Source organism: Cuculus canorus, chromosome 15 (assembly GCF_017976375.1).
Source record: "Cuculus canorus isolate bCucCan1 chromosome 15, bCucCan1.pri, whole genome shotgun sequence".
Classification (NCBI taxonomy): Eukaryota; Metazoa; Chordata; class Aves; order Cuculiformes; family Cuculidae; genus Cuculus; species Cuculus canorus.
The window spans coordinates 3,654,253-3,714,841 of record NC_071415.1 but is presented as its reverse complement, the minus strand read 5'-3'; the positions used below and the strand labels follow the sequence as shown (position 1 = coordinate 3,714,841).

General features: G+C 46.2%; 2 protein-coding genes across 8 annotated transcripts; both read left to right on the top strand.

The window, feature by feature from the left end:
• The first annotated feature begins 7,839 nt into the window (after positions 1-7,839).
• LOC128853744 (protein ELYS-like) lies at positions 7,840-17,502 on the top strand. The gene is made up of 9 exons (XM_054080896.1): positions 7,840-7,920; positions 8,126-8,203; positions 9,392-9,482; positions 9,630-9,770; positions 10,110-10,205; positions 10,973-11,066; positions 13,757-13,883; positions 15,149-15,402; positions 17,349-17,502. Exons 1-7 carry the CDS (start codon positions 7,840-7,842, stop codon positions 13,833-13,835), a joined length of 660 nt encoding a protein of 219 aa, XP_053936871.1. The 3' UTR covers positions 13,836-13,883; positions 15,149-15,402; positions 17,349-17,502.
• Positions 17,503-30,281: 12,779 nt separating this feature from the next.
• Positions 30,282-59,748, top strand: LOC128853731 (cell division cycle protein 20 homolog). Of its 7 annotated transcripts, none has more exons than XM_054080785.1 (11): positions 30,282-30,663; positions 31,623-31,760; positions 32,797-32,942; positions 34,382-34,478; positions 34,906-35,034; positions 35,355-35,551; positions 35,913-35,992; positions 36,195-36,426; positions 36,536-36,661; positions 36,832-36,943; positions 50,575-56,149. In XM_054080785.1, the coding sequence occupies exons 3-11, from the start codon at positions 32,814-32,816 to the stop codon at positions 50,655-50,657; spliced, it is 1,185 nt and encodes a 394-aa protein (XP_053936760.1). In that variant the 5' UTR covers positions 30,282-30,663; positions 31,623-31,760; positions 32,797-32,813; the 3' UTR covers positions 50,658-56,149. The 7 variants fall into 7 exon arrangements, 5 of the variants coding, with proteins under 5 accessions (XP_053936760.1, XP_053936759.1, XP_053936758.1 ...); XM_054080784.1 differs by having other exon boundaries at positions 31,600-31,760; XM_054080783.1 differs by having other exon boundaries at positions 31,553-31,760.
• Positions 59,749-60,589: the final 841 nt, after the last annotated feature.

The window sequence follows — 60,589 nt, the reverse complement described above, 5'->3', positions numbered from 1 at the left end:
AGCTCAGAGAACAGACGTGGAAAGCTCTTAAGGCAGTCAGATTGCAGGCTGAGCAGCTCACTGTTCCCCACTGCGTTTCTGTTTCTCATCACTCTGAGCACGGTGGCCACCAAGTGATCTGCTCAAGCTTTTCAGAACACACCCATCACAGCCCATTCCCTATGGTGACACACAGGCTGCAGCCAGCACTCCCAGTAGGGGTACACCACGTCCAGAACCCGGGTGCCTGAAGCTAACAGCGTAGCAGTGGCACTGCTGGATGGAGATGGCACCAGATGTACCATTTCTAACTTCCGTTGTTTTGTAGTTGGTGTGAATCCTGATGATCCTGAAGGGTTTCATGTGTTTTGCTCAGTGAGAGATTTCTCTTACAGCTCTAGTCAGACCTATTTTCTAGACAATATGGAGAGAGAAAATCACCAATTTAACCATCTATCCATTAACTTCATTTTAGATCCATGAAGGGGCTGCTTCTGAATATCATCTTTGTCAGCAGCCAAGTTTTGAGAAGGATCATTTCTGTGATGCTTGGGGCTCATGCACCACGGCCCAGAGGGTTCACAAGGGAAGGAGCTCAACACGGGTACCCTTTCATCCAAAACACATATGACCTTCTGCGAGAGTTTGGATACTTACAGATCCAAGCCACCAAAGCAGACACTGCAGGTAATGAACCTTCTCTAGATCACTATGAACAGAGTATATTAACTGCTTACCCTATATAGGGTTGAGCAAATACCAGCTGTGTTTGAGAAGCAATGAGTTCTGGTGACAGAACACAAGGGACGGGGACAAGAATCATGTCCACTGCTGCAGTGAAACCTCCAGCTGACTGTGGCAGTCACCAAAGTCAGAAGGTTCCTATAGACCCTCCCCAGCACTTCTTTCAAAGATGCAGTTAGATCAGTTACATCTTCTAGGGATGGAGCGTACGTTCCCAGAGGGATTGCAGCCTTCCCTCAGGAGCCAGCACATCCACCACGTGCCTGGGCAAAGGAGACCTTCAAGAATCTCCTCACTTACTCTTACATGCCACGTGGAGGGCATTTTGCTGCCTCTGAGGAACCAGAGCTTCTGGTACAAGACATCTTGCACTTTGTCACAAAGGTTGAACAGCTGTGAACCTGCAGCTTAAGTACACACACGGAATGGAAGCGAGTCCCTCTGCCACCACCAGAACCTTTCTATTAAGGGATTAAACAAAAACAATATCATCACACATAGAAGCCAATATTTTAGTTGGATAACTTATAGCACTGAACTTGTTAACCTCAAAAACTCTTCATAACAACAACAACAAAAAGCATCTTGTCTTCTTTCATTCCCAGCACCATGTCATTGCTGCATTCATAGTTCAAGTATAACAGAATACGTCAACCGTTCACCACGGTAACATCATATTCAGTTGGGGAAGTGAGTAGGAAGCAACCGGCCCCTTGTTCCTCAGAACCAAGGCTTCTGCTCAAAACCTTCTTTAAATGCTTGAGTGTTAGCATCTGGAAGCATGCATTACAAGCAGCTTGGGTGGAAGTGGGAAGGGTTTTAATCTCCTGCACACGCTACATTCAGGTCACATTTCATTTATGAGACCCGCAAGTACACAGTCAAGTACATACTCTGCACACACTGCAGCCTTTTGCATTCTAGCAGTTTCTCCTCTAGAGCCAGCTTTAGCAGTTACTACATATCGTAAACAGCTGTTAATGGATAAGGAAGCAGAGACAGCACTCCCAGTGTTCTCCAAGCTCAAAAATATCAACTATCTTTCCTCCTAGTTCTATAGTTCCATTTTGTTCCAAAAGGCCAAAGTTAAAATAGACATCAAGCGTAGAGGGTTACTCCAAACTTTACTCTCCTTTCAAAGGACTTTCACCAGCCCACCCTGCAGTTCTTGCTAGCAAGAAACTCCAAGCAACCTCGCTACCAGTAGGCTCAAGTTTCACTTTGAACGGGACAGCTATTGGAGCTGTTAAGCTCATTAGGCTAGAGACATACCCAGCTGACTGAAGAGGCCTCCAGCAACTGTCTAGTCCTGACACGGCGTTGTGCTCTACTCCCTCCTCCTCCTCCACTTTGTACCAGAGACAAGATCAGAAGCAAAGGCTCAGGTTCTTCTTCCAGGGAATACATTCGGACTTGGTAGGGGAATCTGACAGGTGAAGCTAACGCTGAATTTGATCACACTCCCCTCTTCTTCACCTATCAGAAACATTTAGAGTCTAAGACTTCTAAGAGGTGAAAGAAAACAAGAAACCCACTTTGTTGTTGTTGTTTCAAGCAAACATAAACTGGGATATCGAGGCAGGTGTCCCAGCTTCCTCTGAAGAGGGTTAGAGCAGGAACTGCTTACTTTTAGTTGTAACTATGTATTGTACTGTGTGTATAACTGATTGTCAGGACTCCTTACCAGTACAAGGCAGTGCTAGGTACAAGACCTCCCAGTCCCACTCTCTGGATTATCAAGTAACTGAAAGGATTTACAGGGAAGTTAATTTTCTCAGCGAGATGGGCAAACTCTTGAGTCCTCAGGCCTCATCAGCCTGCAGGGAAAGTTCTCCTTTTACAGAAGCAGGATAGACAAAGAACAGTGATGGCCGAGGTGGCAAAGGCCATGTGCATTCACACACACTATCTAGAGCCCCAAACAATCAGCTAACATAGGACTTCTTACCAAAGAAACAGCCTGGAGAGAGGTCTAGGGAGGGTGGCTTCTTACTTGCATCTGCATCCTGGAAAACAAAGGAAACCAGGAGCAGTACATCTCCTCGTTAGGATGCATTAGTCCCAATGCACTCTGCAGAGAGCACAGCCCATTGTAGCCCTGGAAGTCACAGAGCATTCAAAGGGTTCCTTTTAAAGAGACATCATTACCCACATATAGAATCAGGACACCCAAGAGGAACACCGAAAAGGCCGCTCTGTTGCTCCTCAGGGTGAATTGGAATCACACCACTGATCAACTCCCATAGGAATTACAAGCTCCATTTCTTAAACGTCAGCCCCACTCCAAAGCCACTTCACACCACTTTCTTCTCCGAGCCGTTTGAGTAACAAACCAGTGACGGGCTTTGAGCAGGAAGGGGGCCAACGACAGATCCCCAGGAAGCGGCTGAGGCCTCCCGGCCCTTCACCCGGAGCTCCGTTCCCGAACGCCGCCGCGGGGGCACCGAAGGACGCGGCCCCCAGTGAGCGCTCGGCTCAAGGAGCGGCTGACGCGCTCAGACACGCTCGGCCGGGGCAGAACGGCCCCCGGGGCTCCCTCCCGGCCGCTCACCCGGCGGCAGAAGCAGCCGAGCCGCTCGTAGGGCAGCGGGAGCTGCTGCCGCCGCTACAGGACGGGCTTGAGGAGGTCGCGGGCGAAGCGGCAGCCGCTCTCCCAGCACACGGCGCCCGGGAACGGTACCCGCCCCAGAGGACACGCCACACAGCTCGCTTCTCCTTCACCCCGCCGCGGCCATCCAGGGCCGGGGAGAAGCCACCTCCTGCTCGGCGCGGGGCGGACGCCGCCGCTCGAACGGGCGCCACCGCGGGGCATCACGGGAGCGACGGGAAGGCTTCCGGCGCCGCGGCCGCCATGTCCGGTGCGGGTAGCGGCGCTTTCGGCCGGCTCGGCAGGAGGAGGGGCCGCCGGCTCCGCTCCCCGGCAGAGGCGCCGCCCGCGCTCTCCTCGCCCCGCGGCGAGCGGGACCCGCCGCGTTCGCGAACAGCGCGGGCGCCGTCTCCCGCGGAGGGAGCCGGGCAGCGGTGCACACGGCCGGCAGGCGGCGCCCCCGGGCTCGGCCCGCAGCTGCCATGGGCCCCAGCGGGAGGGCGCGCGGTGGGCGGGGGCACCCGCTGCCTCAGGGCATCTCCCGGAGTCCTGGAATGGTTTGGGTCAGGAGGAACCATCCAGTTCTAAGCTCCCGACCGTGGGAGGCAGCGTTAGGGACACCTGCTTGGCTCATGTTGCTCAAAGCCGCATCCAGCCTGGCCTTGAGCTCCTCCACGGCTGGGGCATCCATGACTTCTCTGAGCAACCCGTGCTAGTGCCTCACCACCCTCCCGGTAAAGAATTTCCTCCTTCTCTCTATAATCCAAATCTCCCCTCTTTCAGCTTCAAACTATTCCCCCTTGTCCTATCCCTGTGCTCCCTGCTAAAGAGTCCCTTCCCATCTTCCCCATAGCCCTTTCAGGTACTGGAAGGTCGCTCTACCATTTCCTTGGAGAGATAATGATTACCAATGTTTTGCCTTCTATGACAAAGTGACTCGACTACTGGATGAGGGAAAGGCTGTGGCTGTAGTCTTCTTGGACTTCCGTAAAGCCTTTGACACAGTTTCTCACAGCATTCTGCTTCAGAAATGGTCAGCCTCTGGCCTGGACAGGTGCACACTCTCCTGGGTTGAAAACTGGTTGGATGGCCCAGAGAGTGGTGGTCAATGGAGCTGGAGGCCAGTCACAAGTGGGGTTCCCCAGGGCTCAGTACTGGGTCCAGTCCTGCTCAATGTCTTTATTGATGACCTGGATGAAGGCCAGGTACACCCCTAGCAAGTTTGCAGATGACACTAAGCTGGGTGGAAGTGTGGATCTGCTGGAGGGTAGGGAGGCTCTGCAAAGGGATTGGAAGGGGCTGGACCGCTGGGCTGAGACCAATGGCATGAGATTTAACGAGGTCAAATGCTGGGTCCTGCACTTGGGGTACAACAACCCTGTGCAATGCTACAGACTAGGAGAAGTATGGCTCAAAAGCTGCCTAGAGGAGAAGGACCTGGGGGTGTTGGTTGACAGCCAACTGAACGTGAGCCAGCAGTGTGGCCAAGAAGACCAATGGCATCTTGGCTTGTATCAGAAACAGTGTGACCAGCAGGTCCAGGAAGGTTATTCTCCCTCTGTACTCGGCACTGGTGAGACCACACCTTGAATACTGTGTTCAGTTCTGGGCCCCTCACCACAAGAAGGATGTTGAGGCTCTGGAGCGTGTCCAGAGAAGAGCAACGAAGCTGGTGTGGGGGCTGAAGAACAAGTCTTATGAGGAGCGGCTGAGAGAGCTGGGGTTGTTTAGCCTGGGGAAGAGGAGGCTGAGGGGAGGCTTTATTGCTCTCTACAACTACCTGAAAGGAGATTGTGGAGGGGAGGGAGCTGGCCTCTTCTCCCAAGTGACAGGGTACAGGACAAGAGGGAATGGCCTCAAGCTCCACCAGGGGAGGTTCAGGCTGGACATCAGGAAAAAATTTTTTGCGGAAAGAGTCACTGGGCACTGGTACAGGCTGCCCAAGGAGGTGGTCGAGTCGCCTTCCCTGGAGGTGTTTAAGGGACAGGTGGATGAGGTGCTGAGGGGCATGGTTTAGGGAGTGTTAGGAATGGTTGAATTCGATGATCCAGTGGGTCCTTTCCGCCCTAGTGATTCTGTGATTCTGTGGTCAAAAGTCAGAGCAGACTTGAAAAAACAAATATCCTTTGCTGAGCCTTCCTGCACATGGTCTTTGTGCATCCTTTTGAAAACAAGTTGTACAGTTTTATACTGGCACACTGTGTGTTCCAGCTGGATGCATCTGCAAAGATCCTGTGTACATTAAATTCGTGAAAAGGAAGCAGCTTTTACAAAAAAAGTGAGTCTGCATTCGAACACTGAATTAATGGCATGTGTGGGAAGACAGGGCTTTGAAGGGCTTTGTTTAACCAAAACGCAGACTTAAAGAAGGTTCTGTCTCTTTCCCCTTCTTGAAATGGGGTCAAATAAAGTTCTCTCTTTATTCTTTTCTGATCTCTGGGATTATGTTCTTGGTTTTATGTTGAACTCTGTCTATTTGCCATCAGAAACAAGCTCATGGGAAGTGGATACGATACAATATGCATCTTATATTAGATAGGTACATTCTTTCCTATTGATGTCAAACGTGTGTTTTTATCTCAAAATGACCTTTTCTCTTGTCTTTTCTTTTTCTTCAGGGTTTGGAATGCTGTAAGGAAAGGTTCAGTTTAGATCTCACGAGTGGAGTTCTTCCCTGGAGAAGACAAAATATCAATTTTAAATTAGTGAGCTGTCAGACCGTAGAAGACTTATATGACAATGTTGACCAAGAGGATAACACTAATGAAGATTTGTTCTGATGTCTGTGTCTTCTAAGCAGTGAATGCTGGTCGGTACCCACAGTCTACAAGTCTTAAATATCTGTATAGACTGGTTTCTTGTGTTTCTTTAAAAAAAAAAAACAAACAAAAAAACCCACATATATACATACAGGGTGCTAAAATTATGTGGGACTTCATTCTGGAAAATAGATGGGGTTATTTTATGCTTGCTGACAAGTTATAGCGATGTATGGTGGGGTCATCAGTTGTTTTCTTCCTTCAGCTGTCTTCTTTGGCCAATAAGCCCATTCTCTCCATTGTTTGGCAATGTTACCTGTGTCTTTCATTGCCCGTTCCAAGGTCTATCTGCATCTGCATCCAGCTGGCGTCTGGTCACAAGCAGTGTTCCCTGGGGCTCAGTACCGGGGCTGGTTCAGTTTAATATCTGTAATAATGATATGGATGCGGAGATAGGGTGCCTCCTCAGTCAGTTTGCAGACGACACCAGGTTGGGTGGGATTGTTGATCTGCTGGAGGGAGGGAAGGCTCTTCCTTACCCTGTGAGGGTAAGCGATATACCCCACACTTTGCTTATACCCAGAGAATGCATTCTCCTCAGAGAAGACTGATCCCTCCACTTCTTGAGACAAATGGGGTCTAATGTTCTGAATGTGTTATGTTAAAATCTTTACTGCAATTACTTGTTTGTTGATTTGAGGGTTTTTATACTGATTGTGGGTAATAACAGTGTTCTTTCATTGTGAATCTGCTGGAAAGAGGTTATTCTTAGAGCATGTTTGCTCTTTGGTATTTTTCTCTATTATTCTTAGTAAGGAAGCATTATGTTTTCCATTTCTATATCAGACAAAGTAGAGAGGGGTGTTTTAAAAATATCAGGTGTATCGTATTTTCTATTAGTAAGACACAATGTCTTGTCTTTTACAGTGACATCTCCTTACACCAGCATCTTGATCTTTTCTTGGCTGGTGAACACATACGGTCAGGAAAAAACATCTATTTATTTGGGCATTTGAGCTTAATCGCTGGTGCGATGCTGAAATGCCAGATTCAATAAGGTAGAATTTTATTAAACTGTTTTCACTATCATTACAAATAATTCCTGTAAATGTTGGCTTTTAGCTTATGCACTTTAAGGCCAGAAAAATTCCTTCTCGATTGCCCTTATTTTGCCTTGTGGGCACTGGATAAATTAACAAGCATGGTTTGTCCAGACCCCATTTTGGATGTTGTGGTCTACAAGCCAAGTCTAACCTGAGGAGTGCCTCTTTCTTACCTGCCGCCTGACCAGATCCTAAATGCAAGAGGCTATAGTTTTGGTAGGTATTTCACTGCTTTTAATAGTGAGAAAATTAAATTGAGCTCAGATGCCATTTTTTGGTTCTCTCACTCATTGTTTGTCACTCAAAATGCAAACCTGAACACCCCAAAGCCCCACAAACCCAGACTTGATGATGTGGTCCTACCAAGACGTTTAAGATTGTGAATTGTATCTGGTGGCACACTGTGTTTTGGATTTTGGTGCTTTTGTAATGTAGTCTGTGAAGCAGTGATGGTTATAAAATGACTTTGAGCTGAAGCTCAAAGCGCAGCACCTTGGTAGCACTAGAGGTAAGATTTCTATGCACAGCAGTTTGGTTTTTATTTTGAAACAAACTTGTAAGTGATCTGATGAAGACAATGGGTAGTCAGTTCTATCTTTCTGGTTACTGCTGTTTGAAAAATGTAAACTAATCATGACATAACTCCGAGAGTCTGGAAAGTTGTCCAATGTTTGTTATTTCTGCAGATGGAGTGTGCTTGCTGAGCGCTGGAGTCATCCACGTGACTTGCACCGGTTTCCAGAAGGAGGTGAGCTTTTACTATCTCTTTCTTGAGAATGCCTTAGAGAGATTGGCTCAGTTTCTTCTGTTGCACTGCTTTTGGTGTCAGAGAACATTTTATGCTCATTTTATGCTCATCCCCATGTGTAATTGCTATGGTATCCTGCCAGTTTCATGCAAATAGTAATGTTTTAGGCCCACTGTGGCGACTGTAAAACTATCATTGTCTCCAGCTGAAGCCCGGTCAGGGACTGACTGTCCAGGAAGAAATAGAGCTGTCGACGGCGAGGGAAGCAAGCGGACAACTCAGTGTGAGTGATAAAGCAAGCTTCGACTTTATTCAAAATCAGCCCGGATTATATACCCTAACATTCAAAAGATGCTTTGTGCTTTGTGCTTTATGCCTTATGCTTTGTTACAACTTATACACGATTAGTTACTTAAAACTATTTGCTCTTTATTGATTCATTGTCTTTTGTTAATTCATTATTGATTCATTGTCCTTTGTTAATTCATTATTACTATATTGCTACTTCGAGTTTCGTGTATCTTCTTGCAGGTATATTACAGTTACAGCTGGGCTCAGTGCTCCATCCTGTTCCCCTGGGAAAGACTCACTTGTCCTTCAGAAGTTTCTTCTTAGAGATTCCTTCTTGTATGCCTTCTTGTTCTTTCAGTCCATATCTACACTCAGAGTTTAACAAGGTTTCCACTTACACAATACGTGTCTCACAAAGCCTTTCTGTTAAATCATGTCCTTGTTCACTTAACCATTCCTCGATCCATTTTTCAACATTCTCATGTCCTTTCTCACTTAACCATTTCCCAACAAGAGCAGTGCTGGAGGAGCAAGAACAGAGCTCTTGAGGAAGTCAAGGAAAGTTGCTCCATCTTCATTTCCATCTGTTGGACTACCTGTGTAGTCAGGAGTTAAGGCTTGGGTCCCTGATTAACTTGAAAAAGGAAGGCAGTATGGAGAAAAAGAAAAATTTATAAATGTTTGAGGAGACATGGATTTCAGATTTGTAGAAGTGTGTTAGGGCAAATAAAAATTCTGCGCTGTGTGGTAGCTAAAAATAAATTCCTTGGCAAGTAGGCCTAGCCCCCTACGCTGTTTATTTTGCAAGCCTGTTGCAGACTCTTAAGATTCCAGTCAGATGTTCTGGTATCAGCTCCAGCTTGGAAATAACTTGGGAAATCAAGATTTGTTTTAGTTTCTTTTTGCTGAATTGTGATAATATCATTCAGAGATTTGTAGTGTTGATGGCTCAGATGTTGAAAGTATGGAATGTTCTCATTTAGTTTTGTTTGTTCTGCTTAGGGAGCAGCAGTTAGAGGTGATATTGTCTGCGGCTGTCCAGGCAGGATCTTTAGAACTCCTGACTGAATGCATTAAACATTGGACATCTGAGAGTAAGACTAGTAAAGCTGCTTTTCAGGTTTGTCTTTTTTTAGTTTGAAACTGTTGATTAATTTGGGTTTTGTTCTCTCTTTTAAAGAGCAGCCAAATTATGGCAGTGAAGTTACAGTTTATTCGTGACTGTGCGTGGAAGAAAGTGGTCTACACCAAAGATGAATTTGACCATATATGTGAGTACTAGTGTAGTCATTCTGCAAACGCAATTCTTTCTACCTGAACTTATTGAGTAACCTGCTGGGATGTGATGTTGCTCGCGTGTACCTTGAAACTCTGAAATTGCTCTGTTGGGTAATGATTTAATATCTCTTCTTGAAAAGGTGTTCCGCTGTTTGATGGCTCCTGCCGCTTCCTTGATCCAAAAACGCTACAGTCCCGTCAGCACTGCCAGTGTCTCTTAAACAACTTGGGCGGAGTCTTAAACTGTTTACAAAGAGAACAACAAGAGCTTACTGACAAAGGTTTGTCTGATAGTATTACTAAATCTTTGGTTCGTTTGGAATCGTGCTTGGGTTATAATTGTGGAAACATGAGCTTTTGTTGTTGTTGATGGTTGGAAGACAGCCTTAGCGAGGACAAGGGGCTTAAATCTGAGAAGTTGTCACAACCACTTAATAGTCATTATGTTCAGGGTGATTGCGGGATTTTTCTTCAAATTGGAAAGTGATACAGTGTGAAAAAGGCAAAGATGGAGAGTTCTACCATGTTGCTTTTATACTTTCTATTTAGCATGATGAAAGGAGTTTTGTAAAAATGAACAGAATTGCCTAAGAAAAATCATCTTATGCCTTTTTTTGTAGACTTGAGAAATCGGCAGGTGCTAGCTAGCAACTTTTCTGTGCATGCGCAAATGGTTATCTGGTTCTGTCAGTCTGGTCTCCTTCCAGAGGGTTCAGGTGAGCATGAACCGTAATGCATTGGTAACAAGGAGAGTATCCAGCAAGGGATGCCTATGAACACATTCTTGGCCATGCTTATGTAAATGTTTTGCCAATGCCAAGTCGTGCTGGTTCAGGGACCCAGACGTATGCTGAAGTTCTCTTGGTGAGACTGAGTTTTTAGCAGATTTTCAAATGCACACTGTAGAATGATGGAAGCAGCTTCTTGCCTATTTCTTAGAAATAGCACTAAGCCTTTGACTTCACGGAGTTGCTTATGTCCACAGCTTCAAATACTTGGGATTTTAAAGAAATTACTAGTAAAGAACAAAGACTGGTCTCTTGCTTGTTACAGTCACAGCGTGACCTGCATGTTTGGAACTTTTTATTTATTGCTTGAGGAAAAAGCACACCCTGGAAACACTTGTTTATTTGGATGGATTATAAATTCTATTGTCAGCCTCAATTGTCTTGATATGTTCACATGAGACAGTTAGAAAAACATTCCATTTGAGAAGTGGTTTTTTTGATAGTGAGTGAACTTCAGCTTAAGCTTCAAGTTTTGAATGTTACACTGAGTGTAAACTTGAAACGGTACTTGAAATTGAGTCTTGTGTCTCGCATCTCTGGTAGCAAAGGCAGAAACAGGACTGGCTTCTTTCGGAGTTGGAGGCTCGTCTGTACTTCTTGATGCTTAGCTTGTATGATCTTTTATCCTTTTAGTCAGCACTTTTAGCTTAAAAATGTGATCTTACTTCAACTTGCTTTTACTTTGTTGCCTGTAGACAGGACGATGCATTTGTCTACCTCTTTCTACAACTATCCTTTGCTCCACACCTGCTATACTGGTCAGCGACAGAGACTGGAGCATTTGTCAAGGTAAGCCTACAGCTCTGGCACACGTCCACTGCAGATCCTGAAGTGGAAGTGAATGGCTTTTATGTCAAGACTTTTGTTTGCTGTGCTCAATGCATTTGCCATCGATACTCTTGACTTGGGTGATGCATGGCTGGTGTCAAACACTGAGGTTACTTTTCTGTTGAAATGTTTACATCTGCCTCTGCTTAGTGCCATTTCTGGGCATTGTCGTTGTGTTTTGTGGATTCAAACCCTATAACCCAAAATGAGTTATAAAGCAGGTATGTTTATTTCCAGCGCTGGGGTGCAAGGGGGTTCTCCTCCTAGCTTGCACACCGTATAACTTAACTAGCAGCTATGTATAGTGCAAAGACATGCATAGTTAAAAGTGCTTACTACATGTTCATAACCTTTCCCCACTTCGTATTATAATTAGTTCTGGAAAGTTCGCTCCAGTCTTGCGCCTGCGTAGTGCCTCCTGGTGGTCGTGGGCCGGGGTCTTAGGGATGAAGTGAGAAGTCTTCCTCAAGATGAAAAGAAATTTTTTTCCTTGAACTGTGTACAGGCACAGTCTCTTCTGGTTGTTTTCCAGCTTTCTGCATTCCAATGCCTGCTTATCAGTAAACTTCTGCTAGCTGGCTCCTTGACAGGTCATGGTTTAGCATTTAATGAACAGTGGGCACACAGCCCTGCTTAGCTCAGAGAACAGACGTGGAAAGCTCTTAAAGGCAGTCAGATTGCAGGCTGATCCTGTCCTAATCTCAGGATCTTTCTTGGGGTAACGAGCTATGCAGACTAACCAATGAATTAAGTGCACTATGAAACAACTGATGAGCGAAAGCAGACAAGGTGGGTTGGGAGTGTTCGTTAGAGCTTGGCATGGTTCGCCTTGAGGACCTTGGCATTGTGGCAGAGCCGTAATGGTGAGAAGCCTCTGCTGGTCTCACAAGATTTTACTGGTTTGGTGGGTGAAGACTGAAACTGCTAGGAGAGATTCAACAAACACTGGGCCTGTTGCATGTGTGGCAAATGTTTTTGCAGTTCAGCTTGTTGTGTTGCTTTTTTAAAAGTATGTTTCAGAATTAGATATTGAAAAGCTGCCTGGGGATGGTCCTGGGCAGGTTGCCATGTGGCCCTTCTTGAGCAAAAGTGGTTGGACCAGGTACCATCCAATAACTGGAGAAGACCTTCCCCTTCCTTGTGATGGGTCATCCCGTAACCCGTGGTGAGAGGAGAAGCGGTGGGTGCAATGCCGCACCGGTGTGGTGTACTGTAAGTGACTGGTTGAGTGCTGTCTTGCTGTGTCGGAAGGCTGCATTTCTGTTGTGTACGGGGACATTTAGGACCTGTGTCTGCTGTCCAGGTACTCCAAGCAATGTAAAAAAGAGCATAATGTCAGAAATGACTTTTGGAACTCTTGCTAGCTTAGCCCCGTTAGACAGGGAGCGTATCTGTGGAGGGAAAGGGCAGTCGTGTGAGAGAAGAGCTGTTGGAAGTGGCTGGGTAAACTGGCTTCCGTCTGAGATTGTGGTCTGTGGTGCTTTTCTTTGGTTTTGTCATGTGAAGGGAAATCAAATCTGTGGTCTGCTTTGAACCTAGGAGCTTAGATGTTGGGCATTGATAGGATACAGAGCTGAAACACTTTCTTCTTTTCCCCTTCTGCTGTAGATCTGTACTTCTCAGAGAGCTTGTGGAGCATCCACACAAACACTGGAAGCCCGATGGTAGAATTCTGAGACAGACCGTCTCTGTTCTGCTAGCGACTTCTTTGACCACAGTTTAGGTTTTGGATTAAACATAGGGAGTTTGCCTGAAATGTCAGTGGTCGGTGTTTCTGCCCAAGTGGGAAAGAAATGACCCAGTGGTACTCACTCAGTCACCTGCTAACTCGTTCACCAGATGCTCTTTCATAGACTCATGGAATCATTGGGGGCAGAAGGGACCTTAAAGATCCCCTAGTTCCAAACCTCTTGCCATGGGCAGGGACACTTTCCACACTGCCAAGATGTGATAAGGACAGAAAATAGGAAGGAAGGGACTGGAATAAGGAGGATGAGGATTTAACTGTAGAAAACCCCAGTGGTTTCAAGTGCTGTGTTCTGTTTCCATCGTAAGGGTGTGGGAAACTACTTTCTAACTGAGGAGCTATGAAAATCCATATCGCTTGCCCTGTGGAAATATCTGCGGTACACTTTTTCTGGAAGAAATTGAGAAGGGAGGTAGTTAAGAACTTAGCGTGCCTTAATGGTGAGAAGAAACATACCAGAAGTGAGCACGACATAAGTGATTCCCTATAGCTACTTAAAGACAATTGATGACAAATACTAAATTATGAAACCAAGGGAGTGGAGAAGGGGGAACTCATACCTGTTGCTGTGAAACTCTTTAAAAGATGATTTTTCTCCGATCCCACCTTACTAACCTCAATAAATAGACTTGAACAGAGCATATTGTTTTTTCCCTGATCTTTATCATGTCCATATCTCTGTGTCACTTGTTTTTGGTGATCTCATAGACATTAGAAATGCAAAGGATTCTCCTTTTGCTCTGCTGTGAGATCCAAAACTGTCCTAAAGGCCATCTTTGTAAGGAAAAGAGCTACAGGCAATGTAGAGGAGATTTTTCACAGCGTACTGATAGAACTTGTGTCCATCTCATAAATGAGTTGTTTATGGCTGACATGAGTCTCTTTTCCTATTTTTTTTTTTTAGAGTGAAGAATGCGAGACCTAAGAGCGCAGGTGACGAGCATCCTGCTGCGGTTCCCAAAGGGGACTCTTCAGGCTCGTGAAACATGAGGTCACCCAAGGTTCCGTGCTGCGCAGGAAGTTTTCTGGAGGTGAGCATTTTCCTTTTACTTTGGTCTTGGTCTAAAGCAATTATTGCCTGGAGGTTACCTGAAGCACAGGATCGTAGGATCAGGTGTGTCAGGTGGGTGCTGCTAAGATGCATCAGGTTGAGAGAGAAGGAAAAGGCTGTTTTAACTCTTAAAAGTGATAGTATTAAAGGTTAGTCGAGTGAAAGTTTGAGAGGACAACAACCTGCACCTATCCTGGGCTACAAAAATAATTTACTTAAAAATGCGGAGTCAGTGAGCCCTCCTCGGTTTTTAGTTCTATGGAAGGCAGTTTCCAAATGAGTAACAGTGTTGGTTTGGGCCCTATTTACTTGTAGCAGCTCAAGCTCTATGCCCATCATAACATCAGATGCAGAAATAGTTTTTGTACAATGTTACAGAGGCAACGCCCCCTGCTTTTTCTTGGGAGTGTGAATGAAAACAGAAGGAAGAGGATAACAGAGTGAAGTGCTGCAGTCATTTTCCCACAGAATTGAATAGGATGTAGATGGGTACCCAGTGAGAGTTGCTGAAAGGGGCTGAGCAGATTACAAGGTGGACTTGCGAGGTGATCTGAGAGTAGAGCTGGGTGCCTGTCTGGATGTCTAGGCTTCTGTCAAGAGCAGGGAGAGTTTATTTACGTGACTGTAAAGGCAGGAATTGTGATTCTGTGATACTTTCACAGAATCACTAGGTTGGAAAAGACCTCTTGGATCATCGAGTCCAACCATTTCTTTGAGCTTGAAGTCGTTCAGTGAAATGAAATGTGTTTTGTTCTTTCTGTGAGCATCATGTGCAAATATTTACTCATGCAGTGCCCACTTGAAGATAATTTCCTGTTGAAGTGTAGCTCCCCACCCAGAGCAGGCGTGTGTCAAGCCAACTTAATAAACTAGGAATTAATTGGCTATATTTGAAGTATGCTTTAAGTCTTGTCTTCCTGTGCCTGTTGAGATGATTTCTAGCAAACCCAAGCCAAATTTGGAGTGAAGACTATGGATCAATGTATTGTAATCTTTATCCCAAACAATCTAAAGCTCCAGTGCGGGAACGACAAGTACAAATGCAAAACTCTAAGGTTGTCCATTTTAAGATGTCTTACTTGAGGATTTCAGGGGGTGATTTGAACTAATTGACCAAAATTAGGCAAGTCCGTCTTCCTCTCTTAGGACCTTTTCTTGAAGGAAAGGAGCAGGGACTGTGTTTTTTCACTTGTTTTCAGTCTTTGCTTGGAAACTTGCTTCACTCAGCTTTCTTTCCTCTTCCAGGGATAAGTGACCTAGCACAGCTGGCACGTGGTCCTCACCTTGAGATAGTGAACTCGGTGACAGGCCAGTGGCTCTCTGCATACTATTTCAGAGGAGCGCACGAACAGCCTCCCACTATCCGAGTGGTGAAGGAGTTTTTGTGGGAGAAAAGAACTGGACTGATGATTGCTTTGGAAGAAGGAGAGGGAAGTGTTCTGTGCCTGTATGACCTTGAAACATCAACAGTATTTAAAGCAGTTGTTCTTCCCGCAAGGGTACGTACATTTTAATGAGAGGAATGAAGCTTTTATGTTGTTACGTGGTACATAACCCAGTTTCAGGAAAAGCTTAGGAGCATCTCTTTGCAGGCATGTTTTTTTCTGTATTGCATTAACATGTTATCACTTGAGAGTATCCAGTAACTGAGCCTCCATGTAAAATCATGGGCTTCTTGGTACCATTATCTTTTGAATTTTCTGGTAGTAAACCGACTTTTCTGGGTTTATTGTAGAGCACCTAGTTACCTACTTCTCTGCTTCCACAAAAAGGCAATGAAAAATATATTTTTTTCAGCTGAAGTGAAAAAATGAGAAAGCCTATTCTTTGAAGTGTCTGTAAGATACCTTTCCTACATGCTTAATTTCTGTCAGAAATACTGCCTTTAAAAGAGTCCCTTAGTTCTGCTGACAATGGCTTAGACACATTCGCATCAATCTCAGACTAGCGAGCAGGTGACTTCAGAGCAGAATACATTTTTTTTGTGGACTCTGGATAGGAAGAAAGAGCCTTTAGTGAGTTATCTGACAGATTGTTGTCAGGTTGTCTTTCAAGCCACAGCACTTGAATCTCTGCTCGGTGTCCCTTGTGCTTGTGTACATGGGGTCCATTGATGTAATGTTCCTATTTTCTCTCTCTTCTGTAACCCATAACCTCATAGGATGTGATGTCCCTTTATCTTAACGTAAACGGGAATCGGCGTAAGGGGACAGAACATCCAGATTCACTGGATTTTTATCATCTTAGAAGCTGCAAGCGAGAACTGCTTCTTTATCCCTCAGTTTTCCATAAGGTGATAGGGTTGGACTTGCGACAACACGGGTGAGGTTTTGTTTGTTTGTAAGGCTGCAGTGTGATGGCGAATAGTAAGGGTTTGTACTGTTGCAAGTTCTAAAGGCAGGAGTCGAGTTGGTGCTTCCCGGTGTTAGTTTCCCTACCACCTTGATCAGTCTTAGAGTTTTAGCTGGAAAGGCAAGCTGCCTGCTGACAGAAGTGTATAATCAAGAAGTAAATGCTGTGTGAATGAAAAATGCCACAACGTTGTTAGGATTGATGTTGTCATTACTGTCTCAAGGCTTTAATAAGCACCTTAGTTTATGAATGATTTTCTGCATGGATATATCTTCTGTGAGCAAGGAAGTTGTGCATTTTGTACAAAGGCTGAGGCCAGCCCATGTTTTTTCATTGTGGAACTTTAATGCTGGAGTCTCCGTGTGCTCGTATCACTGCTATAGCAGCCAGTCTTGCCCTGGGTGCATGGCAAGATGTGCCAAGGGCTTTGTCTTCACCTTGTTGTAAAGTTGCATGCAGACTGCTTGGCATGTTAAAGAGCAGTGTGCCCTTCTTCCTTAGCTGGAGTTAGCTTTTTACCTAACGAGCTGCTAACCCAAGTAAAACTAACCAAATTACCTGCACATACCAGAACAAATGTTATAAGTAATATATTGTCCGCATTGGAGACACAAGTAGAGGAAGCAAGGTTGGTCTTAAGCTGCATGTTTGAAGAAAGAAAAATCCATTTGAACTGTGTTTTGAGGGAGGGGGCAGCAGAATCAAGCTCTGTTTGGCTTTTTTGCACGTAAAATATGTAACATTTAAGAATCATTACATCATATAATCTTATTCATGCAAATAGATGTATTTACATTATGGTAAATATATTTACAGAATTTAAGACAGATGAAACTAAAACTATGATTTCCATCAAGTTGTTGCTGGGCAGATTATTTTGACAGACTTGATTGTGTGACCAAATGGGAACTTTTTACTACTTCCAGCCCAGTTTCTGCCTCATTTCTATTTGTTGTACTTAAAAACAGGCAGAACTCTAAAGAGCCCAAACCTGATGGTGTTCCTACAGGTGGTATGGTCAAATAAAGTTGAATTCTGATATGCTTGGACTTCAGGGGAATTAAAGTCTGTTGTGTTTTCCTTTGAATTCTAGAGCTACAGAACCACCAGCCAAGAGACGGCCTCCCTCGAATGTGGAGTTGTGTAATACATTTCTTATGACACCAGCTACAAAATGGTCATCTGACGACATGGATTAGAGTTTTAGAATTAATAAAAATGTTGTTTCTCCTACCTGTGCACACCTGTGTCTACACTTTCTGTGCTTTCCAAGTGTTCCGCAACACTGCCAGTCATGGTCATACTGACAAGCCCTGCTCTTTGTGCTCTCTCTTCTCTCCTTTTCTAGTACAGCTCAGCACAGGCAAGCTGGCAAGGGTGAGGCTCTGCCCACCTTGAAGACAACAGCACAGAGGCACCAGATCTTTATAATAACCCGGGGTTGGGGGAGTGGTGCTGGTGGCAGAAAGACAAAAGTACTCCTTAAGATCTGAGAAACAACAACTCCTCATGTGTTTCACTTAGGGGCATTAAGGCTTTGACAGTGAGAACAGCACAAAGTAATGGCTCCTCTCCCAAACAGGCAGGAGGACTAACTAGTGGCTTCATCTGCTAAGGCACTTGTTGTCCAAGTCCTACCTGCTTTTAACACTTGGGGAATGGGCTGAAGCAAGAAGGCTGTGGTTGTGAAGCAGGTGCTCTAGTGCTTAAGTAGGAACTTAGAAGAAAGAGATTAAATAATATTCTAGAACTAGTACCCAAGAAGTCATTCATTTAACATGATTGTGAATTAAAACTCAATACTCTTCATGAGCATGCTCACTATAGGCAAAGGGTATTTTTAAGACAATTTTTCTTCTGATTCTGCTGCCAGTAATAACACAGTCAAACTATTTCATGATCAGGCTTTTACAGCCAAATGAGTTTATTGGAGTTAGACCCAGGAAAGGTGCTTGTTCATACACTTATGTTTTGACTTCAGACCTCGGGCCTTTGACTAGTGGAGAACTCAATACCACAATTGTTGAGGTGATCAATCAGTTTTGTTTTAGAGAAAGCAGCTCCTGGAGAATACACACCACCCCTGTCAAGAAAAATCAAAGAGGAAAACTGTAGTGGTAGCGTGACACCTTTTTTTGAAGTCAAAGACGGGTATCCCTGCCTAAGAAAGAAAAAGCCACTTTGTCGCACAGGAGGAATTTGGCAGGCTGGTCATATTCAGAGGCGCATTTTGGCATCCAGCAGACTCAATAGAAATAATTCCATTAACTGAAAATATAAACAATGGTGCAGTAGATACTGCAAAAGCATTAGGAAAAACCTGCGAGTACCTCCTTTCAAACTGAAAGGCAAATGATCGCTAAGTGGCTTTAAATCAGCTTGTGGTGAGCTACCTTCCTTGCACAGCCCTGTGGGTGAGGTAACACTGAAATCCACAGGGTTAGGAGATCTGTATTTTCAGAGAGAATCACATGCACACAGTAGCTTTAGGGGTGATCGAGCTGCTCTGCATGGGCAGTTACCTACTTTTTAGGCAGAGAAGCTGGGTCTTCCAGAAGAGATACAGCTGCTTGAACCATTGCAATTGGTGTAGCAACACAGCCAGGCTCTGACGTACACAAAAAAAGCCAAGCCGAAGCAAGCAACCCAAAACACGCCAATCAAATGATGTACAGCATGTTAAAACAGGGAATGTAAGCTTGCTCTTACCTACAGCGTACTGAGGAACAATCTCTTAGTCAATGAAACAGCCAACAGCCTTCCCCATCTAAGAACTGCTTTTTACCTGTTAATTATGCCAAGGAGATGGTGAAGTCCTTAAGATCTAATCTGGACAAATACTGCTTCAAATGCAGTCCTACAACCCCACAACTATCATGAGCCATCACCTCATGGGGACAGAGAGCAGCAAGAGCTTTCCCCTCCCAGCGTTAGATTCAGACTTTTGCTGTGAGACTGTTGCATTCAGCTACACCTCCAGGCATTTAAAGAAACTGTGTTTCTTTAACTGCTTTCTGAACACACGTTCTCTCTGTGTCCAAACTTTACCTCAGGTCTCCCATCCCCTCAAAGGAAGATATGTTATAGCTAGAAACTATACCAGGCCAGATGCTTTTAAGTTCCCTCACAGGGGATGAGAGACCAACACCAGGCTGCAACAACTCAAAACCACCACAATGAAAGCTGTTGGCTTTGTCCATGTTGCAAGGGCTCCTGAAGGGCAAAAGGAATAGCAGGGGAGCCATAATCCTAGTTTACAGTAAGGAATGGGAAGCAAAAGCAGTTAGCTGCCAGTAAGATACATACCCGATCCTTTGACTTCGGGGCAGATCTTTACATTAGTTTTGCTGTTCTGAAGATCTTGCCCCTCACTCTAACTCTTGCCAAAAAAAGTCACTGGAAATGAGATTCCATCCATGTGTTGTGGACAAGTGTGGTCACCAAAACGGTGACTCTCTCTTATCAGGCAAGCACAAGGATTCTATTGTACCAAACACTTTTTTATTATACCGAACACTGTAATTCATCTAAACAAGGCATGAATTACCCTGTGCTATTGCTTCAAACGTACAATGAAGCAATGGAGGTGTGTGTGTGCACGCAGGAGATGCCACTTCCGCCCAAGCTGCTTGTAATGCATATTTCAGGATGCTAACACTCAAGTATTTAAAGAAACTTTTGAGCAGAAGTTGCAGTTCTGAGGAACAAGGGGCCAGTTCCTGTCTACTCTCTTCCCCAACTGAGCGAAATGTTACTGTTGACATATTCTGTTCCACTTGAACTATGAGTTCAGCAATGATGTGGTGCTGGCAGTGAAAGAATCATAGAACCATTAGCCTGGAAAAGACCTTTGAGACCAACTATTCCAACCGTACCTGTCCACTACCAAATCATATCCCTAAGGCCTTCATCTCCCGGCCTTTTAAATACCTCCAGGAATGGGAACTTAACCACCTACCTGGGCAGCCTGTTCCAGTGCTTGAGAACCCCTTCTGTGAAGAAGTTTTTCCTAAGGTCCAATGTAAAGCTGTACTATAGATTCTTCCTCTGTGACTTTCCTGGTCACAGCAAAACTTGTCTACCTATCTTGCCCTTCGAAGTCACTTGCTCTGAATGCTGCTGTTTGTGAATCACTTCTCTGCTGGAACCATCACTGCAAAGTGCACAACATGTTTAGGAGTCTGCTTAAGTATAGATTGGTCAGCTGCGACAGGAATGTGCTCAGGAAAGATCGCTGGTGAATTGGAAACATTCACCCATAACAGCTAATGCCGCGATTGAGAGACGGGACGCAGCTTGATGCAAGCAAAATGTCGTCTTTATTGCGCAGCTAACATATATTTATACCAGTTACAGCTAATTTAGGCTCATACATATTGCAAAAAGCAAGCTCAGTATTGGCTAATACAAAAGGATTTTCTCTCTAAACATCTGCCTCACTTAACGACAGTTTCCTGCCATTCAACAACAAGTACCCGCGATCAAGCCAGCAATCTTTGTTAAAGTTCTTATCTCACTCCCTCCCAGGGCCTGTGGCCAACAAGTTCCAGCAAGTCTGCTTTTATCAACTGATCTGTGCTGGGGGTTTTCTTGAAGCCAGACAGATCCTGTGCAACATCTCCCCCTTCCTGTTGCACAACAAGAATCTTTTTCATGGAGCGTGCCACCAACTTTTGCAAACATTGTAATAAACATGGCAATAAAAGTAATAACAAGACAAAAACACTTAAAGCATATACGACCATTTTTACAAGGCTTCTCAACCACCCTGAAAGTCCCCATCCTTCAAAGAGTTTATCTAACCAGTCCCAACTACCACTCTGTTGTAATTTGGAGACTCCAGTCTTAAGTTGTTGAATGCTCGCATGAATAGATTCCGATTGGTCGGAAAGATTCATGCAACACATACCTTCAAAATCTTCACAACCATGTCCCTGTGCTAAAAGCAAAAAATCTATTGCAGCTCTATTTTGTAATGTAACATGCCTAACACTATTAATATCAGCTAACAAGCCACTCAAAGCCATTGAAGTAGCATTGGTCTGCTTTCTCAACCAACATCCCAAATTTGTCAGCTTTGTCAAGGCTGCTGCAGTTGCTACCCCAGGAGCTAATGCTGAGGCAGCTACAATTTCTCCAGGTTCCCAGAAAGGTGACTGTACTCTTACAGTCAGCCCCAAATTGATGGATAGATCGTTTATTTTGTTTACTTCGTTTCTTGTTATAAATCATAGTGAGATTGGGAGTTAGTAACGTAAGCCATCCAAGGCTACATATCCTGCAATTAAATTTTGACAATATTCCTCTGCACACTTTAATTCCATTAATCAGACAAAAATTTCTACATGCAAAGCAACTGGAAAAGAAAAGAGTGTGATACCTTAGGAAAGATATGACTATACAAGGCTGTAGCGTTTCTATACACAGGTAAAGTAGCATTTACATTCTGACCTTTTTGAGTGATGTTATAAGCACAATTATACATTACACAAGCATCCATTATTACTGACCTATTTCGCTGGAACCTATCTTGAACCGCTGTCTGTAATGACACAAACATAACCTCTTCCTGTCATTTTTTGCTCAGCAGGTCCTTCCCATTCTCCTGAGTCCCAGTCTTTGTATAGTACTTTGATACCTTGCTGGTCCTGGTTATTCAGTCCTGACTCTAGCGATCGGTGATGGATTACAATAGGAGGACTAGTTCTATTTCCAGTTAAATGTAAAAAGTTCAAAAGTTCAACACATAAGTCGCCTTTGCAATTCTTTCACTAGGAGGTAATATTTCTCCCCCTTTTTTTTTGTTTTGTTTTGTTTTGTTTTGTTTTCTACCTTCTTTTTTCTATTTTTCTATTTTTTGTTTTTCTGTTTTCTTTTCTTTGGTTTCTTTTTTCTAGTTTCTTCTATAGCCTTTTTCTATTTTCTTTTTTTTCTATTTTCTTTTTTTTATTATCTTTTTTCTATTTTCTTCTATTTTTTATATGTCCATTTTTGTTTCCTTATTTCTTTTTTCTATTATTTTCTATTTTTATTGTTTTCCATTTTCTCATTTTTCTATTTTCTTTTTTCTATGTTCTTTTTTATGTTCTTTTTTCTATTTTCTTCCATTTTCTTCTTTTATTTCTACATGCTTTGTCCTATTTTTTTTTCAATTTTCTTTACTGTTTTCTTTCTGTATTTTCTATTTTCTTTGGGTTTTTTTTCTCTCTGTATTTTTTATTTCTTTCTGTATTTTCTTCCTGTATTTTCTATTTCTTTCTCTCTGCATTTTGTATTTTCTTTTCTTTATATTCTTTATGTTCATTTTGTCTATTTTCCTTCTTTTTTCTATTTTTTTTTTCTATGTATTCCAAAATCTTGTCATCTGCAGCCTTTCACTTCAAAGGACCCAGATAAATCTACCTGTTTGCCGACTTAGTGGACGTTTGAGATTGAAAGGTTTCAGAGTTGCATTTTTAAGATTAATCAAAACAGATGCTCAGTATAACCAAAACCCAATTTGAAAGTCTTACAAACGTTAAAGCGCTTTAAACACACACACGCATACACACGCACAGAACCACTCTTTTGAGAGCTGGCTTAATATACAATATTTTCTACGACTCAAACTACACACGGCACCAAACACACACAACACTTAAAACATGCAGATATATCACAAAATAAGGTTTGTATCAATTGTTTAACAGGTAGTAGTCTTTGGTTGTTAGAGCATTTTTGTGGCAGAGGACTATCCTATGACGGCTGTGAATTATTCATGCACACGATGGAGCCGGTGGCTGTTTCGAGCGCTGGGGCGGTGGGCAGCTTGGCGACAAAACAGTCAGTACTTTCTCTTTTTACAGCCTTTCAAATTTCTTTTCTCGCTTCATAACTAACTGATTTCCAGCGAAGATCTGGTGTTTCTTCTGCCACGCCATCTTCTACCTCCTCTGATTCCTCGCTATTATTTTGTGCAGCCCTGTTCCGTCTTTATCTCTCCAAAGGCTTATGATGTCGGGCGGCAGATTCCTTTTGGACGATCCAGGCGTTCGGAAAGGTCCTGGATCAAAGGGATCCTCCTCAGGAGGATAGCCAGCGGCGCACAGTTCTGGTAGCACGGAGGGTCCATCCTTTACTAGTGATAACGGAGGGATAACCGGAAAGTCCTCCTCCCCCTTCATCTTGTCTTGGGGGCTCTTTTCTTGATCTTTTAAAGTCTCAAAAAACCTCCTCCACCACGGGAGCACACGCTGTGCTTCGGCATTCCCTGTGCTTGTTGCATCCCATAGTTTTACCCCTACTTCATCCCACAGTTCCCGCTTAAATATAGTAGATGCGGTTACGGTGGGTATCTTTTCCTGTACCCATTTAAGTATTACTTTAAGATCATGCCCAGAAATATTTTTCCCTTGTTTCTTAAGAAGGGCTTTCATGAGTTCATATACGTCTCTTTCGGGGGAAGACATCTGATTCCCCATCTTTCCCACGGCTCACCTCAATTCTCCAGAGGGATTGTTCCTGGCCAGGATCCTGCTTCCTTTCAGCAGCTCATTCAAAGTTCCGAGGGACTCGCGACATGCCACACAGATAGGTGGTTATAAACCTCATCACACCCGGGTCACCAATTTGCCGCGATTGAGAGACGGGACGCAGCTTGATGCAAGCAAAATGTCGTCTTTATTGCGCAGCTAACATATATTTATACCAGTTACAGCTAATTTAGGCTCATACATATTGCAAAAAGCAAGCTCAGTATTGGCTAATACAAAAGGATCTTCTCTCTAAACATCTGCCTCACTTAACGACAGTTTCCTGCCATTCAACAACAAGTACCCGCGATCAAGCCAGCAATCTTTGTTAAAGTTCTTATCTCACTCCCTTCCAGGGCCTGTGGCCAACAAGTTCCAGCAAGTCTGCTTTTATCAACTGATCTGTGCTGGGGGTTTTCTTGAAGCCAGACAGATCCTGTGCAACAAGCTAAGGGGAATGCGCTAGCCCAGAATGCTGCTGCTCGTTAGCTCTTTGATCCGGGAGTGCTTTCACTGCAAACTGCAAATCGCCAATAGAAGAACACTGTACTATAGAGCTGCATGGACTCTGTGCTCTGCGTGCTGTGTATACTGGGTGAACTGGATGCTCTCTGTACTGTTTGGACTGGCTCTACTGGTTATACTGGTGACACTGGGACTGTACCCACTCTTAAGGACGGTCCCGCTGTGCTGCAGCACCGTGTGTACTGGGAGCACTGGTTGAACTGTTGCTATGTGTCCTACAGGCACTGCATGTACTAGGTGTGTGCTGGGTGAACTGGGAGTACTGGGTGCTCTGTGCACTATGTGTACTGGCTATACTGGTTTTACTGGGTGAACTGGGACAACATCACTGTCAAGGATGATCTTGCTGTGCTGCAGCACCGTGCGTTTACTGGGAGCACTGGGTGAACTGGTGCTGCGTGTCCTACAGGCACTGCATGGATTGGGGGCGCTGTGTACTGGGTGAATGGGGAGTACTGGGTGCTCTGTCCACTGTGTGTACTGGTTATACTGGGTGTACTGGCCAAACTGGGACAATACCCGCTGTCAAGAATGGTCCCACTGTGCTGCAGCACTTTGTGTACTGGGAGGACTGGTTGAACTGGTGCTACATGGACTGGGTGCTCTGCGTGCTGTGTGCTGGGTATACTGGGTATACAGGGTGCTCTTTTACTGTCTATACTGGTTATACTGGCTGAACTGGGACTGTACCCACTGTTAAGGATGGTTCTGCTGTGCCGCAGCACCACGTTTATACGGGGTGAACTGGTTGAACTGGTGCTGTGTCTCCTATGGGAACTGCACACGCTGGGTGCTCTCTGTGCTGGGTGAACTGGGTGCTCTTTTTACTGGTTATACTGGGTGAACTGGGACTGTACCCACTGTTAAGGATGGCCCCCCTGTGCCACAGCACTGTGTGTCTACTGGGAGCACTGGTTGAACTGGTGCTGTGTGTCCTACAGGCACTGCATGGACTGGGTGCACTGTGCACTGGGTGCTCTGTACACTATGTGTACTGGCTATACTGGTGATACTGGGTGAACTGGATGATCTTTAAGGTCCCTTCCACCTCAAACCACTCCATGATTCCATTCTGTTTCCTCATTTAGAAGCTGATTCTCAAGGCCATGGAACCAGAGGTGTTCAAAGCCATCCTTGGATGAAGAAACTCCCTCGGTTCCTCCTTGAGACCTGGACGGGCTTTGAGTGGGATCTAAAAGGAGAGCAGAACCAGAGGTTTCCATGTTTGACGTTCTGGAAGCTCCTCGATTCACCAACAGAAAAGCTGGGCCTTCCCTTCGGAGACCTCACTCATGGGTGGACACGCTGTGGAGGACCTCCCAGCTGCTCGGAGAGGCTCTCCAAACCCTCCAAGCCCATCCCGTTCCACCCCCCGCCATGAGACACCTCCCGCTGGATCAGGGACTCCAAGCCCCATCCAACCTGGCCTTGGACACCTCCAGGGATGGAGCAGCCACTGCTCCCCTGGACAACCTGGGCCAGGATCTCCCCATCTCCACCATCTCCATCCCCATCCCAATCTCCACCATCTCCATCTCCACCATCTCCATCATCTCCATCTCCATCTCCATCTCCATCATCTCCATCATCAACATCGTCTCCATCATCAACATCATCTCCATCTATCTCCATCTCCATCTCCATCTCCATCATCTCCATCATCACATTCTCCATCATCTCAGTCATCTCTATTATCTCCATCATATCCATCTCCATCACCCCATCGTGTCCAGCTCATCTCCATCATCTCAATCATCTCTATCATCTCCATCTTCATCATCTCCATCTCCACTTCCATCACCTTCATCATATCTATCTCTGTCATCTCCATCTCCACCATCTTCATCACCTCCATCATCTCCAGCTCTACCATTTCCATCAACTCCATCATCTCCACCATCTCCATCATCTCAATCTCCATCATCTCCATCGGCTCATCACCTCCAGCTCCATCATCTCAATCAGCGCCATCGTCTCCAGCTCCATCAGCGCCACCATCTCCATAACCTCCATAATCTCCATCATGTCCGGCTCCATCATCTCCGTTGGCTCCATCATCGCCATCGGCGCTCCATCATCTCCGTCCGCTCCATCATCTCCAGCTCCATCATGTCCATCGGCGCTCCATCATCTCTGGCTCTATCATGTCCGGCTCTATCATCTCCATCTCCATTATCTCAGTCGGCTCCATTATCTCAGTCGGCTCCATCATCTCCATCAGCTCCATCATCTCTGGTTCCAGCATATTTGGCTCCATTGTCTCCGGCTCCATCATCTCCATCGGTTCCATCAGCTCTGGCTTCATCTTCTCCAGCTCCATCATTTCTGTCAGCTCCACCATCTCTGGGTCCATCATCTCCATTCGCTCCATCATCTGGGTCCATAATCTCCATCTCTTTCTGAGATGAAGGGGATCACAAACCCATGGTGCCCTGAAAAACCACTGCTGAGGGCAGAGGGATCCACCTCACACCCCTCAGTGTCTCACTCTTTGCTCGGGTCTCAGCCCCCGCTTTCAGCCCAGGACATACATAGTTCATTTCACAAACCCAGAAGGCTGTAGCTTCTCTACACTTCTCCACAGGGATTTCAGGTAACAGGACAGATTTGGATTCTGGAGGGAAGCTGACAGATTGGAAGGACACCTAAGGAGAAAGACATGTGTCATGTGATGGCATTTGATTACAGGAGATCCAGCTCCTTCCCCAGCCCCACTGACTGCATTGCCCACAGCCTCACAGCTCAGAGCAAAGCTGGGACACAGATTCCCATGGACACAACTGCAGGAAAGGAGTGACCAGCTCAGTGGGTGACTCTGCAGCTGCAACTCCCAACCCCAGAGAGCCTGGCAGGGACAAGGAGAGAAAAATAACAAGACCAGAGACAAGGGGAGAAACAGGGAGAAAGAGAATGAGGGTCTGGCTGAGAGAGGCCAGGGCAGAGGCAGCCGGGCACACAGACAGTGTTCCCCTTCCCCAGCTGTGCTCACCCCCTCCCAGACACCAACCTTGCCGGGCAGTTACTCCCAGCCCCTGTGCTCTGGAGAGGGCACTGGAGCTGTGGCTGCAGAGGAGGGGGTTCAGCCCTGGAGCCCAGAGCCCTGAGGGCAGAGGCTTTGCTGGGTGGGAGAGGAGGCCAGGGGGCTTGCTCAGAGGAAGGGGCTGCCCTGGAGGGGATCACACAGAGCTGTCTGAATTCTCCCTCCCAGAACACCTCTGTATGAATTCTCCTCTCATTCTGTGATCCAGTGCCTTCTGATCGAGATTTTCCTCCTGGGAGGTGTTTCCCTCTCCCATGTCTTTTCCCTGTGAGTGCTCACAGACCCCATCTGACCCTCTCTGCTCTCCCCCTGGCCCTACACTAACCTGCCTGTTTGCCGGGTAAAGCTGGGCACAGGGTCTTGTTTATAAGCAGAAAAGGACAGCACAGACTGAGCCTGGTGAGTCCAGCAGAGCTGATGCTGGTGGTGTCTGTGGGCAGAGGAGCAGCTGGAGACACTTTTGGAGGCTCCTATCAGACCTACTGACCACTCAAGGACACAGCTCGGGAGTCTCGCTGATTTCTTCAATCATGACAGCCTTTTCTTCTATTTTTCCACTGAAATTCCCCCAGGGCAGGGAAGTGAAAAGGCAAACTCAGTGAAGTTCCTGATCTTTAATGTAATCTCTGCCCTGTGCTCAGATCTGAGATTCCCTGCCTCCTCTTTGTGCCTGTCTTCCCCATCAAGGTCTCCCAGGCCACTGTGACTCAGGGCAGGACTCTGGAGGAGATGGGTAAGATGGGTGAGGATCAAGTCAGGGATCACTTGAGCAAATGCAGTACTTCCCTGTCTATGAGACAGGAGGGGCAGCATCCCAGGGAGCTGAGTGAGCAGACTGGGAATCTCCCTGAGCAGAAGCTCCACTCACACATTCCCTGCCCTTTCAGAAACGGTCAATGAGATTGAGTCTTCAACATTTATCAGAATCATAGAATGGTTTGGGTTGAAGGGACATCAAAGCCCATCCTGTTCCACCCCCTTGCCGTGGGCAGGGACACCTTGCAGTGGACCAGGTTACTCAAGGCCCCATCTGACCTGACCTTGGACACCTCCAGGGAGGGGCATCCACGGCTCCCCTGGGAAACCTGGGCTACTGCCTCACCACCTTCTTTGTGAAAAATTTCTTCCTAATGTCTAAGCTAAAAATCGACATAAACCAAAATCAAAACCAATTCAAATGCCACCACTTGCCACCTCCCTCAAGCGGACTGACACTCCACCAGTCTATCATCAACCATCACCTTGAACAATAAAAATCTCCACTTCTCCTGCCACAGGTTTTATCACTGACCATGGCATCTATGTTATGGAATCTCCCTCTGACCAGCCGGGGTCAGCTGTCCTGGCTGTGTCCCCCTGACAACTTCTTGCCCACCCGCAGCCACTCACTGGGAGGGAGCAGAGGGAGCAACTCTTGACGCTGTGCAAAGGAGACAATCACTGCCCTCACTCTTCTGGCACCAGGACGATGCCACAGGACCCAAAGAATCTCACAGTTCGAAAGGAAAGTGGAGAAACTGGAAAGGATCTGGAGGAGGTCTGCCAGGATGGAGTTAGGGGCCCACAGCATGAGCATTTGGCCTGCGGGGGGAGGCTCGGGGCAACCTGCTAAGTGGGTCTCTATATCTTGTGTTCAAAGGAAAACCTAGGGAATAAGAGGGCTCAGGTGACCTCCAGTCCAATTCTCAGCTCCAAGCAGGGCCAGCTCTGAATTCAGACCAGGCTGCTCAGTCCATGTCAACATCTGCACAGAGACTTTAGACATCAACAAGACACCGAGGACACAATTAAAAGAGAGGATTTGGGCATTTGACCTGCTCTATGAACACAGCTATCGGTCTACCACACCTTCTATGATACCTGGGAACGTCCACCTTCTTGTCCAGAGCAGCAGGATCCTTCTGCCAGTCTCCTGGCCCATCTCCAGCCCTTGGGGTCCTTTAGGCTGGAAACAGAATTCAAACAAAATGACTTGGAAACTGTCATCTTAAAAACTACAAGAGTGGGAGGTGGAGGCATCTTAAAGCTTCCAGGTTCTTGTGGAAGACTTAAGAGTTCTGTGAAAGGAAGAGGATGGTTTTGAATAAACTGATTTTAGATCATTTCATGTGATGGCTCTGCTCCCCCATTTCCATCATCTGCACCCTGAAACCTCACCTGCTTTTCTAGATTGCCTCTCAGACCTGACCAAGCGATGAAAAGAAAGGCAGAGGAATGGCCCTATGCCTCTGTGAATCTCCTGGGTTCTGGCACTGGGATGGCTACAATGTCATTCCACTTTTAACCCCCTAAAGAACCAACCTGGGAAGTGACTCTGCAAGTCTGACTCAACAAGGCCCATGGACAGGACAGGCTGTGTCTGTGTCTGCAGACCCACACACCTACAGATTAGCTCAAGCTGGGAATGTCAGTCAAACCTGGTCTCCTGGGCCACGGACAGAGGGGTGGGTGAAGGTCCAGGTGATGCTGGTCAGGGCCATGAAGGCCCATGGATGCTCTCAGGGTCCTGACACTGCCCCACGGGTAGAGAGAAAGGAATGAACCACACTGAGCCTTGACCTGTAATGAGATGGGATCCCATGGAGAGGAGCCACACTGGAGCAGGGGAGAAGTGTGAGGAGGAAGGAGCAGCAGAGATGTTCTTCACTGACTGTTAACCCCCTCTTCACCACCCTCCATGCTCCTTCTGGGGATGGGGTGGGCAAAGGAACTGGGAGCAAAGGAGTCATTTGAGCGTGGGAGAAATCAGGAGAGGAATGGGTTTTAATGTTTTGTTCTTGTTTCTCATAATCCAAACCTTTCTTAACTGGCAATAAATTAAACAGACCTTCAGCAAAGTCCACGTGTCTTTGCCAGCGACAGTCATTGGGCCCTGAACTCCTTTGCTTTCTCTTGACCCATGAGCTTTCCTGGTTTGTTTTCTCCCTCTGTATCATTGGTTCCGGGCAGGGAGGGAGCAGCTGCGGGAGGAACCGGCTGCTGGACAAGGTTAACCCACCACAGGACATATCAGGGCTGCTGTGTCCAGGATGGGGCTCCCAGCACGAGGAAGACCCTGCCCAGCCTGGAGCGAGTCCTGCCGAGCCCAGAGGATGGTTGGGCCTGGAGCACATTATGGACAAGGAGAGGCTGAGAGAGCTGGGCTTTGAGAAACCTTTCAGGGGGAAACACTGAGCAAGGCCCCAGGGCAGCTGGGGGATCCCAATCCATGGACGTTCTCCGTGTCTGATGAGACAAAGCCTTGAGCCCCTGATGTGTTTGGAGCTGTGTGAGAAAGGGTTTGGCTGAGAGACCAGCAGTGGCAAGAGCTGTGGGACTGGGGTGCAAGAAAGGTCAGTAGGAAATGGGTTCCCTTTTTATTAATAACGCTGGTGGGGTTGGGTATCGGTGAGCAAAGGAGGAGGACAGAGGTTTCCTTGTAGCAAGAGCCCTGAAATGTGGGGGCACCCCAAAATCTCATCACAAGATCTTGCACTCCCCCTCAGCCCCACCTCAACTCTTGGGAGAGAGTTTTAGGGTCTCTAGGGGCCCTGGGGTCCTTGGGGGTGGCTGAAGTGGGGGTTTGGAGGTCCCCAGGGGGTCTGGGGGATATTTGGGGGAGGCTATATGGAACTGGGGCTGGGGTTTGGGGTTCCTGCGGGGCTTGGCAAGGGGTATTGGGGGGGCTGGGGTGGAGATTTGGGGTGCCCAGGGGCTCAGGGGAGGCATTGGGTAGGGGCTAGGGTGCAGGTGTTGGGGACCCCAGAAGCTTTGGGGGAGGTGGGGTTGGATTTCCTACAGGTTTGCGGGAGATTTGGGAGCACTATGGGGGGACAGGGCTGAGTTTTGGGGTTCCTCTAGCTAGGCCCAGGTGAGCATTGGGGGGCTGGGGTGGGGTATTTTTTTAGCTGCCCTGGAGGTTTGTGGGGGGTGGGGCTGGATCTTGGGGTCCCCAGGGGCTTGGGGAGAGCTGAGGTGGGGGTTTTGGGGTCCCCAGGGTCTGTGGGGGAGATTTGGGGAGGAGTTTATGGGGGGATAGGGCTGAGTTTTGGGGTCCCCAGGGGCTTTGGAGGTGCTGAGGTGGGGCTTTGGGGATCCCCTGAGGGTTTGAGGGGGATTTGGGGGGGCTGTGGGAAGGGGTGAGATGGGTTTTGGGCTTCGTGGGGGCTTTGGGGAGCTGGGATGGGGTTTGGGGGCTCCTTGGGGCTTGGAAGGGAACACTGCCCCCCTGAATGCACTCAGGAGCCCCCATCTTCCGGGTGCCCCGACCCCCCCATTCCTTTTTGGAGTGCCCCCTCCGTCCCCGCCCCAGGGAATGGGAGGGGCCGTCCTCGCTTCAGCCAATGAGAGGCGCGACCGCGCGGGTCCAACCGCCGGCGCGGGGCTGCGGAGCCTTAACGGCAGCGCGGAGGTGAGGGCGGCAGCGCGGAGCCTTAACGGCAGCGCGGAGGTGAGGGCGGCAGCGCGGCTGAGGGGCTGCGGGGGAGGAACCGACTGGCAGGGCTGGGGGCGGCGGGGAGGGGCGAGAGAGCCGCGGGGAAAGGGGAGAGGAGGGCAGGGAGGGGAAGGAGAGGGAGGGGAGAGGGGAGAAAGGGCTGAGAGAGGGAGGGGAGAGGGGAGAAAGGGCTGGGAGAGGGAGGGGAGGGGGGAGGGGAGAGGAGGAGAGCAAGATGGGGAAAAGGGGGGAGAGAGGGAGGGGCTGAGAGAGAGGAGAAGGGGTAGAAGGGAGAGCTGAGGGGGGAAGGGAGGGTAAAGGAGCTGGGGAGAGGGAGGAAAGGGAGACGGAGAGGGAAGAGAGGGAGAAGCGTGTGGGAGAGAGAGAGAGGAGGGGAGAGTGGGATAGAAGGGGAGGGAGAGAGAGAGAAAGAGGGGAGAGGGAGGGCTCAGGAGATGGGGGGAGAGGCAGAGAAGGCTTCAGTGCCGAGGGTGCTGCGGATCAGCCCAGGGGTTGTGGTGGCCAGGCTGCAGCCCCGGTCCCGTCCCGTTGCTGCCCCCACTGACGCCCTCGCCTGCAGCCCACGTGCAGTTTCTGCTCGAGGCGACCCTTCTGCTGTACACAGCATTTCTCGAGGCGATTCTCCAGGCTATTCCCGAGGTGATCCCTGCAGCAATCCCCGCGGTGCTGCCGCAGCCGCTCCTGGCAATCCCCGAGGCCGAGCAGAGCTCGGCCCCATCAGCCGCACCGGCAGCGGCTCCCGCAGCTCCAGCGGGATGTGGTGCGGCACAGCCTGTGAGCGGTGGCAGAGGAGAGTGCGGGGGGCCGAGGGGCAGAGACCTCTGCAGTTGCTGTCTGTTGGCAGCCCCTAACTCACGCATTAGATGGGGGGCAGAGGTCCGAGCAAGTTGGGCTTTGGATGGCACGAGCTCTGTGAGTGCCGCTTGTCTGCGAGGGGGGATGTGGCAAAGCACTGGCTTTGCTGTCTCAGGAAGGCTCTGGTCTGGGCTCTTGCGTAGCCATAAGACAATAGCGATGTGTGTGAATGCAGGTAAAGAAGGATCCAGAATGCAGAGGATGCAAAGGATCGTTGGGCCAGATTGCTACTTTCCCAGCCGTAGCACTCTGGACATGGATGTGGCCAAGTTCCTCCTGACCAGACAGAAGGACGCTGCTGAGGTGTCACCTGCCAAGAAGGTGAGCATGTTGCTGAGTTCCGTTGAGTGCACTGGTCCCTCCCAGACCCCTTCCTGGCCTTTCCCAGAGAAGCAACCTGGAAGTTCTCTCGCGTGGGTGCATGAGGCTGACAGCCCCGAGTAGCGGTGGCTCCAGCTCTGTTCTTCAGGAGTTGGGGATGAGGTTTGAGCTGTAGGGCCTGAGAAGGGAACGTGGACAGGGGAGCCTGAGCGAAGCTGTTCTGTAGGGACATTGCCCTGGGGGCAAGGAAGAGCTTCTGCTGCTTCCTTTGCTCTATTTGAAAGCCTCATCAGCCCCGGGGACAGAGCTCCAAAGCTCACGTGAGTCTGTGCCCAGTGATGCTGCTGGCAGGAGCTGTTCCAGGACAATGTCTGCATGGGGAGCTGCTCTGGAATGCGTCTGCTGGGTTCTGACATCTATTTAGGAAGCTTTTGGTTCCTTGTGGCTGTGGCTTTCTCTGCTGGCCATGAGACACTGACCTGTCCACTCTTCTGTGCGACAATGGGAGCAGGACAGTGTGCTGGAGTCTGAGGAAAAAACATTTGGAGCTGTGTCATGGTTTAGACCGAGCCCGGCTGATTTCGGCAGCTAAAAGCATGTAGTTGTACTCCCCAATCCCTCCCCTCCCCACTGCCAGGGAAAGAGGGAAAGGGAGATGAGAGGAAAGAGACTTGTGAGTTGGAAACTAAAACTGCAGCTTTAATGAAATGATAATAATAATAATAATAATGGTAATGATTATTAAACTAATTAGAAAGTAATAAAAAATATATACAAATATCTGAGATCACGCCCCCTCCCCATCCCTCAGTGACCGAATGTCACCACAGATCCTGCAGAGCAGATACGAGGGAATGGCTCCACGGCCAGGAGGGAGCTGATGTCAGGAACCGGATTGAGGAACACACGGGTCCAGGGTCAGGGGCAAACAGAGAGACGAGGTCCTCACCAGGCATTGCAGAAGAGGTGGCCGATCCTCGTGGTCTCTCAGTTTTATATCGAGGGTGACGTAGATGGGCTGGAATCCTCTGTTGGTTGCTTTAGGGTCACCTGTCCTGTCTGTCCCGCCTTGACAGCATGGCCTTTTTCCCCTGTGTCTAGGATGGCCTTGGTTCCTGAGGGATAAGTGTGAGCATTGGTCTTGTTGCGTACCAATGCCCTGTGGGATCCTGTCTAGTGAAGAACGGTGTCTCAAAAGCATGCAGTAGCTTTCAGAGAATGAAGTTAGCGAGAGCAGCTGAGTTAGGTCCCAAACTGACTGTAATCGAGCTCCAAGGCCTTGGAGCTGGCTGGATGCTGCTGATGCCCACCCCACGGCTGGGCACCTCCTGATCTTAGGAGAAGGCAGCTGAGGTGTGTGCTCTGCCAGCTGCAGTTTGAGGTGGAGCACGGGCTTTGTGTTTCCAATGCATCTCGCTGAGAGTGAATTGTCTCTGTAGGAGTTCCAGAGAGCCCGAGCAGTGATTCTGAACGGCTTTGATCTGGAAAAGGCAAAGATCCTGGGCCTCAGTGGAAAGGCTCAGAGCACTGCGGCAGGTGAGGGACAGGGTCTGGGTGAGTTGGCTCAGCTGCAGACCCCTCGGCAGGGGAACAACAGCCCAGAGGCTCCACACTTGGAGGGATCAGCTGGCTTCTCGGAGCTGCTGTGCACGTTGGGGCTTCCCTAATCCTTAAGTTTCCAGTGGCTGAGAGGCTGTGTGGCAGCTCCAGTGAATTGATTTACAAAAGCTGCCAGGTGCTTCCTGGAGCTGCAGGTGGCAAACCTTCCCAATGGCTGCACAAGCTTCCAAGTCCCTCGCTGAGCAGTTCACCCCGCCAGTGCTGTTAGTGCCCTGCACTCTTCTGAGCGTGGCTCTGCTCTCAGGGCTGCATGTTCCCTGGGAGGGATTTCTCCTTGGGTGAGCAGGGCTTAGCTGGGAGGAAAGAGGAACTCAGGCTAACCAAAGTGTTTCTCTGCACACAGGCTTTCAGAACAATCTCAAAGCGTTCTACAGGCACCAGGTGATGCCTGGGTGCATCAGGAGGAAGGGCCGATGCATTTCGTCCGCAGCAGACTGGATCCTGGATGCCCCAGGCATCCGCGATGACTATTGTAAGTGGGCTGCGATGTCGATTGCTGGGCATTGAGGTCATTGTGTAGTGCAGTGCAGTTCCCAGGACAGTGTGGTCTGAGGAACTGGAGCTGTGCCTGGGCTGTTTCAGTCTCTTATGGCCTCGGGCTGGCACGGACCACTTTTGGGGTGAAGCCTCCCAGGAACAGTGGTTCCAAGGGCTGTGCAGGTGACTTGGACTGATGCTATGGGGCCCCCAGCTGGGCATGGTGACAGCCAGAAGGTGCAGCATCAGCCCTGGTGAAGGGCTCTCCAGGGCAGCACAGTGTGACCTGCATTGCATTGCTCTTCCAACCTGTAGGTCTGACTCTCCTTGACTGGAGCACTCAAAACCTCCTGGCGCTGGCTCTGGACACCACTGTCTACCTGTGGGACCACACCTCCGGGGAGACCGTCAACCTCATGGAGACAGAGTACGCAGCTGGTTATGTTTCCTCTGTGTCCTGGGGTAACGGAGGAGACTGCCTTGCTGTTGGCACGAGCAATGGTGAGGTGCAGGTGAGTGCAGGAGTCAAACTGGAACTGTCCAGGGATTGCTGGAACTATGGGGCCTTGGGACAAAGGCTTGGCTGGCACAAGAAGGGTGGAACACGCTCTGACTTGCTTGGTGTGGTCTGGAGATGCCCACAGCCAGAGAAGAGCTGCAGCAGCAAGGCAGAGCTTGGGTTTGGGATTTCTGAGCCCTCGAGTTCTCCTCCGTTCTGTGGGCACGAGATACAAATTGATTGCTGCTCCCAGGGTGACCAGGCTGAATGCCAGAGCCTGCACAGTGGCATTTGTAGGGCAAAACAACGGGGCTGGCATTTCCTGATACTCTGGAGTACTTCTTGCTCTGCTTCTCTACCTGTGGGACATCAAGTGTCAGAAACGTCTCCGCACTCTGACCAGCCATGTGTCCTGTGTGGGGTGTCTCAGCTGGAACAGCTACATCCTGTCCAGGTAAAGCAGTGGGTGGGGGTGGGAAGGGTGATGTAGAGCTGGTGCAAATTCTTCTGGATCTGCTTCACTTGGCCCAGCAGGCCAGCGCTGCTGGTAGCACTGGTGTGAAACCCTGCAGCAGGTCCAGCAGTCCTGCCCCAGCACCAGGAGGGTGTTTCATGCCGATGTGTGCAGCCTGACCCTGAGCACCTTCTCTCTGCAGCGGGTCATGCAGTGGCCTCATCCACCACCACGAGGTCCGAGTCGCTCAGCATCACGTGGCCACGCTCGCTGGTCATATGCAGGAGGTGTGTGGACTGAAGTGGTCTCTAGACGGCCACTACCTTGCCAGTGGTGGTGATGACCACGTGGTGAACATCTGGCCAAGCATCCAGGGGGGCCATGGAGGATTTGCTCCAGTCCAGACCTTCCGTCAGCACCAGGGTGCTGTCAAGGTGAGCCCAGGGCAGCGGTGGGCATGCATTTGCGTGCGGGGCAGATATGCAGCTCTCCCTGCGTACAGGTTGCTTCTGGCACACCTTAGGACGAGCCCCCTTCTCGCAGGCTGTGGCATGGTGTCCGTGGCAGTCCAGCATTTTCGCCACTGGAGGTGGAGCCAGTGACAAACGCATCCGCCTCTGGAACGTGTGTTCTGGCAGCTGCCTCAGCAATAATGTTGCCCGTTCCCAGGTGAGACATGGACGTCAGGTTGTGTGTAAACGGCTTCTGGTGGGACGCCGGAGCAGAGTAGCTGACTCCTGAGGCGCAGGGGCAGGGACAAGGAGGGGGCCGTGCTCCTCTCTGGGTGCTGAGCATCAGCACAAGCAGCTTGTCTTCCCTGCATTCCTGCCTCCTGCCAGGTTTCTTCCATCCTGTGGTCAACAAACTACAAGGAGCTCATTTCAGGCCATGGAGAGAATCAGCTGGTGATCTGGAAGTATCCAGCCATGTCCAAGGTCACCGAGCTGCGAGGTAGGCTGCACCCCTTGCCCGGGGAAGAGAGGGTCATCGAAATTGTGAAGTCATCGAAATGCAAGGACAGTGAAGTGATAATTATGACGTCATAGAAGAGCCAGGTGATAGCAGGGCAAATTGTTAAGTCCTAGTAAGACTGGGTAGTATAAGGGCCAATTGTGAAGTCATTGAATTGCAGCGAAACTGAAGAAAGAACTGTGATGTCATAGAAGGGCCAGGCCATGGCAGGGCAAATTGTTAAGTGGTAATAAGACTGGGCAGTAGGATTGTCAATTGTGAAGTCATCAAAAGGCAGGGACTTTAAAGAGCAGACTGTAATGTCATAGAAGGGCCCAGGTGACAGCAGGGCATATTTTTAAGTCATAATAAGACTGGGTATTAGAAGGGTCAATTGTGAAGTCATGGAAATGCAAGGACATTGAAGAGCCAATGGTGATGTCATCGAAGGGCCACGTCATAGCAGGGCAGATTGTGAAGTAGTACTAAGACTTGGTAGTCAAAGGACCAATGGAAGTCACCGAAGTGCATGGACATTTAAGTGAGAATTGTGATGTCATGGAAGTGCTAGGTGATAGCAGGGCAAGTTGTTATGTCCTAATAAAAGTGGGGAGTAGAATGGCCAACTGTGAAGTCATCAAGGTGCAGGGATACTGAATAGAGAATTGTGATGTCCTAGAAGAGCCAGGACATAGCAGGGCAAATTTTTCAGGGGTAATAAGTCTGGGTAGTAGAAGGGCCAATTTCTAAGTCATCAAAGTGCAGGGACACTGGAGGGTGAATGTTGATGTCCCAGAAGTGAAAGGTGACAACAGGGCATATTTTTAAGTCCTAATAAGATTAGGTAGTACAAGGGCCTATTCTGAAGCCATCGAAATACAGGGATATTGAAAAGCGAATTGTGATGTCACAGAAGGGAAAGGTGACAGCAGGGCATATTGTTAAGTCATAATAAGACTGAGTTATAGAAGGGCTAATTGTGAAGTCATCATAGTGCAGGGAAATTTAAGATAGAACTGTGATGACATAGAAGAGTCAGGTCATAGCAGGGCAAATTGTTAAGCCACCATAAGACTGGGTAGTAGAAGGCCAACTGTGAAGTCACCAAAGTGCATGGACATTTAAGTGAGAACTGTGATGTCCTAGAAGAACCAGGACTTAGCAGGGCTATTTGTTAAGTCGTAATAAGTCTGAGTTGTAGAAAAAACAATTTTGAGGTCATTGAAGTGCAGGGACACTGAAAAAAGGATTGTGATGCAATAGAAGGGACAGGTCATAGCAGGGCAAATTGTTAAGTCATAATAAGACTTGGTAGTATAAGGGCAATTGTGAATTCATCGAAGTGCAGCGACACTGAATAGAGTATTGCGGTGTCATAGAAGAGTCAGGTCATATCAGGGCAAATTGTTAAGTCGCAGTAAGGCTAGGTGCTAGAAGAGCCAATACTGACGTCATCAAGATGCAGGGACATTGAAGAGCAAATTGTGATGTCATACAAATAAAGCTGACAGCTGGGCAAATTGTTAAGTCATAATTTGACAGGGTAGTAGAAGGGAAATTTTGTAGTCATAGAAGTGCAGAAATATTTAATTGAGAATTGTGGTGTCATAGCAGGGCCAGGTCATAGCAGGGCAACTTCTTAAGTACTAATAAGTCTGGGTAGTAGGAGGGCCAATTGTGAAGTCCTCGAATTGCAGGGACACTGAATAGAGAATTGTGATGTCATAGAACAGCCAGGTGATGGTAGGGAAAGTTGTTAAGTCGTATTAAGACTTGTATATATAAGGACCGACTGTGAAATAATTGAAATGCAAGGACATGTAAGTGATAATTGTGATGTCATAGAAGAGCCAGGTGACAGCAGGTAAAATTGTTAAGTCCTAGTAAGACTGGGTAGTAAAAAGACCAATTGTGAAGTCCCCTAAGTGCAGGGACAATGAAAAGAGGATTGTGATGTCATAGAAGGACCATGTGATAGCAGGGCAAATTTTTAAATCGTACTAAGACTTGGTTATATAAGGGCCAACTATGAAGTCATCGAAATGCAAGGACATTGAAGTGATAGTTGTGACGTCATAGAGGAGCCAGGTGATAGTAGGGCAAATTGTTAAGTCGTACTAAGACGTGGTCGATAAGGACAAACTATGCAGTCATCGAAATGCAAGGATATTGAAGTGATAATTGTGATGTCATAGAAGAGCCAGGTGACAGCAGGGCAAATTTTTAAGTCCTAGTAAGACTGGGTAACAGAAAGACAAATTGTGAAGTCACCTAAGTGCAGGGACAATGAAAACAATATTGTGATTTCATAGAAGGGCCAGGTGATAGCAGGGCAAATTGTTAAGTCGTACTAAGACTTGGTTATAAAAGGCCCAACTATGAAGTCATCGAAATCCAATGACATTGTGTTATAATTGTGATGTCATAGAAGAGCCATGTGATAGCAGGGCAAATTGTTAAGTTGTACTAAGACTTGGTTATATAAGGGCCAACTGTGAAGTCATCGAAATGCAAGGACATTGAAGTGATAATTGTGACGTCATAGAAAAGCCAGGTGATAGGAGTGCAAATTGTTAAGTCCTAGTAAGACTGGGTAGTAGAAAGACAAATTGTGAAGTCACCTAAGTGCAGGAACAATGAAAAGAGGATTGTGATGTCATAGAAGTGCCAGGTGATAGCAGGGGAAATTGTTAAGTCATACTAAGACTTGGTTATATAAGGCCCAACTATGAAGTCATCGAAATGCAAGGACATTGTGTTATAATTGTGATGTCATGGACATTGTGTTATAATTGTGATGTCATGTGGAGAGTTTTTGTAGAGACATGGCTTGAGGAGAAGGGACGTGAGAAAATACAGCTGGTGAAATAATAGCAGCCTCATACAAGGCCACAGTTGTTATCTCCTATGTTACAACTGTGGCCTTGTATGAGGCTGCTATTATTTCACCAGCTGTATTTTCTCACGTCCCTTCTCCTCAAGCCATGTCTCTACAAAAACTACCCCGCCGCCACCACCTTCTGGCTCTGCCTCAGAGGCAGCTTCTGAGCCGTCCGCACCCCCCAAAGAGCAGGGGCCGCGGCCGAAAGCTCCCTCGGCCGTTCTCCCTCTGGGCAATGAGTCAACTCCTGGGGCGGAAAGCGAGCTAGCGGAGGTCATTGCCAGGGAGCGGAGAGAAGCTTGGGCTGCACTTGCAAAAGATGGCTTGGAAAGGGGAGATGACTGTGCGGTTAATGCAGCAGCACAGCTAGCGTGCCCGGTCACCTTCCAGGCTCAGGCAGGTGGAGGACTGATGGCAACAATTACTGCCCTTGTTTGGAAATTGCTGTCACAGTTGCGATCTACAGTCAGCCAGTTCGGGGTGACAAGTGAGCCAGTAAAGCAGATGTTAGACTACATATGGGGCACTCAAGTGCTTCTGCCCGCTGATTGTAGAGGAATAGCAAAGTTAATATTTACACAGCATCAACAGCTTTTATTTAATGCACATTGGCAAGCGATTGTTAACGAATGTGTGGCAGTACAGAGGCAGCCAGCAGATCCTCTTCATGGAGTGACAGCTGATGAGCTTATGGGGCTGGGAGCGTTTCTCCGCACGGAAGCTCAGGCTATGGTGGGACCAGACAAGTGCCAAGAGGCTATGAGATTGGTCAGATTGGCTATAGATAAGGTAAAAGAACCTGGAGGAGTACCCGTATATATGGGAATCAAGCAGGGTCGGGAAGAACCGTTTGGTGCATTTATAGATAAGGCTGCTGCCGCAATAGCAAAAGCAGGGGTACCCGAATACATGTGAGGGGCACTGCTAAAACAGTGCGCTCTTCAAAATTGCAATCAGGCTACACGGAGTGTGATTAACACCTTGGGTGCAAATTGAACCATAGAGGAAGCATTAGAAAGGATGGCTCAAATGCCGTTAGGATCACAAGCATTTTTAGTAGATGCTATTAAGCAGCTGGGGCTGGGATTACAGGAACAGGCAAAGGCTTCACAAAATCAGGTGTTAGCTGCTCTTGCACCCCTTCAAGCGTCAGCTGCAGCTGATTTGGCTCCATCGGGAACCCGTACGTGATGCTACAGATGCAGAGGCATGGGTCACATGTGCCGAGAATGCCAGGCTACAGGGATATGGTGCCGAAAGAAGGCCAACGGCATCTTGGCTTGTATCAGAAATGGGGTCACCAGCAGGTCCAGGGAGGTTATTCTCCCTCTGTACTCAGCACTGGTGAGACCGCACCTCGAATACTGTGTTCAGTTCTGGACCCCTCACCACAAGAAGTATGTTGAGGCTCTGGAGCGTGTCCAGAGAAGAGCAACAAAGCTGGTGAGGGGGCTGGAGAACAAGTCTTACGAGGAGCGGCTGAGAGAGCTGGGGTTGTTTAGCCTGGAGAAGAGGAGGCTGAGGGGAGACCTTATTAGTCTCTACAACTACCTGAAAGGAGGTAGTGGAGAGGAGGGAGCTGGCCTCTTCTCCCAAGTGACAGGGTACAGGACAAGAGGGAATGGCCTGAAGCTCCGTCAGGGGAGGTTCAGGTTGGATATCAGAAAAAAATTCTTCACAGTAAGAGTCCTTGGGTACCGGAACAGCTGCCCAGGGAGGTGGTCGAGTCGCCTTCCCTGGAGGTGTTTAAGGAACGGGTGGATGAGGTGCTGAGGGACATGGTTTAGGGAGTGTTAGGAATGGTTGGACTCGATGATCCAATGGGTCCTTTCCAACCTTGTGATTCTGTGATATAAGGGCCAATTGTGAAGTCATTGAAATGCAAGGATATTGAAGTGATAATTGTGATGTCATAGAAGAGCCAGGTGACAGTAGGGCAAATTGTTAAGTCGTAGTAAGACTTGATTATATAAAGGCCAATTGGGAAGTCATCGAAATGCAAGGATGTTCAAGTGATAATTGTGATGTAATACAAGAGGCAGGTGATAGCACGGCAAATTGTTAAGTCGTACTAAGACTTGGTTATAGAAGGCGCAACTATGAAGTCAGCGAAGTGTAAGGACATTGTGTTACAATTGTGATGTCATATCAGAGCCAGGTGACAGTAGGGCAAATTGTTAAGTCCTAGTGTGACTGGGTAGTAGAAAGACAAATTCTGAAGTCATCTAAGTGCAGGGACAATGAAAAGAGGATTGAGATGTCATAGAAGAGCCAGGTGATAGCAGGGCTAATTGTTAAGTCCTAGTAAGACTGGGTAGTAGAAAGACCAATTGTGAAGTCACCTATGTGCAGGGAGAATTAAAAGAGGATTGTGATGTCATAGGAGGTCCAGGTGATAACAGGGCAAATTGTTAAGTCGTACCAGGACTTGGTTATATAAAGGCGAATTGGGAAGTCATCGAAATGAAGGACGTTGAATAGGTAATTGTGATGTTATAGAAGAGCCAGATGATAGCAGGGGAAATTGTTAAGTCGTACTAAGACTTGGTTATATAGGGGCCAGTTGTGAAGTCATTGAAATGCAATGACATTGTGTTATAACTGTGATATCATAGAAGAGCCGGGTGATAGCAGGGCAAATTGTTAAGTCGTACCAAGACTTGGTTATAGAAGGGCCAATTGTGAAGTCATCGAAATGCAAGGACATTGTATTGATAATTGTGATGTAATAGAAGAGCCAGGTGCCAGCAGGGCAAATTGTTAAGTCGTACTAAGACTTGGTTTTATAAGGGCCAACTATGAAGTCATCGAAATGCAGTGACATTGTGTTATAATTGTGATGTCATAGAAGAGCCAGGTAATAGCGTGCCAAATTGTTAAGTCGTAGTAAGACTTGATTATATAAGGCCCAACTATGAAGTCATCGAAATGCAATGATATCGTGCTGTAATTGTGATGTCATAGAAGATCCAGGTGACAGCAGGGCAAATTGTTAAGTCGTACTAAGATTTGGTTATATAAGGGGAAATTGTGAAGTCATCGAAATGCAAGGATATTGAAGTGATAATTGTGATGTCATAGAAGAGCCAGGTGACAGCACGGCAAATTTTTAAGTCCTATTAAGACTGGGTAATAAAAAGACCAATTGTGAACTCACCTCAGTAGAGGAACAATGAAAATAGGATTGTGATGTCATAGAAGGGCCAGGTGATAGCAGGGGAAATTGTAAAGTCGTACTAAGACAAGGTTATGAAAGGGCCAACTATGAAGTCATCGAAATGCAAGGACATTGAAGTGATAAATGTGATGTCATGAAGAGCCAGGTGATAGCAGGGCAAACTGTGAAGTCGTAGTAAGACTTGGTTATATAAGGGCTAATTGTGCATTCGTCAAAATGCAAGGACATTGTGTTATAATTCTGATGTCATAGAAGGGCCACGTGATAGCAAGGTAAATTTTGAAGTCTTAGTAAGACTTGGTTATATAAGGGCCAGTTGTGAAGTCATTGAAATGCAATGACATTGTGCTATAATTGTGATGTCATAGAAGAGCCAGATGATAGCAGGGCAAATTGTTAAGTCGTACGAAAACTTGGATGTATAAGGGCCAACTATGAAGTCATCGAAATGCAATGACATTGTGTTATAATTGTGATGTCATAGACGATCTTGGTGACAGCAGGTCAAATTGTTAAGTCCTAGTAAGACTGGGTAGCAGAAAGACCAATTGTGAAGTCACATGAGTGCAGGGACAATGAAAAGAGGATTGTGATGTCATAGAATAGCCAGGTGAGAGCAGGGCAAAGTCTTATGTCGTACTAAGACTTGGTTATATAAGAGCCAATTGTGAAGTCATCGAAATGCAAGGACATTGAGGTGATAATTGTGATGTCATAGAAGAGCCAGGTGATTGCAAGGCAAATTGTTAAATCGTACTAAGACTTTGTTATATAAGGGAAAATTGTGAGGTCAACGAAGTGCAATGACATTGTGTTATAATTGTGATGTGATTGTAGAGCCAGGTGATAGCAGGGCAAATTGTTAAGTCCTAGTAACACTGTGTAGTAGTAAGAGAAATTGTGAAGTCACGTAAGTTCAGGGACAATGAAAATAGGATTGTGATGTCATAGAAGAGCCATGTGATAGCAGCAGAAATTTTAAGTCATACTAAGACTTGGTTATATAAGGGCCAATTGTGAAGTCATCGATATGCAAGGGCATTGTGTTAGAATTGTGATGTCATAGAAGAGCCAGGTGACGGCAGGGCAAATTGTTAAGTTGTACTACGACTTGGTTATATAAGGGCCAAATCTGAAGTCATCAAAATGCAATGACATTGTGTTATAATTGTGATGTCATAGAACAGCCAGGTGACGGCAGGGCAAATTGTTAAGTCCAGTAGGACTAGTTACTAGAAAGACCAATTTTGAAGTCACCTAAGTGCAGGGACAATGAAAAGAGGATTGTGATGTGGTAGAAAGCCAGGTGATAGCAGAGTAAATTGTTAAGTCGTGCTAAGACTTGGTTATATAAGGGAGAATTGTGAAGTCATCGAAATGGAAGGACATTGAAGTGACAATTGTGATGTCATAGAAGAACCAGGTGATAGCAGGACAAATTTTAATTCGTACTAAGACTTCGTTATATAAGGGCCAACTATGAAGTCATCGAAAAGCAATGACATTGTGTTATAATTGTGATGTAAAAAAGAGCCAGATGACTGCATGTAAAATTGTTAAGTCCTTGTAAGACTGGGTAGTAGAAATACCAATTGTGAAGTCACCTTAGTGCAGGGACAATGAAAAGAGAATTTTGATGTCATAGAAAAGCCAGGTGATAGCAGGGCACATTGTTGATTCGTACTAAGACTTGGCTATATAAGGGCCAATTCTGAAGTAATCGAATTGCAATTACATTTTCTAACAGTTGTGGTGTCATAGAAGAGCCAGGTCATAGCAGGGCACATTGTTAAGTCGTAATAAGACTTCGTTATATAAGGACCAATTGTGAAGTCATCGAAATGCAAGGACAGTGTGTTATAATTGTTATGTTATAGAATACCAAGGTGACAGCAGGGAAAATTGTCAAGTCCTAGTAGGACTGGTTAGTAGAAAGACCAATTGTGAAGTCACGTAAGTGCAGGGAGAATGAAAACAGGATTGTGATGTGATAGAAAGCCAGGTGGTAACAGGGCAAATTTTTAAGTCGTACTAAGACTTCGTTATATAAGGCCTAACTATGAAGTCATTGAAATGCAATGACATTTTGTTATAATTGTGATGTCATAGAAGAGCTAGGTGATAGCATGTAAAATTGGTAAGTTATACTAAGACTTGGTTATATAAGGGCCAATTGTGAAGTCATCGAAATGCAAGGACATTTAATTGGTAATTGTGATGTCATGGAAGGACCAGGTGATAGCATGGCAAATTTTTAAGTCGTACTACAACTTGATTACATGAGGGGAAGTTGTGAATTCATCGAAATGCAAGGAGTTTGAAGTGATAATTGTGATGTCATAGAAGAGCCAGGTGATAGCAGGGCAAATTGTTAAGTCGTACTAAGTCTTGGTTATTTAAGGACCAATTGTGAAGTCATCAAAATGCAAGGACATAGTGTTATAATGGTGATGTCATAGAACAGCCAGGTGATAGCAAGCAAATTGTTAAGTCGTACTAAGACTTGGTTATATAAAGGCCAATTGTGAAGTCATCGAAATGCAAGGACATTGAAGTGATAATGGTGATGTCATAGAAGAGCCAGGTGATAGCAGGGCAAATTGTTAACTCGTACTAAGACTTGGTTATTTAAGGACCAATTGCGAAATCATTGAAATGCAAGGACATTGAAGTGATAATTTTGATGTCATAGAAGAGCTAGGTGACAGCAGGTAAAATTGTTAAGTCCTAGTAAGACTGGGTAGTAGAAAGACCAATTGTGAAGTCACCTAAGTACATGGACAATGAAAAGAGGATAAAGATGTCATAGAAGGGCTAGGTGATAGCATGGCAAATTATTAAGTCGTACTAAGACTTGGTTATATAAGGGGCAATTGTGAAGTCTTCGAATTGCAAGGACATTGTGTTATAATTGAGATGTCATAGAAGAGCCAGATGATAGCAGGGCAGATTGTTAAGTCGTACTAAGACTTGATTATACAATGCCTAACTATGAATTCATCGAAATGCAATGACATTGTGTTATAATTGTGATGTCATAGAAGAGCCAGGTGATAGAAGGGCGAATTGTTAAGTCGTAATAAGATTTGGTTACATAAGGGCCAATTCTGAAGTTATCGAAATGCAAGGACATTGAAGTGATATGTTGTGACATCATAGAACAGCCAGGTGATAGGAGGGGAAATTGTTAAGTCCTAGTAAGACTGGGTATTAGAAAGACCAACTGTGAAGTTACCTAAGTGCAAGGACAATGAAAAGAGGATTGTGATGTCATATAAGGGCCAGGTAATAGGAGGGCAAATTGTTAAGTCGTACTAAGACTTGGTTATATAAGGCCCAACTATAAAGTCATCGAAATGCAATGGCATTGTGTTATAATTGTGATGTCTTAGAAGAGCCAGGGGACAGTAGGTAAAATTGTTAAGTCCTGGTAAGACTGGGAAGTAGAAAGACCAATTGTGAAGTCACCTAATTGTAGGCACATTGAAAAGTGGATTGTGACGTCATAGAAGAGCCAGGTGATAGGAGGGGAAATTGTTAAGTCCTAATAAGACTGGGAAGTAGAAAGACCAATTGTGAAGTCACCTAAGTGCTTGGACAATGAAAAGAGGATTGTGATGTCATAGAAAGCCACGTGTTAGCAGGGGAAATTGTTAAATCGTACTACAACTTCGTTATATAAGGGCTAATTGTGAGGTCATCGAAATGCAAAGACTTTGAAATGAGAACTGTGATGTCATAGAAGAGGCAGGCCACAGCTGGGCAAATTGTTAAGTCGTACTAAGACTTGTTTATATAAGGACCAATTGTGAAGTCATCGAAGTGCAAGGACATTGTGTTATAATTGTGATGTCATAGAAGAGCCAGGTGACAGCAGGTAAAATTGTTAAGTCCTAGTAAGACTGGGAATTAGAAGGACTAATTGTGAAGTCACCTAAGTACAGGGACAATGAAAAGAGGATTGTGATGTCATAGAAAGCCACGTGTTAGCAGGGGAAATTGTTAAATCGTACTACAACTTCGTTATATAAGGACTAATTGTGAAGTCATCGAAATGCAAAGACTTTGAAATGAGAACTGTGATGTCATAGAAGAGGCAGGCCACAGCAGGGCAAATTGTTAAGTCGTACTAAGACTTGGTTATAGAAGGGCCAATTGTGAAGTCATCGAAATGCAATGACATTGTGTTATAATTGTGATGTCATAGACGATCTTGGTGACAGCAGGTCAAATTGTTAAGTCCTAGTAAGACTGGGTAGCAGAAAGACCAATTGTGAAGTCACATGAGTGCAGGGACAATGAAAAGAGAATTCTGATGTCATAGAATAGCCAGGTGAGAGCAGGGCAAAGTCTTACGTCGTACTAAGACTTCGTTACATAGAAGCCCATTGTGAAGTCATCGAAATGCAAGGACATTGAGGTGATAATTGTGGTGTCATAGAAGAGCCAGGTGATAGCAGGGCAAATTGTTAAATCGTACTAAGACTTTGTTATATAAGGGAAAATTGTGAGGTCAACGAAGTGCAATGGCATTGTGTTATAATTGAGATGTGATAGTAGAGCCAGGTGATAGCAGGGCAAGTTGTTAAGTCCTAGTAAGACTGGGAAGTTGAAAGACCAATTGTGAAATCACCTAATTGTAGGGACATTGAAAAGTGGACTGTGATGTCATAGAAGAGCCAGGTGACAGCAGGTGAAATTGTTAAGTCCTAGTAAGACTGGGAAGTAGAAAGACCAATTGTGAAATCACCTAATTGTAGGGACATTGAAAAGCGGATTGCGATGTCATAGAAGAGCCAGGTGACAGCAGGTGAAATTGTTAGCTCCTAGTAAGACTGGGAAGTAGAAAGACCAACTGTGAAATCACCTAATTGATCGGACATTGAAAAAAAGATTGTGATGTCATAGAAGAGCCAGGGGATAGCAGGGCAAATTGTTAAGTCCTAGTAAGACTGGGTAATAGAAAGACCAACTGTGAAGTCACCTAAGTGCATGGACAATGAAAAGAGGATTGTGATGTCATAGAAGTGCCAGGTGATAGCAGGGCAAATTGTTAAGTCGTACTACAACTTGGTTACATAAGGGGAAATTGTGAAGTCATCGAAATGCAAGGACTTTGAAGTGATAATTGTGATGTCATAGAAGAGGCAGGTGACAGCAGGTGAAGTTGTTAAGTCCTAGTAAGACTGGGAAGTAGAAAGACCAGTTGTGAAGTCACCTAATTGATCGGACATTGAAAAAAGGATTGTGATGTCATAGAAGAGCCAGGTGATAGCAGGGCAAATTGTTAAGTCCTAGTAAGATTGGGAAGTAGAAAGACCAATTGTGAAGTCACGTAATTGTAGGGACGTTGAAAAGCGGATTGTGATGTCACAGAAGTGCCAGGTGATAGCAGGGCAAATTGTTAAGTTGTACTACAACGTGGTTATATAAGGGCTAATTGTGAAGTCATCGAAATGCAAAGACTTTGAAAAGAGAATTGTGATGTCATAGAAGAGCCAGGCCACAGCAGGGCAAATTGTTAATTCGTACTAAGACTTGGTTATATAAAGGCCAAATGTGAAGTCATCGAAATGCAAGGACATTGAAGTGATAATGGTGATGTGATAGAAGAGCCAGGTGATAGCAGGGCAAATTGTTAAGCCCTAGTAAGACTGGGTAATAGAAAGACCAATTGTGAAGTCTACAACTTGGACATTGTTAAAAGATTGTGATGTCATAGAAGAGCCAGGTGATACCAGGGCAAATTGTAAAGTTGTACTACATCTTGGTTATATAAAGGCCAATTGTGAAGTCATCGAAATGCAAAGACTTTGAAATGAGAATTGTAATGTCATAGAAGAGCCAGTTGATAACCGGGCAAATTGTTAAGTAAGTCCTACTAAGACTTCGTTATATATAGGCCAAATGTGAAGTCCTTGAAATGCAAGGGCATTGAAGTGATAATTGTGATGTCATAGAAGAGCCAGGTCACAGCAGGGCAAATTGTTAAGTCGTACTAAGACATGGTTATATAAGGGCCAATTGTGAAGTCATCAAAATGCAAGGACATTGTGTTATAATTGTGATTTCATAGAAGAGCCAGGTGACAGCAGGGCAAATTGTTAAGTCGTACTAGGACTTGGTTATATAAGGGCCAGTTTTGAAGTCATCGAAATGCAAGGACATTGAAATGATAATTGTGTTATCATAGAAGAGGCAGGTGATAGCAGGTCAAATTGTTAAGTCGTACTGAGACTGGGTTATGTAAGGCCCAAATATGAAGTCATCGGAATGCAATGACATTGTGTTATAATTTTGATGTCATAGAAGAGCCAGGTGGTAGATGGGCCAATTGATAAGTCTTACTAAACATGGTTATATAAGGCCCAACTATGAAGCCGTCGAAATGCAACGACATTGAAGTGATAATTGTGATGTCATAGAAGGGCCTGTTGATAGCAGGGCAAATTGTTAAGTCGTACTACAACTTGGTTATATAAGGGCAAATTGTGAAGTCATCGAAATGCAATGAGATTGTGTTATAATTGTGATGTCATTGAAGAGGCAGGTGGTAGCAGGGGAAATTGTTAATTCGTACTAAGACTTGGTTATATAAGGGCCAATTGTGAAGTCTTCGAAATGCAATGACATTGTGTTATAATTGTGATGTCATAGGAGAGCCAGGTGACAGTAGGGCAAATTTTTAAGTCCTGGTAAAACTGGGTATTAGAAAGACCAATTGTGAAGTCACCTAAGTGCAGGGACAATGAAAAAAAGTTTGTGATGTCATAGAAGGACCAGGTGATAGCAGGGCAAATTGTTAAGTTGTACTAAGACTTGGTTATATAAGTCATAAATAGGGCCTGGGGAGCAGCTCTATTTTATTAACTCTGCCTTCCATTCACAGCAAGAAAAGCACTGAATGCAAAAAAGGAATCTTAGCAGAAATAATGGCATATGCTCTTTCAATTCAGTTCTCTGCCAGTGATGTGACTAGGTATTGAATATTGTAGGGTTGGACTTCTAGGTCCTTTTATTTACAGTGCTGTCGTACTATTTTTTCCCCTTGGTTTTCCTGTACTCCTTTTCTTTTTCTGTTCCGTCTTCTCTCCCTTTTCTTTCAAGCCTTCTGTCTCTGTCCTGCACCTGTAGTACCTTTTTCCTTTCCCATCTTTGTCCCAATCTGCTTCCTTCTCTTTTTCCCCGCAATTTCACTGGCTTGATCCCCGCAGTTCTTTTTTCCTCTGTGCCTGCAAGTCCCTTGCCTTCCTCTCTCTTACCATTCTGATCTTTCTCTCCCTATCCCTTCGTATGGTTCCCTTGCTGTTCTAGTTTTCCCTTTTGTTCTGTGCCTTGACAAGCCCCTTTCTTGCTTATCTTGCTATTTCTGATCTTTTCTACTAATCCCTGCCCTTTTTTTTTTTTTAATCCTCTGTCTGTCTGCATGGTTCCTAATGCCTCTCTTTCTTAAACCACTCTCCTGTCCTTCTCAAACAAGGCAGCTCACTCTGTTCCAGAGGCAGCCCAAATGGCACCCGCCAAAAAAACAAACATAAAAGCTCAGCCAAGTTGCTCTGTAATACTTTGCAGTTAGACACCAGTTCAGAGAACCACATCACCTCCTCAGACCATTTGTCGGCATGAAGCTTTGCCCCTCTGAGGCTGCATGCTGAACCTGCAGAAAGAGACACGCTTAGGCACAACGCAAAGACACAGGCAGGGCCCTGCCATTCCCATCTCCTGCTACGTTACCTTGACTGCTCGCCCATGAGCCTGCATCATCTTGGACTTCCACGCTGAGGCTTGCGCTCTACCTGGAATACACAAACAGCAAAGGACGGGCATCCCCTCATGGACTGTAAGGCAGCTGAACAATAACTGTGGCTTCACGTGACTCACCATTGCTCAGTACCTTCCCAGGTCAGCTCTGTCGCTGTTGAGACACGACACTGTGAGGTGGAAGCAAGTTTCTTTATTGAAGTTACATGGCTGGCCGGCGGCGCTCGATCTTACACGCGCCTCTTCTACCCTTGATTAACACACGCATCTCCGCATGATTGGATTAGCTTATACATAAACAATCTGTGAATGGATGGTACTACTTTCATGCATGGTCCTATATTGTCTGCCCACTTGCCGTCCCATGCTCTCCTTCTGGGTGCATTAAGCAGGGGTCCTCAGACCGCTGTGGACCCCACAATTCCCCCTTTTTGTATTTGTGCTAATGAAAATTGCCCATTAAAGATTGCCTGTGTCGGCTGCTGCGGGGCCCTTCGCAGCAGACACACAATGCAGGGCAACATCGACAGCACAACTACAAACATACCTGTACTCCATAAACTGTTGGAAAATGTTGGCCTTGACAATCCGGACATGAGGCAACAATACATCGAGCTTCAGTAGTAGAAAGCTGAAACTGTCTCTTGAGTGCTCTGTGACCCTGTTGAAAAAACTGATGAGAAGCAATTGCTTGTTGCATAATGTTTGGTACTGGTCCTAATGCTACCGCAGATACTAATTGGTCAGCCCGGGCATTTCCTTCTGCTATAAAACCAGGTAAGTCAGTATGGCTTTTTATGTGTAGAATATAATAGGGTAGGCTGCGTTTTTGTACAGTTTCCCACAGGAGCTTCATAACTCCAAACAACAGGTGGTTTGTCACTTGTCCAAGAACTGTTTTATCCAACCTCTGCACTAGGCCTGCAACATGAGCAGAGTCGGTTACCACATTTATGGCTTGTGGGAACTGTTGAAATGCCAATGTGACTGCTTGTAATTCCACCACTTGTAGGGAGCCTTGTTGATGCTCAATTAAATGTTGCCAATTTTGTCCATCAAACCATGTAACAGCAGCTTTCCTGTTTTCCCAAACCCATCTGTGAAAACTGTGGGTCCATCAACAGGTGCTGTTTAGCTTAACAATTTCTGTGCGATAGAGATTTGAGTTCCCAGTTTACAAAGTGGATGGGAAGGAAAATGATACGATACCTGGCCTGTAAAATTAAGTAGCGCAGCTTGAAGTGCAGAACTATTGGCAAGACACCATTCAAAATACTGAACTTGTAGAGGAATAACAATACATTCCGGATCTCGTGCCAATAGTTCCACACATCGAGTTCGAATTTTTATAATGAGTTGAGCTAACAGCTCATATAATCCTGGAGCAGGCTTTTTTGTTCGAAATGGTAAGAAGATCCACTCCAATATATGGAGGGGGTCTTCCCACCCCTGATCCCACTGCCCGAGCGCAGCATAGGGCATTGAGCCTTCCAGAAAGACCAATGCCTGCACAATTAGTCAGGTCAATGCACCAGACATGCTTTTCCTGAATGGCTTTCTCTACAAGTGTCAGAACATTTCTGGCTTCCTTATTAAGAATCCTGGGTGCTGCAATATCTGTGTCCCCTTTTAACAGATCAGCTAGGGGTTGTATTTGTGATGATGTAAGGCCCAAATAGGGTCTCAGCCAATTTATAATTCCAACTATTTTTTGAACATCATTTAAAGTCTTGATTTCAGTTACTATCTCAATTGCCTGAGGTTGAACTGTTTTGGCCAGCACTTTCATGCCCAAATACAACCACGGTTGAACACGTTGTACCTTTTCAGGGCAAATGACCAGGCCATAACATTCCAACATTTATCTAGTGTCCCTTTCCAATTCTCCTCATTGTTCTGACATTGCAGCAGCTAATAAGATGTCATCCATATAATGATAGCAATAGCATTCAGGATATTTCTGCCGTACAACACTCAGTGCCTGGGCTACAAACCATTGACAGATGGCAGGTGAGTTTTTCATCTCTTGGAGTAAAACCTTCCAATGATATCTTTTTGTGGGTTCTGCATGATTAGTCAAAGGAAATGTAAAAGCAAATTTTTTGACATCATTTTCATCTAAAGGAATTGTAAAGAAACAATCTTTTAAGTCCATGACCAATATGTCCCATTGCATTGGAATCATTGTTGGGGAAGGTAGTCCCGGCTATAGTGCCCCCATGGTTGCAAGCACTTCATTGATTTTTCGCAGGTCATGTAATAATTGCCATTTTCCTGATTTCTTTTTGATTACAAAAACCGGTGTGTTCCAAGGACTGTGTGACTCTTCAATATGGCCTGCAGCTAACTGTTCTACCACTAATGTGTGCAGGGCTGTGAGTTTCTTTTTGTTAAGGGGCCACTGATCCACCCACACTGGCTTATCTGTAAGCCATTGCAACCTTAAAGTGGGTTTTTTTAGTGCCCTGCAGGATAGTGACCCCTATGGAAAATCCGTTGTGATACAGACTCCCCATTGTCCCAAACAGCCTCTTCCCCAGAGGTTTAAGGGGGCTGGAGTAATATAAGGTCGTACAGTGGCATTTTGCCCTTCAGGGTTCGTAATAATTACAGGTTTTTCTGCAATGAGACTAGTAGCCATACCTCCTAGACCCATTACTCCTGAAGTTGCATGTACCATGCAACTACAAAAGAAATTCACAAGAGTCCCCTCCCAGTCTGGGATCACTGCGTCCTGTAAGGACAAGAGCCCTGCCTGTCTTCAGCAAAGGCACATGGATTCAGAACCATCCATCTCGCCAAAAAGGAACAGTCTCCTACGGACCTTAAAAGAGAAAAGCCGTTTCTGTTCCCCTGGCACAACCAAGCAGATGGACCAGACTGCTGAGCAACAGCCAGAATTGAGTCATTGCAGTTTCATGGAAGGGTTGAAGGAGAGTTGAATCATAGGGGAGTCAGGGCAGCTGGGGAGAGACACTTCTTTCCTGCACTGTCATTGCTCTTGCAAGAAAATTATTTGGGCATGAGAAACATTTTTTTTTTGCCTTTGTGTGCCATCATTAGACAGGACAGCAGGAAAGTGACAAGGAATGATCTCATTTCTCCAAGCTGGGAAGATCTGTTCCATTGAGAGGATTTAGGTATTTTATTGTGGGTCTTTAGACCTGGAGCTGGAAAGACATTCAGCTCTCTTCCGTCCCAGCCCTGTCTCTGCTTTAAGCAAAGTCTTTGCACACACAGGGTCTTGCACCAGGTTTCCTTATGGCAAGGATGAGTTTGCCTGGTACCACAGCTGCAGGGCTTCAGCCCCCGTGGGAAGCAATGCCCTCATCCAGGGGCACAGGCAGGAGGAGCGGGAGCTATTCCTGTGGGAGAGAGAGATGGGACATGGTCACAGAGCTCAGGACGGATGGTCTTCAAGGACAGCGTCCTCCAAGCTCAGCAAGGTTCCAGAGTCAGTTAAACCCAATCTCAGCTTGAATAGCAATTCAAGGGCACTACGATGAGTGTTTGCTGCTTCAGGAAGAGTTAATGAGGAAACAAAGATCCTATGTGGTCACTGATGGATTTAGGAAGAGCAGATGTAGGCAGATCTGGGATTCCCTGTGTCCTTGTTGTCTCTGTCTTCCCCAGCAAGGTCTCCCATGCCCCTGTGACTCAGAGCAGGACTCTGGAGCAGATCAAGCAATGGTGGATGGGGACTGAGTCAAGGATCACTAGAGCAAACGCAATACCTCCCAGTCTATGAGGCAGCAGAGGCAGCATTGCAGGGAGCTGAGTGAGCAGGATGATTTCACAGTGAAGCCTCTCCATCATCATCTTCCAGGAATCAGGCCAGTTCCTTCAAGCAATGATAGTGACATCAGCCCCTGTGTCAAGCAGTCCAGATATTTGAATGGAATATGGAAAAGTGGTGTTCATAACAAGGATACATTTCATTTGTGGTCTTGTGTCTGAGAGAGGTTGTGACGAACAAATTTGAGGTGGTCCAGTGGATCCAAATCCCTCATCTCCACAGATGACTTGTTCTGTTTTAAGAACACTGCTTTTAAAAGGCACCAATTGTGCAATGCGAGTTCCCTCTTGTATTGTAACAGGGGGGGTGATAGTAGAAACCATTGCACAAATCTGTCCTGTAAAATCCTCGTCAATTACTCCCACATGAACTAGAATGTTTTGTAAGATAGCACTGGAACGTCCGATAAGTAAGGCACTGAGTCCATAACCGATGGGCCTCCACGCTTTCAGAGGGACCTTGTGTACTCCCTGTGTATTAATAGTTACTGTGTGGGCGGTGGATACATCCATCCCTGCTGCTCCACTGTTTTTTCCTGATAAGAGGTCGCAAAGGCCTGGGGCCGCATTGCAGGAGACCAAGTGTTCTTCATGGGCACAGGTATTTGTGTCTGGGCGTGCCCCCCACGCTCTGTCTCCCGTTTCCCGGCTGTAGCAACTCTCCATTGATGTGATATTTGGACTGGCATTGCTTAGCAAAGTGTCCAGCTTTCCCACACCTGAGACACCTGCTAACAGCTGATGTGATCGCTGATCTAGCAGTGCCATTATTCTTTTTTTGTCTATTTGAACAGGCAGTTTTGAGATGTCCAGTCTGGTTACATTTACAACATCCTTTGTCAGGTGTTCCCATGGCTGCCATAGCAGCAGCGAGAGCAGCCATTTTTTGGTCAGCCGACCCCATCTGGGCACAAGCCATGATCACAGTTTCAAGAGTCTGTTCACCTGGCAAGGCACGTATTATTTTTTGACAATCTGCATTAGCATTATCTCGCGCCAGCTGTGTGATCAACAGTGTTTTGACATAGTCATCAAAAACTTGGCATTCTACAGCAGCCCGCAGCCTCTCTACAAATTGTAAAAATGGCTCTTGAACTCTCTGTGTAATTGTTATATTTTATCCTTCGGTTCAGCGATCTCGGCTGTTCTTATCAGTGCTTTAAGCCCTACTGCTTTTACCTGTTCAAGCACTGAAGGGTGCCACTGAGCTTGATGCTGCGGATTACTAAACTGCCCAGTTCCTGTTAAAACATCTACACCTTTCCCATATCGGGGGTCTGACTCGGGGAGCTGCAGGTTCCATATTACCTGTGCTTCTGCCCTCTGAGTCCAAATATTTCGAAAAACTGTGCACTGAACAGGCTGAAACATAATTTGTGCAATTTGGGCAAAGTCATATGGTGTCACCTTTAAGGTGTAGCTATTGCCTCGGACAATGTCCAGTGTCCTTCTAGCATAGCCTCTTGTTTTACCTTTTGCCAAAATACACAGGGATCATACGGTCTCACAGTAATCTGTGCCGAGGGTGAATCCCACGCCTGAGGGGTTTGAGGTTTACTGGAGGAACCCCCAAAGGTTGGCTTGGCGTTAGCCTTGATCTTTCTGTTTTTTGAAGCAGCCGCCTCAGTGCCCCTCCCCCCACCTCCCCCCACCCCCGCCCCAGGACTGTCCCAATCACCCGGCTCATCTGGCAAAGGCGGGCGTACCGAGGGATTGTACGCTTTGCGTACCCCTCGCTCTTCAGGGGGCAGTGGAGGGGCGGACGGCGTTGCTGGGTTAAACCGCCGTTGTGGTTAACAAAGATACTGACTCTGTCTCCGTGTGAAGCACTATCAAACAGCCTGTTCCCTATTTCTTTCCAATTCGAAACAGTAAATGATGTCATTATATTTGGAGTATAACCCCGTCTCTTGCTCCATAAAAGCATCTTTTGCAACATTAATTCCTCTTAGCTTTACCCCCTTGTTTTCTAGTATTTATTTGCTTCCACATGCTTATAATCATTTCCTCCTCTTTTGTTAGTGAGGCTCCCATCTTTTTCCCCATCAGCTCACCTGCACTCGGTGTCTTCTTAAAAGTCCCGGATCCGGAATTAAGCAGCTTCTTTCACTGCTCCTCTTGGCTATTCTTGCCAAAAACTCTTTTAGCAGCTTCTCTCGCCGCTTCTCTTCCGGATGTATTAAGCAGGGGTCCTCAGCCTGCTGTGGACCCCCACATTTACTCATATTCAAATGATTGCAAACGCTATTACTGAAGGCTGAATAGTTATTTGTACTGAATAGTACAAATAACTGGAAATGAGCCATTTAACATTTTTGTCCCTATTACAATAGAATATTTACTTTGGTGTTTAACTAACCGTCTTTCACTACAAGCTGCCCTTGAACGATTTTCAGAAGTTAAAGTTCATTTTCTCTCATTGTTGTCTCTTTTCCTTTGTGTTATCCTGTTGCTGTTTCAGGGCCTACAGTGTTCACAGATGGGCCAGGAAAAGCAGGAAAGGCTGTGCTCCACATGGCATGGTGGAATGCAATGTCAGGATCTAATTTTTCATTCTAGAGGTTCACCACAATTCGTTGCGTTATTTGCTGTTGTTCAAGTTTTTACATTGTGAAATGACAGCCCTGTTAATTTGGTAAAAGATTCACAATAGTAGTACAAAGATTAGAGAAATCATGGCTGAACTCATGAACACCATTTCTTGCTTTTTAAACAATTGTGGATCTTACTCATTTATAGAAAACACCCCTTTTATGTGCTTCATATTAGAAGTCAAACTAGTCTTGACCTGAAGTAAACTCCAGGAAGAGAAAGAGCTTGTTAAGGCTTTCTGTATTTTAATGAGACCCAGGGTGTATTTCATGCTGAGGCCTTGAACCTTAAGCTACTGAGAGGAGATCAAGCAAAGATCTCAAGAATTCAAAAGTACAACTCAGAGCACCTTGAAGTATTAATTGGTCACAGTCAATTGAGGATCGTCCCAGTCAAGGCCTCCCCAGGGACTCGTTAGAGCATCGTCTTGGAGGCCATAATTGCAGGCAGGCAAAGGTGCTGTGCAGGCATCTGTGATGCTGAGAAAAGCCTGGACTTACTTGATGAAGCAGAAAGGCCATGCTCTGACCCCAGGCCATGGGAAGGCAGATCTGGCTTTGACTCCAGTGACGCTGGTGTTGTGAACATTCTCATACTGCCTAATCAAATTTGGAGCTGTTATTCCATGTAATTCCAAATACAGGCCTGTAGAGTTACATGAGTTGCCAAGGCTCTCAAGCAGGTTCATAGAAGAGCTGGGTCATAGAAGGGCAGGGTTGTAGAGTAATAGAGGAGTTTCATTTTAGCAGGTTCATAGAAGTCTCATGTCGTAGCAGATTCACATCATAAAAAGGTCATAGAATATTCAGGTCATGGAAGAGTTGAGTCATAGAAGTGTAAGAGTTTATTCAGGTTTTAGAAGGGTTTGGTCATAGAAGGGTTGGTTCAGGGAAGGGATAGGTCACGGAAGAGTCATAGAATAGGCTGATCACAGAAGGGTCATAGAAGAGTTGGGCCATAGAAGAGTTATAGAAGAGTGAGGTAATAGATGTGTTGGGTCATAGAAGGGTTTCATCACAGAATACTGGCTTCATAGAGGAGCTGAGTCACAGAAGGTCACGTCATAGAAGGCTTATAGAAAAGCTATATCATAGAGAAGTCACATCATAGAAGTGTCAGGATGTAGAATTTTTGGACTATAGAATCAGTGGTTCATAACAGAATTGGAGCATAGAGACCGCATAGAGGACTCATAGAGGAGTCAGATTTTAGAAGTATCAAGTCATGGAAGTGTCAGTTAGTAGTGGGGTTGGTTCATAGAACTGTTGGGTCATAGAAGGGTCAAGTTCCAGAAGAGCCAGGTCATAGAAGTATTGCAGCATAGATGGTTAGTGTCATTGAAAGCAGCATCATAGAAGAGTGACAGAATAGTCAGGTCATAAAATACAAGGTCATAGAAGGCTGAAGTCATAGAAGGGCCTGGTTATACATGTTTCTGCCATGGTCAGAGAGTGTCACAGAAGAGTTGGTTTATAGATGACTTGTGTTACAGAGGAATAATAGAAGAGTTCAGTCACTGAAAGCTTGTAGAAGGGTTGAGTCATAGAGGAATCTGGTCACAGAAGAGCTGGGTCATAGAAAGTCATAGAAGAGTTGGAGAAGAGTTGGGTCATAGAAAGCCTGGGTATGGAAGAGTTTGCTTATAAAATTTTCATTTAAAAATTGGTTCATATAAGGATCATAGAATACATGGGTCATAAAAGAGTCATAGAAGGGTCTTATAAGCATCAGGTCATAGAAGAGTCATTACAATAGTCAGGTCACAGAAGGGCTGGGTCATAAAAGAGGCTACTCCAATAAGTGCTGAGTGCTGGGTCGTAGAGGACTCAGGACATAGAATTGTCGGGTCAGAAAACAACAGGTCATAGAAGAGTTAGGTCATAGAAGGATGGTGAGACACAATCTGCCCAAGGGAAATCAAATCTTGTTCTCTTTCAGACATTCAGAAATCTGATCTGAGTGGACAAGATCTGAGGCACAGCCTTTAGTTTCTCTGCCCATCCTTAGAACATTTCTGAAAAGGACATGCAATGTGGGACTGGCGCCAGTGGTCATGGAGTATCCATGATCTTTGAAAGACAACGGAGACTGGCCGCACTGTGAGATAGTCCTGCTCACTCAACTCCCTGCAATGCTGCCCTTCCTGTCCCATAGACTGGGAATGCTTGCCATTGCTCAAATGATCCCTGACTTGATCCCCACTGCTTCTCGATCTCCTCCAGAGTCCTGCCCTGAGTCACAGAAGCGTGGGAGACCTTGCTGGGGAAGATGGAAAATCTCAAATCTATCCACGATTAAATTCAGCAGTGCCCACACAGTATCTTTATTTCTTCATTAATTGCTCCTGAAGCAGCAAACCCTTATCATGGGGTCCTTGAATTGCTGTTCAAGCTGAGACTGGGTTTTGGTCTGGAACCTTGCTGAGCTTGGAGGATGCTGTCATTGAAGACTATCTGTCCTGAGCTCTGTGACAATGTCCCGGCTCTGCATGCCACAGGAGCGGCTCCAGCTCCTCCTGCCTGTGCCCCTGGGTGAGGACATTGCTTCCCATGGGGGCTGAAGCCCTGCAGCTGTGATACCAGGCAAGCTCATTCCTGCCCTAAGGAAACCTGGGACCAAGCATGGAAGACCCTGTGTGTGCAAAGACTTTACTTAGAGCAGAGACAGGGCTGGGGCAGAAGAGAGCTGAATGTCTTTCCAGATCTAAAGACTCGGGATGAAATACCTAAATTCCCTTAATGGAACAGATCCTCCCAGCTTGTTTAAATTAGATCATTCCCTGTCACTTTCCTGCTGTCCTGTTTAATGACGGGACAAAAAAAAAAAAAAAAAAAAAAAAAAGATGTTTCTCATGGCCAAATACTTTTCTTGCAGGAGCAATGACAGTGCAGGAAGAAAGTGTCTCTCCTCAGCTGAGGGATGGAACATCAGGGATGGCTTCAGCCTGTTTCAAAGCAGGAGCCCCAGGGACACCTCAAGGGAGCCCAGAGGGGGCAGAGAAAGGGCTGCCTTGGGCTGCTTGTCTTTTTTTGGGCTGGGCTGGGCTCCTGGCATGGAGGCAGCTCGTGGCAAGTGGGCAGCACTACAATGAGCCAGCTCTGACCAGGGGTAGCTCCTCTGCAAAGTCCAGCAGGGCTGAGGGCACTGCCTGCAGGCATCGAGGGGAGAGAAGGGAGCAGAGACAAGAGGAGAAGAGGGAGCAGAGAGGGATGAAAGGCAGGGTGTGGTGGGAGGATACTGAGAGCTTCCTGAGGGAGGAATCCTCACAGCCCTGTACATGGTGAGCCTCTGGCTGTAGAACCCCTCCCACAAGGAGTTTTCTGTATGGCAGAACTGAGCGCACAGATGGTCGGATGGGTTCTCTCAGAATTTGGTGTGAACAAAACCATGTGAGGATGGAGAGGCAGCTAGAAAAGGTCCAGGAAGCAGAGGGGTGGGC

Bases quoted from the DNA above. Each gene is read 5' to 3' on its own strand.
- LOC128853731 (XM_054080785.1), top strand. From the start codon at position 32,814: ATGCAGAGGATGCAAAGGATCGTTGGGCCAGATTGCTACTTTCCCAGC. The intron at 35,035-35,354 runs GTAAGTGGGCTG...TCCAACCTGTAG, and splicing joins AGGCATCCGCGATGACTATT to GTCTGACTCTCCTTGACTGG. The intron at 36,944-50,574 runs GTAGGCTGCACC...AATACTTTGCAG, and splicing joins CAAGGTCACCGAGCTGCGAG to TTAGACACCAGTTCAGAGAA.
- LOC128853744 (XM_054080896.1), top strand. From the start codon at position 7,840: ATGTTTGTTATTTCTGCAGATGGAGTGTGCTTGCTGAGCGCTGGAGTC. The intron at 10,206-10,972 runs GTGAGCATGAAC...TGTTGCCTGTAG, and splicing joins TCTCCTTCCAGAGGGTTCAG to ACAGGACGATGCATTTGTCT. The intron at 11,067-13,756 runs GTAAGCCTACAG...TTTTTTTTTTAG, and splicing joins AGACTGGAGCATTTGTCAAG to AGTGAAGAATGCGAGACCTA.